Source organism: Pseudonaja textilis, chromosome 3 (assembly GCF_049901715.1).
Source record: "Pseudonaja textilis isolate UNSWEBS1 chromosome 3, rPseTex1.2, whole genome shotgun sequence".
In the NCBI taxonomy this organism is placed as follows: Eukaryota; Metazoa; Chordata; class Lepidosauria; order Squamata; family Elapidae; genus Pseudonaja; species Pseudonaja textilis.
Genome location: NC_141992.1, coordinates 94,438,306 through 94,510,394, shown reverse-complemented (window position 1 = coordinate 94,510,394; position 72,089 = coordinate 94,438,306). Strand labels below are relative to the sequence as shown.

Genomic DNA, 72,089 nt, shown 5'->3' with positions numbered 1-72,089 from the left:
GAAACTCTGCTATAAACATATTATCACTTTACATTCTTCAAGCTGATAGTAAAGCATAGATACAGGAAAATGAAATTTGGTTTAATTAATTTATTAAAAAAGCAAAACTTAGTAAACATCTTGAGGAGAAACTTTTAGTAACTCATTTTAGCTTCTCTTTCATTATTCACACTTATATGTTGTATTATATATTTATTATATATTCACACATTATGCCTAGCCTCTAATAACTACTTAAGAATTTGTAATTTTCTGGAAATATTGGACATTATTGCTTAGAGAGGCAAAGACATTTTAAATGTCTTTTTTTATGGTTGCAGTACTACTTTTTCAAGGCTGAGGTTTTCTTTATAGTTTCTTTTATCTCTTAATTTCTTTTGCATTCCTTTGCCAATGTTACTTTTGCTTACCTTTACATAATAAGAGTTCTTTGTGCTTGCGGGTATCAGAGTAGAACACAGGCACAACAGAGCTGGCTATATATAATAAAGAATATAGTAAAATAAAACAATATTATCATAAAACAGTTGAAGGACCAGTATTTTTAAGCTACAATTATCATTTTGAATTGCCATATTGTTTGGCATACACAAGAATACATGAGGTAGCAAAATATTGTCCAACATCTGAAGTGTACATTATATGCCAATAGCCCCCACAGAAGGAACTTGACTTGAATTATAATATAAACTTTTTTCAATTAAAACACTGAAAAGCTAAAGTAGTGAAGTACTCAATTAGATTTCTTTAGTGTGCAGATGACTTTGATCCCCTCTCTCTTCCTCAGCCTCTCTCTTCCTCAGCCAAAATTTATTTTTTTAACTGAACAGATTTTCAGGCTATCACAGTTAGTTTTATTTGCCCAAATTTTATCTGTTATTTTAATACTTTCTTGTCTTCCTTATCCTTCTAATGTGTTTTGGTTCTGAGCATTATTCTGATAATAACCATCATTTTCTTATTAAAAAAATGAAATAGAGAATTTAGATTGGATTATAACAAAAATGTAACATAATATCTCTGGCCTGCCAGTTGATAGTTCAATGTTGTCTGCTCTGCCACCCAACTCAACTTTACCCTGCCAGTTCTATTTCTTTTGCCTTTCTGTGGTATCTTTTAGATAGTGAGATTGTGGTCTTTTTCTGGTGAAGCAATGGGATAATAATCTTTCAAGTAGATTAATAAAAACTGTGATAGAAGTTCTCATTCTCAGGTGAATGGATGATACAAAGAACTCCAAATGTGTATCTAGGCAATGGATAAATATTGGAACTTTGAGGGGTGCATCAAGATATAAAGATGAATGCCCCGGGCATTGCATTTTCTGAAGCATGTTCTTCAAATTGGTTTTAAATGCACACAGTCCTAAAATCTATGGACATTCCCAGTTATCCAGGTCATAGTTATCCCAAAGGTGCTTTTCCAAGAGGCAACTGCTTTCTTCAAAGTCCACATTTTGGACAGAGGACAGCTTGTTTGAAAGAGGCCATCTATGTCAAAATTGAACAGCCCTCTCTCTACAGAAGGGGAGGGATACAACATCATCTATCTCCAGTCTACAACGCCATCCTTTCAACAGTTCCAAGAAGGCTCTACATCGATTTGCACCACTCAAGTGACTCTGATGACACAGATAAACCTCTCAGTGGCCTCAATGACTATCTAAAAGAATGCAAATGACCAGCTGTCTGCAAGGAATATAAATTATTTCATTCCCCACCATCCAATCAGAGCTGAAGAAGTTTCTTGGATGAGAAGCAAAATGTCTTCAAAGAAAAACAAGAAAGTCTGGTGGCTCTTGAAAAAGTACCCTTGGGACACAATCCTAAATAGACAGTATTAGAATTGCATTCAAAATATTATGTGACATAGGCATTCAGTATGGCCATAAAATCCTGGAGTACATCTGCTGAAAAAATTCTCAGCCCTAAAGCTTTGTGACTGTTTAGTACTGAGGGTAATTTGATATACAACTTTGGACAATTTCAATTTATTATAAAATATTGTGGTACTATCTTTTCCAAGTGTCTGATCTTTTTGACCTAACTGAGACCTTTTCATTTCCCTTGATCCAAAGCTCATCATAAGATTTGCTTTCATATTTAACTTTTGGATCTGGATGTTTTTCCAGTGAGCATATATAAAAGTCCTCTCAACTGTCTTTTATCACCCCAGATTGTGAAAAGAATAGCTATTCGATCAGAGCAAAATGGTGATTAAGTTCTCTGTAGGCTGCTGTAATTTCCTATATTCAATGGGAAGAAGTACTTGATTATCTGCCAATCTTTAAAACTGTAGAGCATAAGGGAGATGACCTTGACAGAAATATACATGAATATTAATGAGAGAAAAAGGGCTGCCTGAAACAACCCTTAAGTCCTGGAGAGCAAAATGATATTCAGAACCAGCTCAGGCAAATACCTCTCTGATTCACTAAGGTATGAGGACAGAAGGTAAAGCATAATCAGACTTGCATGATTCTGTTATATCTCCATTAAGTAAAGTTCTAGTTATCCTATGATTTTATGGTCTAGTCTACCTAGTGTAGAGGTGAGAAAACATGTTCCTGGCTCAGGAATTCTGGGAATTGGAGTCTGGGAATTGAAGTCCACAAATCATAAAAGAGCTACCATTCCCACCCCTGACGTCATGGGTTTGACAAAAATCAACATCTCTGAAAATGTTATGGAGGAAGCGTCCATGTTGCATTCTTTCTCAGAAGATGATTTATTTGGTACAAAAAATTAAAGTTCATATTTTGAATGGATAATACCCCCATTCAGCATTGGAAATATTCCAGAACATGGCACCTGGGACAAATACAGATTTTACAAATCAGTTTGTTTCTGAATGGAAACTGATATCATCAAGTTATCACAATGAAATGTATGCACTCCTTCAGTATAATTTCTTGTAAAAACTAATCATGACAACTCATAAATATGGGATGCATTTCATATCTCTCTAGTGATTCTTTCAGAATTTCCCAAGTGAATGTGTTTCATTGGCTTTATCTTTTCCTATGAAAAGATTAAAGGTTAAGACTGTTTGGCTCATGAAGAAATGTGAAAATGAACCAAAAGGCTATTAAATGTACCACTGATATGCAAAAGGATATGTAACATGTATGCCTACATATTTTGTATATGTATACAAACTTGAGAAAATGTGAGTTTTGCTGGTACTGCAGCTGAACAGCACTGAAAGCAAGATTTATTCTAAGGGTTTTTTTCTTCTAACATACCAAAAGACTCCAAAATGGTGTAGATAAAGGCATGTGTGCTAAAATCATATACAAGCACATAAAACTTTTAGATAGCTTAACTTATGTATCCTTTTTGATACACTATGCTTTTTCAGGCAAGAGTAATTTGTAGCACCATATTTAAATAGTAAGCTCTTTGAAAAAAAGAGTAATCAGTAATAACACCTCCAGGTAACAATTTTTTTTGTTGTCCAAGTTGTCTAACTTTAGATTTCATTCAAAGCAGGATTGAATGGAATGCTCGGATTGTTAAATTTGTCAGGGTGCCATGAGCACTTCTGCACAAGAAATTTGCCGTGGTTGCAAAGAACTGAGAGTGAATTAAAATGTTCCCTTCCTGGACCCATAAATAAACCTTTTCCTCTCTTGAGCAATCTATCTTCAGATGTTGATCAGTTCACAAAATGCTTAACCCAGCCTCATCCATTTCACACTGAAAAAAAAAGAAACCTGTTCCCTATAAGTAAATAAATATCAGAAGAAGAGCACAAATTGCAAGATTTTCCTCTGGACCCCAGGGAGGTGTTTTTTTTGTGTGTGTGTGAGAGAGATTAAATTTTTGAACTGCCATTTTGTCTCGCGTACAGCTGCGAAGAGTGGGATCAAATGTGCACGTCTCCCTTTAATGACAACATAAAGGAATCCCTACCCTTCTGCTTCCAGATGGAACTTCTCTGTTGGCTGAAATTGCAAAACATGTGATGAAGTCCAGATATTAATATTGGCTCATGTACTAATAAGCTTGTGGAGTTAGGTCATGAGCTGGGGATTAGGAAAAGAGCCTTAATGACCTAAAACTTACCTCATGGGTAACTTTTTTTTTTCTTTTTTCTTAATATCATGCTTCTGGTGCCCTTTGTTTAACCTTTGTAAAGCCACTTCATCCAAAATAGGAATGGTAATAGACTGTTGTTGCCGAAGTAGAATAAATAAATCATTAATATGTTTGAGGGGAACATTTTTCAGTGGTACAGTTTGATTCCCCCCCTCTTGTTCTTGTTTTCCTCAGAGAGGGATGTAGTTCATCACACACAGTTGCCAAGCTATAATCCTCTATGTTTGTACTCCAATATAAATATCCAGTGCATATACTGGAACATTAAATGCCTACGGAATAAATGGAAAAAGCTCCAAAACAAAATAAGGAGTAAGTTTCAGAAGCTTTTATTAATTTATAAAAGTCCTAATGAGAATGAAGCATAACATTCTGCTTGTAGCTAGTTCTGCTAAATCAGCTTAAATATTTGAAATTGAATTACTAGGAAAGTCTTATGTTCATTTAGTGACTGTTCAAAGTTACAACAGCACTGAAAAAGTGACTTATGACCGTATTTCACACTTACGACTATTGCAGCATCTCCATGGTCATGTGATCAAAATTCAGCAGTTTGGCAACTGGCTCATATTTATGACAGTTGCAGTGTCCCAGGGTCATGTGATTCCCTTTTGCAATGTTCTGACAAGCAATGTCAATGGGGAAGCCACATTCACTTAACAACCATGTTACTAACATAACAATGGCGGTGTTGATGAGAAAGATAGTAAAACTGGGCAAAACTCACTTAACAAATGTCTCAGCAACAGAAATGTTGGGCTCAACTGTGGTCATAAGTTGAGGACTACTTGTAGTAGGTAAAGCCAATATGTTCTTACAGAGAGGAGAGGGATTTCACCTTGGAGTAGCCTATGAACTAGAGTGAATGGAAAGATGATAGCATAATTAAAGGTTAACCATGTATCCAGAGTAGATGGGCATCAGTTGTTACAGTCCCTATATTGTTCCTTGCTATAGCATTTCATTAAATATCTAGGAATGTACACGGGGCATCCAATTGCAAAGAGATCCAAGGATTTTGACATTATTCTTGCAGTAAGGGTAGGAAACAAGGTTTATTCTTCAACCTCTATGGCCAAGAATCCAGTGTTAGTTTTACTTAAGGAATTCTGAACATTTACACAGCTGTGTTTTAGAGAATAAACTCTATAACAGAAGGTGAAAATGGGAGAGCTGTGATTATAACTGTCCTTATAGTAATGTAACCTAAAAATTACATACCTACATATAACATACACACACAGAGAGAGGGCGGGAGGGTGGGGAGGGAGAGAGGGGTTGTACCAAAACATCAACATTTTGTTTTATTACTGGAGTTGATGTGCAATACATATAAAACAAATGTTGATATTTGGATTAATGAAAAATTCCCCAAACCAAAATTAAAAGGTCCTTGTAGTAATTTGAGTTTCAGATCTCTGGTTTAAATATAGCAACGCCATCATTTCTTCCCACGGACTCTTCCATAACTGGCAATTGCCTGACAACTGCCTGCAGTTTTCTTGACAAGGTTTTTCAGAAGTGGTTTGCCATTGCATCCTTCATGGGATGAGAGGAAGTGACTGGCCCATGGTCACCCAGTTAGCTTTGTGTCTCAGGTGGGACCAGAACTCATGGGTCTATGACAACTCACTATAACCAACTTGCCACAGGATAACTTGCAGCAGGACAAGAGTTACAGTAATATCAAAGAAATGGTGGAATAAAATCAATAAAAAAATGGATGCAAAAGAGGGACAAAATGAAATATGAATGACAAAAATTAAAATACAATTTCTTTATTTTAAATAATTAAATTGAATGGTTAAACTGGCCTGAGGTGAGTTGTCCTGCGGTGAGTTGGCCATGATGAATTGTCCCACAAGTTGGCCATAGAGAGTTGGCCATTACAAGGTTGCCACAGCAAATTGGCTGTGGTGAGTTATCTCATTTCGAGAACTCATGGACTCCCACTTTCTAACCTGGTACCTTAACCAGTAGACCAAATTGGTTCTCTCTGTGTGTGTATGTGTACATATATGTACATTTGCACACAGTATGCACATATACATACGCACATGTGCATGCACACACAGTATGTATACGTATGCAACTATATGTAGGCACAAATAGCCTTAAAATAAAAATTCCCTTGTTTTACTCCATTCCACTTGAATATGTTTTATATTTTTTCCTTGTTTCTCCCCCTCTGCCAAATATGGCTGACTTGACAATCTGGCCATAGGGGTGACAGGACAACAGAGATAAGCCTTATGTAACAAGAATTTAAAGGACTTTCTTAGAAATACTGAAGTTCATTAATTCTCTTCAGAAAACCTGGCTCAATTCAGAATCTTTCTAGATATCTAAAAATGACAAATGGTTGCTTAAAGTAAGAACAACTGGAAAAGATTTATCTGATAACAGTCTTCTAGCATTTAGCCAATACACAATTATAGTGTATTTTATATCTGCAGTGACTATATAACATACATAAATCAGTGGTATTCAAAAAATTTTACTACCAGTTCTGTGGGCATAGCTTGGTGGGCGTGGCATGGCTTGGTGGGCATGGCAGGGAAAGGTTACTGTAAAATCCCCATTCTCTTTCCACCCCACTAACCTGCTTTCCAACTCCGTTCTCCTGTGCAGGGCAACAAAAGAAGACCCAGACGATCAGCTGGGACTCAGGAGGCAGCAAGTAGATGGGGGCAGGCCCAACCAGAAGTGGTATTTACCCATTTTCCAAACTACTCAAAATTTCCGCTACTGATTCTCCAGAACCTGTCAAAACTGGCTGAACACCACCTCTGATATACATACATACATACATACATACCATATATATTATGTATAATATAATAAATAATACATATTATGTGCATACTTCTTAAAAAAGCTCTCTTCTGCCATAGCGGAACCCCTCAGCATTATATATGAGATATCATTCAGAACCAGCTTCTTACCAAATCTATGTCCTTAGCCACGGTCATCCCTATCTTCAAAAAAGGTGACCCCAGCCTGGTTGAAAACTACAGACCAATCTCACTGTGTTGTGTCATGTGCAAAGTCATGGAATCAATCATTAACCAATTCATCATTCTCCACTACCTACTTTCCAAAAAAACAATTTGGTTTCAGGAAAAAATTGTCCTGCAATCTACAACTCCTACACTGCAAAAACATATGGTCAAAAATATACTTGTCCAGGGTAAAGCTATAGACACAATTTACATAGACTTCTGCAAAGCCTTTGATTCAGTGGTACACGACAAACTACTGTTAAAACTAAACTCTTATGGCATTTCTGGATCCCTCCGTAAGTGGATTACTGCATTCCTGTCAAACAGGCAACAAATAGTAAAAATAGGGAGCGCTATATCAAACCCTGCTTAGTTAACAGTGGTCTCCCCCAAGGCAGTGTTCTAGGACCTACACTTTTTATATTCTATATAAATGAGCTTTGCTATCACCTTATAAGCAACTGTGTCCTCTTTGCGGATGATGTAAAACTATTCAACACCACTGACAATGCTACTATCCTTCAAAGTGACCTTGATTATGTTTCTGAATGGTCAAACATCTGGCAACTCCAAATCTCGACCAACAAATGCTTTGTCCTACACATTGGTTAAAAAAAAATCAGTACACCAAATACAAACTAGGCGGATATGACCTTGTTGATGATCCTCACTCTGTCAAGGACCTTGGAGTTCTCATATCAAATGACCTAAGCACCAGAGCACACTGTAACAGCATTGCCAAAAAGGCATTAAGAGTTGTAAATCTGGAAATACCAGATTGCTAACTAGAGCATACAAAACTTTTGCCAGACCAATTCTTGAATACAGCTCATCAGTCTGGAATCCACATTGCATATGAGACATTCATACAATTGAGCGAGTCCAGAAGTATTTCACAAGAAGAGTACTACACTCCTCTGCTCGCAACAGAATACCCTGTATCACCAGGCTTGAGATTTTGGGCTTGGACAACCTTGAACTACACCGCCTATGGTTAGACACAAAATTATCTGCTACAATGTCCTACCAGTCAATGATTACTTCAGCTTCAACCACAACAACACAAAAGCACATAACAGATACAAACTCAATGTAAACTGCTCCAAATTTGATTGCAGAAAGTACAACTTCAGCAACACAGTGGTCAATGCCTGGAATGCACTACCTGACTCTGTTGTTACATCCTCAAACCCCCACTCCTTTAACCTCAAACTAACCACTATTGACCTCACCCCATTCCTAAGAGGTCGGTATGGGGCGTGCATAAGTGCACCATCCTGCCTACCGTCCCTGTCCTATTGTCCGTATTTATTTGTACCTATTTCCTGTATTCTTACTCATGTTTATACTTGTATCTATTACCTTGTAAGTGATTGACAAATCAAATAAATAAATTAAATAAATAAATAAAATATAATTTCAAGCAATGTATAAATTGTTTTCCCCCTGCCCCATTTAAATATTTTATTTATTAATTTATTAATTTCCCCCTGCCCCATTTCATTTCCATGAGGGGGAAAAAAGGATAAAAATGGGGGGGGGATAAAAAAAGGTGAAGGTGCTTGACTTGAATTTGAACCTTAAAGCTTTAAGAATCCTTCAATGAACTGTTAACAATGTCTGCAAAAATATTTTATTTATTTTTATTAATTAATCCAATTATTCAATGTATATGTTGCCCATCTCAGAGTTTAAGGCAAAGAATGTGTCTTTCTTCTCCTCTCCTTATCTGAAATATAAATATAGTCTCCTTATTTGTTAGGAATTTGCTGTATTATTATGGGCTGATTTTAACAAGATGGTAATAATTATAGTAATTAATGGTACATTTCGTTTTTGTAAGATGTAATGAACTGAAATGTCATCAAAAATGAAAGACTCACCAAAGAGCAGCTTTAATTATTTGAGATGTCATTAGGTTCTGTTTCACCCCCCAACCCCCCAGTGTTGCCTTCCAAGATTCCTGTTATTGTATATTATGGAATAGCATTAAGGCTAAACTACTCTTGAAAAGCACTCAGCAAAGAAGCATATAATAATCAGGTCTAAGAACCTATTAATTTCAATGATTAACTTCATCTGCTCATAAATTTGGGTGACAATTGGTTTGGGAAGGTAATAATACATAGGCATAAGAAGTTAATCTGCTCTATTATTTTTCATATTATGAAACATACAGTGTCTTTGTATTAAGTGTTGTGGTACTTTCGGAACATTTCAGATAAAAAGCTTTATCAGATAAGAAGAAGATTTAGGAACTATGCTGCATTCATGAAACAGAGTTAGTTCTTGAGCAGAAATAACCATGAACCAACAATCATCTAATAAACACATAAAGTTGCAATCATTAAGCAATTGCCTTGAGATCAATACCACTGAAATATAGAATACTTTAAGGAAGATTTGGGTTGATGGTGGGGAATATTCAGTTTATCTTTCACAAGATCGACAATGAAAAAGAGAAATCAAGCATTGCTAGCATCAGTGAAACCATAATGTAGGGTTTATTGATTTTGGTGTAATGTGATGTGCAAATCCACTCACAAGCTATTGAAAAAGGAATTGAAAATGATGAAGAAAGAAGTGGAAGTTCTAAACAATTATATAAGCACAAGAAAAATGCTCACAAGCCAACACCTGTGTGAGGAATTTATTCTCTTAAATAGTTTAGGAGACTATTTAATTATGTTGTGAATGTTTTCACAGGTATTTATCACAGCTATTTATAACCACAGTAACCTTTGATAAAGATAAAAGATAACACATTACAGATAACAACAATTATAAAAAAACTATATCAACGCCACCCATGCAATCAAATATTTTTTCCAATTATCAGAGGTATGCTCAGATAAGATCAAAAATATGCCAAGATCACTGATAAGGTGTCATAATCAAAGATCTGCCCTTTTTTTGTATATGTAGGACATGAATTGCAATGCTATACCCGTCATCTTGCAGATTTTGAAATCTTGCTCCCTATCCTGGTTGCTGATGACCCTTTAGTTAAAATAAGTAAAAAGTCCAAAAATCTGGGACAGTCAAAGTTTAAGTTAGCTGGGATTTGTCTAGAGATGATGTTCATCCTTATACAGTATAAACTGCAAATACAAGTAAATGTATGCAAATACAAGTTTATTTAATCGATGGCTTATCTTAAATAAAGTTAAAATTGTGTATGGTTAAAGTTAAAATTTCTTTCTCGCTTATATTCTTATTAGATCCAATTGTTTATCTTTCCTACCTATGGGATAAAACATCTGCAAATATTTAGATAATTTTTTTAAAAAAACAATCAAATCTGTATTTCTTTGTTTTAGTTAAGTAGAGAGAGAAGACTAGAGAGAAATCCGTGATAAAAAAAGGATAATCATTTATTTGAAATGCTATAAGTTTCCTGCTCCAGAAAGGATTGGACTAGAAGACTTCAAAGGTCCCTTCCAACTCTATTATAGTATTCTATGTTCTAAAACACATTTATCAATGAATTCCAAACTGATTTTTCACATTGAGAAGGTTCCTTGGATATCTCAAGTTTGAAGACCATTGGTTCCTATGTTATTCAATATTGCTAGAATTTTTGTGCCCAGTCTAACAATCTGCTGATTTTCTGATTACCTTTTAACATATTTCCCTAGTAGTAATACAGTTCAGAATGCCTTGTCCTTTACTTTATGATCCCAGTGTGTATCATGTTTTCCTAAAAGTTTTGTCTTCATTCTTTATTTTTATTAGCATGACTATTTAAAAATAATTGATTCCCTTTGTTTATTACATTAAACTAATCAAGAAAAGTTCCAATAAATAGCATTAAATACAGCATTAAATGATCAATACAAATTCATACTGATAAGCATACCAAAGGGAAAAAGGGAAAAACAATACAAGTGTGTTGTATTAAGCAATAACACGGAAAGCATAGAAAGGGAGCAACAACCAATGCTGTAAGGAAAAGAAATAAAAGTAGAAGTGTTCCTAAATCTATTTGGCAATAACACATCTTTGCAAACCATTCCTTTCCATCCATACAATACTTTGTACATTGCCTTTTTCCTTCTGAGATTCTTGGCTGCTTCATTCAATCACAACTTTCTTGATCTTTGCTTTCTCTTAGCCCATTAACTTTCATGTTCAATCCTTGTTCCTTTTCTGACTGCCTTTTTCTTACTTTTCTTACTCACATTGTTATTGTTCTAACATTCCACCCTAGGTGTATAAAAGTATTTAATATTTATTCCATCAATGCCGTCAAATCTAGCCCTCCACAGTACTTTAATTTTCAGATGCAGACTTGCTACAGACTCCATTGAATATTAGCTACAAATCATTATTTTTCAACCCTCACGGCATTATTTATATACAAACATATCTTATTTTTGTCTTTCTGTCAGCTCTTTGAAGTAATCCAGACCAGAAGCACAATCTTTATTGTAAAGTTACACGAACAGAATCTTGCAATTTCAAAGTGTATTTTTCCTCTTTGGGAAACTAGGGAGGGTCCCTTCTGAGATGCTTCCCATGCCCTCCATTCTTCTGTGAGTTGAAATACTTTTAATTTAAATAAGGCATGATCACTCTCCCTTCTTTCACCCAAAGTAATTTCCATATACCATTACATTTCCATATTCATGTGATTTCTATTCTTGAGGCTTTGTTGAAGAGCAAAAGTCTGTTTAGCCTATATAGGTAGCCCTTGACTTACAACAGTTCATTTAGTGACTGTTCAAGGTTACTACAACTCTTGGAAAAGAAGTGAGTTATGACCATTTTTCACACTTACGGCCGTTGCAGCATCACATTATCAAAATTCAGGTGCTTGGTAACTGGTTCTTATTTATAATGGTCACAGTGCCCTGGGGTCATGTGTGGCCTTCTGACATGCAAAGTCAATGGGGAAGCCAGATTCATTTAACTTAACAACTGCAATGATTCACTTAACAACTGTGGCAAAAAAGGTCATAAAATGGAGCAAAACTCACTTAATAAATGTCTCACTTAGCAACATAAATTTTGGGCTCAATTGTGGTCCTAAGTTGAGGACTACCTGTATTGTGTTTGTCATAAAGTCACCCAAATTTGTCTTACTTTTATTCCTCTTCATCAGTACTTTGTCAAATTCTTTTCCAGCCACACCTGGGAGATTAATCTGCTTGTAATTTTTACATTTGTTCTTGCCAGTTTCCCTTTTGGGTAGGGGAACAATAGTGTAATTCTTCAAATATGCCGGATAAAATGCAGTCTTGCACACACATTAAACAAGTCACACAACCACTCCTATTTTTAACATTTCTCTAGTTATATAGTTATACCATTTCATCTTTCAGATTCCCACTTGCTAACATTTTCATTGTACTGCATTTATAACATCCATTTTATAACTTATTTACTTATTTAAATTGATTTATTTATCACTCGCTTCAGAAACATGACTTTTTTCTCAGATACTAATGTGTAATATTATTTTCAATTCTACTCTTAGACATTCACATATGAACTGCTAAAATATTCTTTCTACTATGCCTTAATTTCAGTTTCATCTCAAAGCATTTCATTACTTTTCTTTATGCATTCCATTTGTCCATTAGAAGTTCTTTCACTCACTTCCAAAGGTATTTTAATTTCAAACTTGATATTATTTTACATTTTTCTTGAAAAGAATTCTAATATATCACAATAAGTTAACTATTTTGTTTGCTTATCATTTCCAGTATGTAAATGTTTTAATTATTAAGTGGCTATGTAAGGAGTGGATACCCAATTCCGCTCTGACTGCTGAAGCAGAGGTGTTCTTATCAGTCCCCAATAAGTGTCTTAAAAAGCAGGTCTGTGTTTGTTCAAGTGGGGAGGCTTCATTTAAACCCCACAGTTCTGCTCCATATGTCAGCATTGGAACTATTTTTGCCCTAAATACTTTCAACATAGGGGTCAAAGTGCCTGGGTAATTATGGTTAAATAATTTATATAATCTTTTGATGCTTATCTCAACTCTTAATGCACTACTTTTAAAGTGATTAAACCAAGATCCTGTATTAGTAAAGACCACTCCTAAGTAGGTGTAAGAATTTACTTGTTCGATTGACTCCCCATTAATCTGCCAATTATATTTCCTACTTTTTGTGCTTTGGATTTGCTTTTATTAATATTTAAGAAATTCAAAGTACAATAGGTATTCAGCTTATGCAACAGTCTCCTCAGGCCTATTTGTGAATGAGCCATTAATACCATGTCATCAGCATATAGAAGGGTATTAATAAATTTATCAAGAATCTTTGGCATATGCAAATCTACTGCATGCAGGAATCCTGGTAAATCATTGACATAGAGATTGAAAAGCATTGGGGCTAAAATGCAGACCTGTCTTACGCCAATATTGGTAGGTATGCTCTTAGACAGGGCTCCATTTACGCCAGTACGGATTTTCACATGGGTGTTTGAGTAAAGGGCCCTAACCAGAAAAAGGAGTCTGGGCTCCATGTTCAGGTCCACCAGTTTCCTCCACAAGATATTTCTGTTTAACGAATCAAAAGCCGCACTTAGATCAATAAATGCAGTGAATAATTTCTTACCCATTTTTAAATACCTTGTTACCAAATGATATAATGTGAAACAATTATCTATGGTAGATCACTCTGGTCTAAAGCCTGCTTGTTCCTCAGCCAAAATATTATTCTCCATAACCCAGATTTCAATTTTGCTTAACAAATGCTTTGCATACATTTTAGCAACAATTCTGATTAGGCTTATTGGTCTGTAATTATTTGAATTGCCTCTGTCTCCTTTTTATGTAAGGGAACAATAATGGCCACTTCCCAACCCACAGGTATGCGGTCAGTATTGTTCATAAAGGCTAAAGATACAATCAATGGATTCGGATAGATTTCCCAAACTATGCCTAACTGAACAGTTAAATAAGTTCCAATCTAACTCCTGGGCCAGTCAACTCCACAGAGCATGGGTTTTCTACCTAATATTTATTGTCAAGGGTTTCCCAGGCAAGGGAAATTTTTAAACAGAGAGTCTTGGATATTAGTGCCCAGACTGACATGGAATTATTAGCAAAAAACAGATCTATAAGATGGTTGGCTAAAAATAAAAACATCTTCCAACCTGAAAAATACCTTTCAATAGGTAGGCCACAATTGCAGAGAAGAGCCTATACCAGAGCCAGATTTGAGTTACTGGATTCCATGTCCAGACATGGGCGCTTCCACCATGTACCATACCACGAGAGAACCTGCCTATGTGGTTCATCTGCCATTGAAGATATTTCCCACGTCTTGTTTGACTGCCAAATATATGCCCCCATTAGGCTTAAATATTTATCATCTCTACTGGAAAGAACATCCCATTGGGAATCAAACCACAGATTGTTATAGTTCCTCTGGGCCTCTAATGTACACATCATTCGTAGGACTGCTAAGTTTATAATCAAGGCAGCGGTCCTAAGAACCCAATATATCGAACAAATTGGTGTATCCTGCAAGGGTGATCTATTGTCCGATTTCTGACTCCCTGCTTTTCCACATATGTTTTTATTACTGTATTCTTATATATTTAACTTATCTGTATTTTGTCTTCTTATATATTTATGTTATGTTATTGATAAGGTCTTATGACTATTCAATTAAATAAACAATACACATGCTTATCATTTCCAATCTATAAAATGCTTTTTGTGCTGAGAGTCACAGAAGTATTTTTGAATACAATCTATATTTATTCCATTTACTCAAAAAGGCATGTCTAACATAATTTTTAAAAATCTATCTTAATCGTAACTTTATCATATCACAAATACCTATGTCACTCAAATCTCAGATCATGTCCTTCTAATTGCAGTACCCTTCTATTTCCCTGGAACACTCAGTCTTTCACCAAATTAAACAACAAACAGAGAAGTCCAATTTCAACTGTCATAGCATTATTTATATTGAGTGAACTCAATCTTCCTCTTTTTTTTTTTTTTTGCACCTTGTAATATATTATATTTAACTCATAGATAAAGATCTTCAGCAGGTAGATTTGATTTTGTCCATGTCTTCCACTTTTTTCTTATTTATTCAACTAGAATGAATGAATGTTTGAACGAACGTGGCTTGCTTTCCATGCAGCTATGCAAAGCAATTTATGCTAGCTAAGATTCTGATATAAATTATCAACCCTCCTAGTTGCATTATGCAACCTCTAAATAGTTTTAGAGCAAAACTGCAAATGTATCTTATCCAGTCTAATATTTGCTTATGACCTTATTAATTATATGTTGTACATAAATGCCTTATATGCTAGTTAATTAATATGCTCTGGGGAATTCTACCAAGGTATTGGAAGATGCAAAGCATGACTCCTTTTAAGTATTTTGCAATGAAATGTATAATTAGACATAACATTTTTTGGCAGAAACGGTAGACTTTTAATTCTAAAAAAATAATGAGCATGCTTTTAGCTAATTGAGTCATTCAGTTTCAAATTATAAAATTCCACTCACAGTTTTACCTCATCCAATATTTATCTGTTTATAATCTTTTTAGCTAGGTAACAAGCATACACTGCTTGTTGGCAATGTCTCATTTTATAAAAATATCAGTTGGCATCAGATGTTTGAGCATGTTTTGCATAGCAGGGGTGTTGACATGAGTTATAGTGGTACTGTTGGATACACCCATCCTAAAAAGAACATGTAAAAAGAGTTATGAATCAATCTCATGCAATATGCCTGCACTGGTGGGGCAAGCTGCTATATGTAACATATAATTTTATATTATATAAACACATAAACAGATAGTCCTCAACTTACAACCACAGTTGAGCCCAAAAGCTAAGTTGCTAAATGATAAATTTGTTAAGTGAGTTTTGCCCCATTTTATGATTTTTCTTGCCACATTTGTTAAGTGAATCACTGCAGCTCTTAAACTAGCAACACGGTGGTTAAGTTAATCTTGTTCCCATTGATTTGGCTTATCAGAAGACTGAAAAAGCTGATCGCATGACTCCAGGATGTTGCAATCTTCATAAATATGAACCAGTTCTCAAGCATCTGAATGTAAATCAAGTGACCATAGGGATGTTGCAATAGTCATAAGTGTGAAAAATGGTTATAAATAACGTTTTTTCAGTGCCCTTGCAACTTTGAAAGGTCACTAAATAATCTGTTGTAAATTGAGGTCTCCCTGTAATCTTTGTCTTAGTGGCTACTTCCAGCTACTCTCCACATATTCTCACACTGATGTTGTTATTAGTGGAGTAATGAATGGTTTGCAAGCAGGCACTTCAGAGAGCACTACAGGCTCCATCACAATATATTTCTACATTTCTTTGGCTTTTCTATATAACACTGGTTGGAATCTAAATCTAGAATGTTTAAAGGAACGCATTAAAGCATGAATTTCCCACAGAATTGGGAATCTGCTGCACAGATTCAGAAGAATATTATATTGTTGCCAGAGGCATGCTCCATCATTTTCCAAGGCAGCAAAATTTTATTTTATTTTATTTTTTAAAAGAAAGAGCATACCAAACACAGGAGTACAACCACAAGTTCCTATTAAGAATGCCAGAAGAATATTTCTGGCATCACTATCCCTACCATAACATTGGCAATTTAGTAGGTTCAATTTATAAACTGGTAGAAAGTACAGGCAGATGAGGTGATGAGCAAAAGCCTGCTGTTGTTGGGACCATTTCTTGTCTTCTGCTTCATCTCCTGTTGGGCTTCTTCCTGGTGCTTTACCTGTTCTGGTTTCGATTATTGTGGCTTCAGGCACCTGTAGCTATCTGCAGTTTTCCTTTTAGCTGTAGATACTTCTTCCAACTCTACAAAAACTGGAAAAAAAAACCTGTTTCAGATATCTTGATAAAGAAACTTATATGATACCAATATAATATTACCAAACTGGTAATAAATGCCCCTCCTCAACCCTTATTTTCCCCCACCCTCATATTTCTTTGTATCTCTCAGCTGTACTCACCTTCTCTTGGTTATGAACCAAGAGTACTCAGGTCTCTCAGTATAAATAAATGGGGTATTTCCACAAAGAGTCCAATCCTTTCTTTCTTCCAAAAAGTAGTAACATGATTTCTCAGGAAAGGCTGCTCATTTTAGAATGTTCTTCATTGTAGAAACACTGAGGAAAAAAGGTTTACACTAGGATGGACAATGTCTGAAATGCTGCAGGTTTACACTAGGATGGACAATGTCTGAAATGCTGCAGGTCACAACTCAATCTTCTCACGCTCTTGAAAAAAACATGGGAAATGCTATCCTAACAACAAACTTAAGGACTATGCTAGAACCATGCTAATAACAAACTTAAGGACTTTTGGGTCCTTTTTCATTTTGGAGTTAGAATTAAAAAGTAAGGCAGTTATGTTTATTTACACTCTTAATTCTTCCTGTTTGAAACCTGGTGCTAAAGTTTTGGGCTTTCTAGGTTTGTGGTGGTCTTAAGACTAGAAATGATATTAGTTTGGTTCCCAGAGGCCTCAGATCTCTATTCTAGCCCATAATTTTGCAAACCAATCAACTAAAAACAAAATGCTGTCAAAAATAATTTTGCCACCAAATTTTGGATGAGATCTTAGGATGAGAGCTAAATTTAAGCTGAAAGTTGCCCATCCTGTTATAGATCATAGTATAGTTTGCAACATATATGGTAGCATTAATAATGGGTGAGGGGAAGAAAGGTACATCCATCATGGCTTGTCTTCTTAATATAACTTTAAAAAAAATGGTGAAAAAAGCCCCCTTACAATTTTATTATTAAAAAACTAATACCAGAATCTATTGTATATTTATTTAACTACAACATCTAATTTGACAGCTCCTTATATTTTGTTATCCTAATTATGGCACTAATTTAAGCTATAGGAAGGAAGGAAGGAAGGAAGGAAGGAAGGAAGGAAGGAAGGAAGGAAGGAAGGAAGGAAGGAAGGAAGGAAGGAAGGAAGGAAGGAGATAGTTCCATGTAACAGTTGTCCTGAAATCTGTCTATAGCAAAAAATTTACTGAAACTTCATGAATGATTTTAGCTGGAAGCAAATATAACGTGCAGTAGTTTTCTCAAGGAAACACTGCAGCAATCTTTCATTATCCTTTCGTGAATGAGCCCAGTAATTACCTTATAAAGTATTGAATGACATATTGAGTAATATTCTATAAAATTATTGCATACTATTGCTTTGTTGTCATTTTAAGGGCATATTGAAACATACTGTCTCGGGAGAATCAATATGTTTAAAATAACAAAGAGAGCAGAATTTGGGGAAAAACAGTAACAATAAGAACACTCTTATTTTCTCGGCATGTTGCAGTCTAATCACATTTTTTTTTTACAGCTCCTTAATTCAAGAAAAAATTGGAAAGTTTACCAAACAAAAATAGAGAAGGTGTTTTGAGAACAGTTTGGATAATATTCAGAAAGTGAAATAACAACCAGTATCTCCATATGACAAATTTGGCAAAGAGGAAAGCAGATTTTGGGCAGATAATCTCTTACATGTGCCATTCTGTGAACAATGAAATCCGCTTTCAAGATGGGGGGAAATGTTACCGGTGAAGTTAGTAAAACTGCAATAGACAAACTAACCTGACTCAATAAAGTAACACAGGAAACTCGCATGAGTCATGGGATTGATGATGGACTTTCTCCCCCAATTTAGAAATAACATTCAGTCCAAACTAGCAATTTTGTTGCTGGTGGGTATTATATTACATATAACAGTTGCCTCATTTGATCCTAAAAGTATTCTCACAGCCCACTTCCTGTTTTTTTTTAATGACTCTTAAATGGTGACAGTCCCCAGCTGGAGTTAAGTGTATAAAATCAGCTTGGTATGCATTAAACATCTATGGTCACAAAACCTGCCTCCGGCCATGTTTTCCTACGCAATTGCTTATGAAGTGCAATCATAGGAAAAAAATTTCCTTTAAGTGATGATCCCTTCCTGGAGAACTGCCTAGCCAGTCATTGTTCCTTCTAAATTTTCCTAGTGTCAATTAGTTATGGAACATGTTTTTGCAGGGAGCTGTAGTAATTTTAAAAACCTGCAAGAAACATGTTTTTACTGAAAAAATGACACTGATTTAAAGCAGAAAGAATATATGTGAACACCTAAGAATATAAGAGGAGACCTGCTGGATTAGGTCAATTGCTCATCTAATTCAACATATTATTTCAAATTGCCTTTGGAGGTTGTTGCTGCTCCATCACTGGAGGCTTTTAAAAACAGATTGGATAGCCATTTATCAGAAATAGTATAGGTCTCCTGGAAGAGTAGAGGGTTGGACTAGAGGACCTCCAAGGTACCTTCCAACTCCATTACTGTTACTAATTCAACATATTTCTTATAATGGCTGGTCAAATGCATTCCCAAAGTCATAAACATGGATTTAGGATGTTATGCCCTTGGTAGAGTCGGACTCTGAGGGAGAGGAGGAACAGCCAACAGGAGGTGTGGCTCGGTGATTGTGGAGGAGGCTGGGGAAGGGCAGAGGCCAGCTGAACAGTCAGAGGAAGAACCAGGCCCATCCCCTCTTCATCCTAGGACACGCAGGGAGGAACGGAGTAAGAAACAACTTGGCTTACGAGAGAGGAAGCGGCCATGATCCCCCTCATTGGTTGCAGCTGGGGAGACTAGTATATAAGAGAGATGATTACAACACAGTGTTGCCAGAAGCAAAGTGTGTGTTATTTTGGGCTGAAGTTATCTTGGTTGGCATCCTTCCAACAGACTATGCCTTGTTATCTCCTTGAATTTGGTAATTAATTATCCTGGTCCGTTGTGGAAATTTCATCATTGTAGTTTGTTTGGTTTTTATTTTACCTCTATCTGCTCATTAAGTTCAGACTGTATTGCTTTCTTTTGAAGACTATTTTTGAGTACGTTTTATCTCCAACTGAGAATTATTGAACAGTGGGGCCAAGTTGGGAGGCATTAAAGGACGTGTATTTACATTTTTTATTTTTTTTACATTTGTGTTACTCTCTGGGTCATCACATAGGATGGTTAACCATCCACTATAGCTTCCAGGCCTCTCTTTGTTTATTACTTTATTTAATTTTTATACAGCTGCCAATTTCACAGAAGTGATTCTACATAGAGTACACAATGAGTATTTTCTACCATTTTATGTGGTATAGATACCTGAAGCTCCACTCGTGATTTTCTGGTCTACAAGAAAAGTTGCATCTGCGTTTTCCTGAGAAGTTCTGCCAGTTTGTCCTTATTTTAAATTTATTTTGTTTAATTTTGGTGGAAACCATCTAGATCCATGGATATATCTGCTTTTCAATTTTTCATCTAGACCTCATCCACGCCTATTGTGAGCATGGATCAAAATTCATCTGTTTTGTCTCCTAACAATAGTTTAGCACAGGTTTTATGACTTCAGAGATAAAATCAGAAGCAAAAGCAATTAATTTCAATACATTTTTACTATCTTCATTTAATGAATCAATGGTCCAGTGATCCCATGACTTTTATATCTAGATTCTTGATCTCTATTCTAGATCAATAATGATGGTTCATTGCTTGTCATAAAGTAGTTTGCCCTATGCTTCTCAGTCCTTTTATTACTATTAAATTAAAATTTTAATCCCACTTTTATTACTTTATAAGTAACTCAAGGTAGTGAAATACCTAACTCCTCCTTCCTCATCCTATTTTCCCCACAACAAGAACCTTGTGAGGTAGTTTGGGTGAGTGACTGGCCCAAGATCACCAACTGGCTTTTGTGCCTAAGGTGGAGCTAGAACTCACAATCTCCCAATTTTGGGGTCACCACCTTAACTACTATATCAAACTGGCTCTCTCTTAATGAATCTTTTATTGACTGCTTGGCCAATGACGGCTTGCTTTCATTTGGATAGGTTTTCTAGTTTTTGAAGGAAGCCTTTTGGCTTCCAATTGCTTTTTAATAATTTAACACTAAACATTATGGCATCCTATTGGTCTTGATATATTTCCTAGTCAGATATATATATTCTAATTCTCATTTTGAATAATCTAGCATTCTGATACATTTCATTCTCTAGTTCTACATTTTCATTAAAAAAAAACACTTGTTGGTCTGAAGCAAAACTTCCCCGATTAAATTTTCCCTCACTGAAATAGCTATTGTATCATTTTTCCTTGAAGAAATTTCAGCTTTGTTCATGTCCATTAAGCAAAAGTCCCAAAGGTGACCTCTTAAAAATTGTGAATTTACTTGATACACTTGTTTCAGTTGCACTGGGAGGGTTGTACTCACACCATCATCATAAGAAGAGCTGAAGTCAGATTTATATTTCTGGGTTACAGTTAGATTATTTGCATTATCTGGTATGTGTAAAGTTGACACAATTTTCTTTTCTTTTTTTTATGGATATAAATAAAGCTGAGAACTTCTTTAGGAAAGGAAACTTGATAGACTTTCCCAAGAAGAAAAATACTCTATTCTATGAAGATAAGCTGGAGGGAGTGACTTAAATATGGTTTAATTAATTAGGATGGATTTTTCTTTTCAAAGCTTTAAGTTAGTTTTGTATGTATAAGATGAGAATGTATGTATGTATAGAGAGGTATGCTGGGTTTTTTTAAAGTAACCCTGAACAATATTTTAAAGTTGGTAAAATGTTATGAACTAATTTTAAAATATGAGAATGAATTATATATTATCCCCCACAGCAAGGAAAGCTAAAATGGTTAAAATGTTTCTTTTATCCAGATAAGAGATTATATTTAATTTCTGCCTCTAGTTCAAAATTGCTTCTGGATTTTGTGTTTGCAATGAGGAAAAAAAATGAAATTTTGATTCTGTTTTTATAAATCAGACAGGCTTATTGTTATAGAAATGGCTTGTACATATTGCTACGTAAAAGCAAAAAGTTGTAGTTGTAATCTTGTTACCTTTGACTGTAACAAGATTAGAGAGTCAAGATTAAAGAGAGTCAGAAGTTGGTGCCTTTTAAAAAATTTTCTCCCATTACACTATACCCCCTCTTTTTCTCTTCCTCTCTTCTTATTTTTCCATGTTTTTTCTTTGTATTTTATACTTTGATAAAGTAGTAAAAATGTGTTTTTTTTTTAAAAAAAATAATCTAATATGAGCATGTTGCCACTTTTGGGGAGGGATATAGTTCCCTTATTCAATAACCATATGAACATAACATTTGAAATGAATGTTACACAAAAATGTTTCTTTTTCTTTTTGGCAGACATACCAAACCACTATCAGACTGTGTCGTGTAAAACAGTCCTTCTATAATGGTCCTCAGTTGTCTACATAATTTTGTAATGTCCATCTGGTAATACAATGTGATGTATATGACTCCTTCATCTGTCATTTTTAACAATGTGGAAAATGTGAGGTTATGAGTAACTTTTTTTCAACATACCACAGTGGCTAGCACCTAAGGAAATTCAACTACACTTTTACCACCCACAGTTTTTGCTGCAAGATTGAAATTCACAAAATATGGACAAGCTAAAGTCAATTGATGTAATATGGCCTTTGATCCAATAAAGTAAAGGCAAGAAGATCACTGTTTTCAGTTTAAAATTGAAACACTGTTGGCCTGGGAAATATAATTATCTTTTGGAATAAATCTTAAATATATCTTGTCCTTTCTGTAACTTACCAGTGCCAAAATTAACATGACATATACTTCTGTGTATTACTGAATAGAATGTCAATGAATACAAAAATTTAAATTTATGTTTTAAATGTTTTCCTTTTTACCTGATACTAAATTAGGGATACTGAGGAAAGAAAGTTTTCTTAGTCACATTAATTGTTCCTTCAAACATTCTTTGCTTATTTAAGATCTGACTTATTTTGCCTCATATCTTTATTCAATGACTGTTCATTTCCTTGTCTCCTTCCTTAACTTGATATGATATTGGCTATTCTACTGTGGTCTACAATAAAAATAATAAAATTAAAAACAGCAGAAGTAACAATTAAAATGAAAAAGTACAGTAGGCTACTTTTAATTAAATTAAAAGAAATAAAAATTAACAGGTAAAACCAGCAGTTAAAAACTTGCATTAAAAATGTTTTAAGGGCCTTTTAAAAAGCTTGTTCTTGCTTGTTCATTCTGTAAGAAGGGTATTTCAAAAAGTACAATATTCTGGAATGATCTCTTGGGAAGGTTATTTCATTTTCTTTCCCAATTTGGTACCTATTGTAGATGTTTTCACTGAATCAGGGACAAGACATAAGAATGGATGCAGTCATTACTAAGGCAGAGATCACCAGCTTGCCAGAACATTACAGGCTGGGTCAGAAATGTATTCATTCGGAAGTCAGAATTTGTAAGAGATGAAGCAACAATTCATGCTACTATAGTTTTAAAAAGGGGGGGTTGGGAATTCCCTTCTGCAAACATTCCCTCAACTACTTATCTGCCTGTTGGTTGCAGCGGAGGTTGTATTCCGGTATTTTTTATTGCTTCTTTTGTATGATGTGTACATGTGGTTTAGTTCTCTGGATCTATTGATGTTTGATCAGACATTAAGGAAGGATTAACACCAGACAATAACCAATACCACAAAAATCTGATGATTTTAACTTTTTTTTGTTGAGTACAGGTGGCAGTTCTGATAAAGATGATGTTTTATACATGCAGTGGCAACCCCACATTCGAGATGGATAGGTACCGTTTGGTGGGCATAGTAATGGGGACATGAAAAAAGCCCCAAACCATTTATCCATGGGCAACAGTGATGTCATCAACTAATCCTTTCAACTCAGAAGCACCTCAGGGTTTCCAACATGAACATGAGCAAACATTTTATACCAGTGCCGCTACCTTTAAAAATTCTGTAAGTTCAGTTATGATTTCCTAAATATGCTGAGTAAATCAGAGAGAGGCTAAAATATTTGGAGAGACAAAGCTTCTGTAATAATTTGCAAGCACCATTAACTTTTGAATCTTGAATGTTGAGAAAAATGGCAATGTTGGATGTATGTGCTATTAAGCAATAAAATAGTGGAAGACCTCTTTCCTTACATCCTTGTGGTTTTCTTATTGAGCTAAATGAAAATATTCAATTTTGCATTGAAGTAAACAAAATTTCTCAAATATATTACAATGGAGTGATTAATTGTAGCCTCAAACGTGTCCTAATTATTTTGAATGGGCTTAAGTATTCTACAATTGTAATGGTAACAAGTGTGTTCTGTCAAATTCATACAGAACAGAAAGAACAGATATGATAGTTGAAATCAATATATAAACCATGTACATACTGTATATAAAGTATGTACCATGTGTTCTTTCATGTGTTTTAATATGTTATTCCAATGTGAGAAAACTATTATCCAAAATCTTAATATCCTGAAAGATGAAATTGCCTGTGGACCTGTTAGGAATGTTTTATTAAACCCATTGGGCATGCTCGAGTACAAAAGTAACAAATAAGCTTTCCAAAATCAGTCCAAGACTTTTTAATCAATTTTCTTGCATTAAAGTTGATCAAAATGCTAGATATTATTGTTTTTTCTGAAAGTCTTCCTGTTGTGTGCCTTGAGACTAAGGGATAGTTGTTTTTCAAATTGTGCATCCAAACCACAAATGAATAATCACAGTTTCCACTATTTCATTTTGGAATGTATTTATTACTCATCCCATGCCTTCTGTGAAACATTTTCACAAAAAGAAAAGTCCATGTAAATTACTTTCACATGGCTAGAAAAAAATATTGAGTATAAAAACATCTTAGGATAGTCATCAGGATAAGTTACAGTTGGAGTGCAGTATATACAGAATATATGATTAACAAATGATATAATAAGAAGCACTTGCAGAATGAAATTGTTACACAAAGCCTACTGAGAGTTTGTTGTTTATAAATTATACATTTAAATGAGTTGGAAATGTTGTATGTACTTAACTACAACAATGTTATTTTATTTATTTATTTTGTCAAAAGCTTACAATACAATAGAAATAAGAATAAACATAAGTTTAAATATAAGAAATAGGAACTAATAATTGGGGACAATAGGACAGGGATGGTAGGCACGATTGTGCGCATATGCATGTCCCTTACAGACCTTTTAGGAATGGGGTGAGGTCAATAGAGGTTTGTTTGAGGGTAAAGGAGTGGGGGTATGAACAGGTGACAACAGAATCAGGTAGTGAGTTCCAGACATTGACCACTCTGTTGCTGAAATCGTACTTCCTGCAATCAAGTTTGGAGTGGTTTACATTAAGTTTATATCTGTTGTGTGCTCTTGTGTTGTTGTGGTTAAAGCTGAAATATTCATTAACTGGTAAAACTTTGTAACATATGATTTTATGTAGTATGCTTAAGTCCAATTTAGCCCACGTAGTTCAAGGTTGTCTAAGCCTAGAATCTCAAGTCTGGTGGTGTAGGGTATTCTGTTGCGAACAGAGGAATGTAGTACTCTTCTGGTAAAATACTTCTTGACTCGCTCAATTGTATTTATGTCTGATATACAGTGCGGATTCCAGACAGCAGAGCTGAATTCAAATAGTTCAATTAGTCATTCATCATTGTCCAAAATTTCTGAAAAACTCAAGAAAACAACTGAACCAGCTAGTTTATTGCTTGTCTTTCCCAAGACTTTAAAAGCCCTGCAGCATAAGATTCTTTAAGATGTTTTTGGTTGCCACAAAACTTGGAAAATCAAAGGACGCCTTTCTTTATATCAATATTATTGAAGAGTATGGGAAACTACACACTCCTTGGTGGGCTTTTAAATCATATATTAACAATGCAGTATGAATGGAAGGGTGCAGCTTTGCAACTGTATTTCAGCATAGAGCTGGGGTTGCCTGAAAAAAAAAAAAGAAAAATCTAATTACCGATCCCCCAAACAGCCTAATGTAGGTTGTTTTAATCTTGGCCAACTGACCATATTACTATTTCTATAATATGCTATATAATATAAATAGATATAATATTGTACAAAGAGCAAGGCTTAATTATCAGCATAAGTGTGTCTGATATTCATTATTCCAACCTAGTGCTTAGCTTCATACACCACTGTTTCTTAACTTTAAGATGTATGGATCTCAAACCCCAGAATTCCCCAGCCAGCCTTGCTCTTAAGAAGTCCACACATCTTAAAATTATCAAAGTTGAGAAGCTCTGCTCCACACTATATTTTTTTCATGGCTCTTCTTCTAACCCTTAGCCCAAATTGACTCATAAGAAATCCATCCTCTAGATGGAGCTAGATATTTCTGAAAACATCAGCCCCAAAAGAGTTTCTTTTCTCTTCCGCACACAATGAATATTGCAATCTTCCTGTGTTTCTGGACTAATGGAGTGTGGCAAGTCGTAATGTTACAACCCCAGTGTAGGATAATTTATAATAAATGTCCTGGACTGTGTAGGTGGAGGAGAGGGCAATCGCCTCTTTGCTATTTTCAGCAGCAGGTCTGCATTCATCATAATATGGATATGAGCTCTCCATCATCACTTTCCTAAATGAAAACAGTCCTCTGGCTTTCCCACAGCAGCAGGATTGGGCTGTTGAGTTTATTTTGCTCCCGTGTCATTTAATTCCCTGAAGTATGGCAATCAAATACAAACACAGCCCCACAACAGAGCGGTCACCAGTGTTAGTTTCCTTTGCCTGTCTTGAAATTTCCTTAATAATGCAATCCCTTGCACTGCCTGGATAGCTACTGCAGTGACTCATTCATTGTATGTAACATCAGCTATGTGTCAGAAACCCTTCTTCGATTTTTGTTTGCCTTGCCCTAAGTTGGTCTTCCTCAATTTGTTTCATTTAGATTTTTTTTTATGATGATTCTCCCCCATTCCAAACCAGCTTTAGGAGGTTTATAGTTCAATCCATCTAGTTGGCATTAGACTTAGGTGTTTTTTTTTTAAAGTTTAGTTAATCCACAAGCTTGTATTTACATACTTTTACTGGTGTTGTGTATGCATGCACGTAAACCCTTCAACTCAAACTTGGCAAGCACCTGAAGTTTTCAGAATTGGTTTGCCATCAACACTTCCAAGATAGAGAGCTTAAGAGGCTGAGAGGCCTCCCGAGTGAAACAGTGTGAGTCTGAGCAGAAAAACAACAATGAAGAACAATAAATCAAGCCTCCAAGCCTCCAAACTTAACATTAAAATTAAAACGTACCCATTATATAAATTTAAAATACAAAATATAGCAATGACAATCAAGCACCTTAATAGAAGAATCAAAAAAGAACTCTTAATTGACCTTAATGCCTGATGGAAGAGTCAGCAGGCTTTACTGGTTTTATTTTTTTAAGATGAAAACAGTTGGGGACAGTTGTATATTGATGAGTAGGGTGAAGAGAGATTATTATGGAGAATAGGGGCAATCATAAAAAAGGTACACTTCCTCAGTCCGATAAGATTTAAAAGACTCTGGTGCAAGGTCTTCCTGTGGGAACATGTGGGGCAGATATTCTTGGAAGAGGTAACCTTCCCATGTTCCCTTGCCATGTAAGGCTTTAACATCTGAACCAACATCTTGAATAGCACCCAGATGTCCATGCCTTGGCAGACTCTCTATAATCAAATGCACCGATAAATACACATGCTGCTTCTGCACAATGAAACTTCCAGATGGTCTTTAAGGGCAGCCCTGTCATTTCGTATTGCTGAACCACCCATTCTTCTCAGAGAGGGACTCTGGGTGGTATACAATAAAATTTCAGAATGTAACAACTGAAAATTAAAATGTTAGAATTAAAATTTCCAAAAAAATGTTACAGGGAGGTAAGAATAATAAAGCCTTTAAAAAAAATCCATTGAAAAGGTGAAGGGAGAGCTCTAAGGGCACCAACAAGTCCCACCCCTGCATGCTTTTTGGGGGTTCTCCACACAAAGTCTCAGAGCCATGTTTTAAACTCCTTTCTAGAAGGCCAGGAGGGTGGGGGCCTGACTCATCTCTAGGAGAAAAATATTCCACAAAGCAGGGGCAACAGCAGAGAAGGCTCTTTTTCTAGGCCCTGCCAATCAGAAGCTGCAGCAGTCCAACTGAGAACTGACCCGGAGCAGCACTTCCTGGTCCAGGAATGAGGGCAATTGGTGCAGAAGATGCTGTTGTGAAAAAACCTTTCCTATCCCCAGCTGCCACCTGCTCTTTAAGGAAGAAACTTGAGTCTAAGAGAGTCTAGAACTCCCTTGTTCATGCACCAACTCTGAACGGGATAGTGATCCTCTTCCCAGAACCAATGATGGAAACACCCCCAATTCTCAGATGTGTGGGACCAGGGGTGGGATTCAAAATTTTTAACAACCAGTTCTGTGGCTGTGGCTTAATTAGTGGGCATGGTTTGGTGGTCATGTGACTGGATGGACATGGCTTGGTGGTCATGTTATTGGCTGGATGCGGCCAACTCAATATCACTCACATTGAGGCATGCATCTCCTCGCTTGGCCTCTCGTGACTGAGGGGATGCTGCAACAGTCGTAAGTGTGAAAAATGGCCATAAGTCACTTTTTTCAGTGCCATTGTAACTTTGAATGGTCACTCCACACAAGAAAGTACCAGCAAAGGAGGCGGGGGAAAATTCCAGAGACGTTCCTGACAGAGGAAGTCTAGTCCTGCCAAGAATGTAATAAGGGTTAACGGAGAGGCAGTTTCTGTAAGCAACACCAGAATGTTTCCTTCCTGCCTTCCTGACAGTATTAAGCCTGTAATTTTTTCTAACAACCGGTTCTCTGAACTGCTTAGAATGTTAACAACTGGTTCTAGAGAATAGGTGCGAACTGGTAGAATCCCACCCCGTGTGGGACCCAAAACTGATTAAGCACTCAGTCTTGGCAAAGAACAAATAATAGTGTCTATTGCAAGCCACCCCCATTCATGTCCATACATGAAAGAAGGATTGCTGTGTTTTTGGGGTGTGTATGTGTGATAAGGCCATTACTCACTAACTATCTTCCAGTCTCCATTTCTATAACCTTGGGGGCAACTTTTTGAACTTTTTGAATATAATGTCAATCAGGAAATTGTTTGTTGTTATAAGAAGCTTGGCCAAGATAATATATATATAATATATATAAATAAAAAACAATATATATATATATAAAAATAATAATAGTGTATTTTGGCTCTCTCCTTTCGTTGCTTCAATAGAGTGAAGGAACTGTTTCCTTTTGCATGGACACACTGTTCCAAATGATGATATTCTTCACATTGTGTCAGAGTGTGTAATCAGATAAAGAGGAAATGTTACAGAGTATAAAGCGCATTGCTGAGATAAGGTTTTGCAATCACATGAGCTCTTTTAAACTAGCCTCCACCAACTTGATGTCCTGTGAAGAAGCTTTTTGTTTCCTCCAAGAAACCCTCCAGATTTTTCCCCCCTGTGGATGCAATATATCTGGAGGATATTAAGTGAGATAGATTGGACTACAGTGCAGTAACTACAATCTTGTTTGCAGGATCACAATTCCATCCTCACCTTACATTAAAAAAAAAGTGTGTGTGTGTGTGTGTGTGGGGGGAATTCATAGGACATCAGCAAACATGTTTGTGTCTTTGTCCACAGTCTGGCAACCACCAAGAAACCAATGCTGGAACTTTTGTGGGAAGTGTCTGGAAATCAAAGAGGCAATAGTGAAACTGGGAAAACTGTGACTGGAAAATCTAACCATTACCCCAGATATTTGCATTTGTGTACAAATTGTATCAATAATTTACTTTAGGTGACAAATTTCTAGATGAATCAAGAAGGGCTGCCTACCATAGGAGAAAGGTTATTAGAAAAGAATTCTCAAAAAAGGTTGTTGTTGTTGTTGTTGTTATTATTATTATTATACACAAAAAACGACAGTGTACACAGCAAACGAGATAACTATGCTGGATTTTGTATCACAAATCACTAGTCGAACACTTGCAAAGCGTTCAGGATTGCGTGAAGTATTGGCGGATTATGCTAGCAGATCCCAGTTGTTGTTGTTGTTATTATTATTATTGTTATTTTAAAGGAGCTAGGCATGCACATGCATGTAGGATGCTGGGAATAGCTCCAAAAACAACTATGCAAATTACAAAAACATGGAGCTGCTTTAAATAGGTGGCGGGGGGGAGAGGGAAGTGTTAGTATACACAGTGTGTTCCAAATTAATTGAGGCCTTTAAAAATAGCAGTCCACCTTATCAAGCTCGAGGTCTTTAAAAACCTTTGTAGGAAATAAAGATTTCTTTCAGCCATTTATTAATACCAACCGATTTCTCATAAAACTACTACTTTACCAAGGCAGACCTGTAGTAAAACTAGTAGTGGCAGAAGCGGGCTAGGAAATATTTCTATTTGGAGAATAAACAGTAATGGATCTGGGACTTTCTGCTTGTAAAATTTGCTTTGTAAATAACCTGTAGCCTTTTCTTGGGGAAAAAAAACCTCTAAGCAGATGTTGCCATTGAAAATTTCCTGCTCTTTATAAAAGATGGTAAGCAACTAAGGTTTTCTGAAGAAGCATTTCTGAATAATCTCAATTCATAGGAAAGAAACATAAGGAAGTAACTTCCATGACCCAGAATGTGACTTAGTTTGCATGATGGCAAAAGGACAAAAGGACACCACCCCAGCGGGTAGCCAACATAGGTTATCAGTGTTAGACTGGATGTTTAAAAAAAAGGTGAAATGATTTTGGTACACAAGTTAGCTGCAGAGTCCTTTGAGGTACTGTATAGTTTGATCTGGTGGTTAACAAACCAGGCTAGAAACCAGGAGTCTGTGAGTTCTAGTTCTGTTTTAGGCATGAAAACCAGTTGGGGCAGTTACTCTCTCTTGGGCCAACCTACCTCACAGTGTTGCTGTTGTGGGGAAAATAAGAGGAGGAAAACGTGTTGGATATGTTCAGCAAGTTGTTATTAGTAAAAATAAAATATAAAGGAGGAGTACAAAAAAGTAGAGTTAAATAAAATAAAATAAAATATAAAATATTGGCAAATCAGGTGAAAATAAAAGAATGTTGACCCAAAGACATTCAAAAGGCAAGTGAACTTTCTTGGGGTTTTTTTCCTTGAAAACATTTCACTTCTCATCCAAGAAGCTTCTTCAGTAATGGATGAGAAGTGAAATGTTTTGAAGAAAAAAAACCCCAAGGAAGTCCACTTGCCTTTTTAACAATACCACTGGGACAACCATTACCTGGATGACTGAGAATTTCCATAGGCAACAGAATGTTGATTAAAAAGTAATGCAAGACCACTCCTTAAAAAGAGAAATGATCTCATCAAGCACCAGTTTGTCTCTCCCTCTCCCTCTTGTTAGATTAAACACCTTTTCATAATCAATTGTTGACTTATCTCAGTCAAGTTCCTGTTAATTCACCTTCTACTCATTCGTTATGGATCTCTGGCAAACATTTCTTAAGAACATAACTGAAGAGAAAGAGGAGTTATTGCTGGCCATTGTCAGCATCCAGATAGCATTCCATTATGACCGATGTAGAAAAAAAAAAGGTGTGAACACCAGTTTTTATTCAAGTATAACCCACTCTGTTTTAATAGGTCTCAAAGCAGGCCACAATCAATTAAGAGAGAGAGAGAGAGAGAGAGAAAACTATTGAACAACATGTGTTTTGGTGAGCATCCTTTGTCCCTCCTTGGATGTTGGTATCTTCCAGCCCTGAAACAACAGCAAGGTCATGTAAGTACAAGATGATCTAGTCTAGCAATGTTGTTTCAAACCAAAAGTGTTTTTCTCTCATCAGGAAGGAATGGAAATGCCCCACCAAAGCTGATTAGCCTTGCCTATCATTCATTAGTTGTTCTTTTGAAATTGTGATACTTTTTAGTTGTTAGATAAAGAAGGTGATAATAGCTGGTTGCAAGCAGAGGATCTCATAGGATAGAACAGATAAGAGGAGCACCCAGACTATTTGAGGGGAACCACAATGCCAATCTATTAAGTAATTTGCCTTTGGCTTCGGTGCTTTCATCACTCAGGTTTCCCACAAAGCAATAAACAGAGACAAGGGTGTACCATCATCAGCTATGAGAGGTGGTAATCTTATAAGGCTATTACAGACTTTTTATAACCTCAGGAACTGGGATTCCTGACTAATGATCTCAACAGAATCTTGATATCCTCTATTTGAAATTACCCTGGGGAATCTTTGGAGCACTTTCATGATAATTGGGGCACCTTATAAAAGTGGTTATTGTCAAAGCCCTGGGTGTTTGAAAAGGAACATGGGTGAGGCTGGTGACAAAATGTGCATTGCAACACCAAGTCTACCCCTTTTGTACTTGCTTTGCAGTGTCACAAGCATATAAAGGGATGGAAGTTGTGTCATGGCATTATGACACATTTCATTATTTTGACAAAAGCTTAATTTGTTATGGATACCATTAACCTAAGCTTTCGCACGCAACAGTCCATTTGTTCAGATGCAGAGAGTAGGTAAGAATCCACTGATACATTCATTTCTTATAGCACGTACAGGCAATGGTAACTGCATATAGAATGGCATTTTACAGTGGTACTTTGGTATTCAACTGCTTTGAAACGCATTGAATTTGGTACTCAACATATTTTGGCATGCAAATTTTGCCCTGGCACTTATTATTTGTTTGGATTTCAATGCACAAGCTAGAACTTGTCGCTGTTGGTTGCCTTGTGACTCATTAGATTCTTCCTTATGGGAAAAATTTGTTTGGTTCTCATTGTTTTGGGTCCTCATCGCATCTCCCAGAACCAATTAATGATGAATACCAAGATACCCAGTGGTGGGATTCAATTTTTTTTACTACTGGTTCTGTGTGGCTGGGTGGACGTGGCAGGGGAAGGATACTGTAAAATCTCCAGTCAGAGCTGGTATTTGCCGGTTCTCTGAACTACACAAAATTTCCACTACTGGTTCTCCAGAACTGGTCAGAACCTGTTGAATACCCACCTCTGAAGGCACCACTGTATATGAAACCCCATACACTAAATGAAATTGCTTGAAAGCTATCACATACAGTAAGGGTTGGCAAATATTTTGTGACTGAGGGCTACAATCAATATATCTGAAAGCTATAATACATAAGATGTTGCAAAATGCTCCTTCACCTTATGGACATGTCTTTTATTAATATGATTGTTTTAAGATAGAGGCTATAGTTTACATATTTTTAGTTGAAAGGGCTTGGGGGGAAAAGCACATAGATTTATATTTATATTGAGTGGTCTATCTATGGCCAACAAAAGAGGAGTTCACTCAGCACTTGCATGACTTCCTTCTTAGAAAAGGAAGCTTAGTTTCAAAAGATAAAAAGCCAGTTAGGAAATCCCATTTCTTTCCCCAAATGTTGAATGGGTTCACTCATCACACTAAGCTAAGGTTTGCTTTCCATGGCTTATTGAATAAATCATGATAAGCTGACTTTGCACAATTAGCTGCTGGTCTTTTTTGTGAACTTTGTGTTCATTCCAATCACTGTATATCTGTATTTGTATATCTATATCATCTATCTATCTATCTGTCTGTCTGTCTGTCTGTCTGTCTATCATCTATAGATAGGATTAGATAGATAGATATCTATATCTGGGGTGTGATGGCGGAGTCATTAAAGACACTGAGCTTGTTAGCTGGAGAGCTGACAGCCTGGGTTTGAGATCCATGCTCCACACAATGGGGTAAGCACCCATTACTTTCCCCAATTCCTGTCCACGTAACTGTTCAAAAGGATGCAAATGCAAGTAGAATAGGTACCATTTCAGTGGGAAGGCAACAGCATACTAACACAATTATTTGCCAGCTGTGTATTCAATATATTTCTTGAAGTATCTGAAGTTTGAGCCAATTTTTTTTCAGGAGACACATGTGTTGGGCCTTAGCACTCAGTATGAACATTTCAACCATAAACCATGGTTTATAAAAAATCACAATAGCTGACTGTTATTTAGCACAATGTGTGATTCCAAGCATTTACAAATCCACCCCTTTTGTGCTCATCCTGCTGCTTTCCTTAATGAAAGACTTCCAGAAGTTCAGGTAGGAAAAAGTCAATGGATCTAGGTTAGTGTTTTTCTGCTTCAGCAACTTTAACCTGTGTGGATTTCAACAATATGCTGGCTAGGAATTTTGGAAGCTGAAGTCCACACATCTTAATGATGATAAGAAACACTTATCTAGATAGTAAACAGAGATCAGGAAAGTCCAGGAAATTTACCATTCTAAGCCAAACATCAGAAGCTGGAAAATTTCCCACCTCTCAGTGAGCTTTTGAAAAGTGAAGTGCACAGCTCTTTATCTTCTGTCATGAAAGGAGAGAATCCACCCCAGCTGACTTCTGTCAAAAATGGAGCAGTTATCCCAATGCTAAAAAGGAGGACTGATGAATCAGAGGAAAGGCGCCACCTAGGCAGTATGTAGACCTCAGATATGAGCAGAATTCTATTCTTTCTCTTCCCATGCAGTTAAATTTTCTCATTCAATTAACAAAGGAATTCTAATCCCACCTTGCTCATCATACTGGTAGATCCGTTCTACTGAGAGCTCCTTAAACCTCTGATGCTATGGAAAAGAAATGAAGTTCTTACACTTACTTTCAAATGCCAGGAAAACCATTATGAATGGAAGGAGCACCAGACTGATGGGATTTTGCAGCAATGGAACTGGTCAGTTTAGGGCTCTCTGCTTATGGATGTTATAGTAACCAAACCACTATATCCTATGTGTTGGAATGAACAAGTGAATACTCTAGCCAAGTTCCCCCTACACGTTTCTAAAAGCTAAGGAAGCCTTAAGATAGAATGTGTGTGTTTCAAGGGAGGGAGGTATTATCCTGATATTCTTCTAACAGTAGGAATGACGATGTCTTGCAAATCATCCTCTCAAGTCTTATCCTCATGATTCTGTCTTTGTCCTGTTGCCAGCCCAAGTGGGAGACAATTCACTCTTTTACTTATTTGCTTTAAAAAGTTTAAACTTTTTTCCTAGCTTATTCTCAAAATCCATGTTGTAGGAATGATTTGTAAACAGGGCGATGTGTATGCTGGTACTTTCAAAGGATGGGATCTGTATATTTCCTATTGGCACTACAAAGTGGTGAAGCCTTGCCACCTCGAAGTTGGTCACTTGGCACTGAGGAACCCCTGGTCTTTTTGGCTTGGACTAGGCAGAAGGAGAACATGAGAAGGTGCAGCAATAAGTCATAAATGACTCCACATTTAAAACCAGTTGATCAAGAACTGTCTTGTGCATGATCTTTAGCCTTTGGTGAGGAGAATGGATTTGCTCCTGTCTTGTTTTAAACAAAAATAAATGATACTAAGGAAGTGGAGAGGGAAGATAAGTTTATCCATTGGTTGGAGACTGACAAGACTGGAGATAGTCATCTGCAAGTGTTAATAGATTTAAAAGAATCTTCCTTCTTTGCACTCTTGTCTCCTCATCAACTTTCTAAAAGCAATCTCTTTTTCAGATACAGAGTTCCTGATTGCCATCTGAAATTGACCAAGCCAGTACATTTGATATTTCCATCTTAGCTTGCCAGATAAGAAAAAAAATTAAAATTCTTCCAACCAACTTTCCAGGCAGGAGGGGTGCAGTTTCGTGGAATCGGAGTCTTGGTTGGATTAAAAAAAATCCTCTTTCGCTGCTGTCCCTCTTTCTAACATTTGTATGCCACCTTTCCAACTTTGGCAAGAGACTCTCCAAGAGTGGGAGAGCTGACTATTTATGCTCCCCCCACCCCAAACTATAACACTCAAATAAAAAGTCATGATATAGTTGTTTCTAACCATTTTAGAACTATGACATACAGGCAACACTGTTCCGGAAGAATGGATGATCAATGTCTTGGAACCACCTGTGCAAAACACAAACAACCTGATCAAATCTACTAATCAAACAAAATGTTTTCCCCAAACCACCCAAGAGTTTAATTGGTGGTGTTTTTTTCCTGTTTGCCAATATACTTTGGGGGATGAGGAGGAGGAAGAAGAAGAAAAGGAGGCCACTAATCATTTTATCTAATATGTCCTGCATTAAAAAGTAAGGCCAATGAAGAGCGCAAAGCAAAATTTTCTGTTATATTTTTCTGCTACTCAGGGGCACTTTTATTTAGCCTTCAGGAACTGCCCTTTGACTTCTTTTCTTAATAAGAACATACGATCTTTTCTTCAAGATTAATGAGGTAGAAGGAATGGCCATTGGTCTGTTTTTCTTTCCTTAATAAGAACATATGATCGTTACTTCAAGATTAATGAGGTAGAAGAAATGATCATTGACCAGGAATCTTGAAAGTGGTCCCCTATCGTTCATCTCCAGTTTATGGTGCATATTGCAAGGCTTCAGAGGTTGACAGGACCTCGGGTTGGCCATCTCAAGTGAAACAAATTTATTATAGGGGAGGATGCTTCCAATATCTGGTCATCATTCTGGTTAGCTTGTATACAAGTTTCCACAGCTAAGAAATGAGAGGAGAAAAAATCAGCAGGCAAGGGGAAATAAGTTTGGGTTCTTGTTATAAACACTTTGCGAAACAACATTTCTTAAATGTAAGGTGTTTATGTTGGCCAGCATGGGGACAGGAAGTATTTTTTCCTTTTTTTTGCTGTAGCATTTTTTCCCCCTTCTCTATTAAAAATTCCTTTCTTCTCAATAGGAAAATGGTTTATGGCAGCTCCATGCTGGCACTCAACCTCCATCTTTGAGGAAGATAAAAGTACCTTGGAGTCAGAGGACTGCAGCAATAGTACTTCAGCTTCAAAAATAATTTCAATGACAGAAAATTATAATAGAAAAAATAAACACATGTATTCAGCCTTGGCAAGGACATCTGCAGGGGTTAAAGAAAGTCAAGATAGAAACTGTGTGATCCAAGCCCTAATACGTTTAGTTAATTTATTGTATTTATTTTTGTCTTGTGCATTCAAAGGAGATGGGGCTTTAAGTGCATGGCTGTGACTGCCATCTTGAGTCTTTTGAGTTATGAGCAGTATGGTGGCGTAGAGGTGAAGATACTTGCTTCCCACTAGGAAGGTTGAGAGTTCAACACTAGGCAGTGACAGAAGTTTATCAGAATGCAAAGAGAAAATGTCTGCTGCAAACTCCACGTAGGCATCAGGAAGGGCATTCAGCCAGTAAACACTTAGCCCCATTCAGTTGCCCCAACCTAATCTCGAAGCAAGAGATTATAAGGCTGTAAAAAGAAAAAAAATTAACTATGGACATAATGTCTAATTGAAATCAATGGGGAACTTTAAAATGCCTAAACTTTGTTCAAATGTTGATTGATTTTAGTCTAGTAGGAGTTCTAGTTCTGATTGGCTGAAGTCAACTCTGCAGAGTAGTTTTGTAAAATGAGCAGGGGGTACATAAATTTAATAAATAATAATTAAAGTAAATACAAATAAATAAAATTCGACAGCTGGTTGAGGATGTAATTATTTCATTCTGGCTATCAGACAATCATAGTTGGAAGGGACCTTGTAGATCATCTAGTCCAACCCCCTGCCCAAGGGGGAGACCCTACACCATTTCTGACAAATGGCAGTCCAATCTCTTCTTGAAAGTCTCAAGTGATGGTGCTCCCACAACTTCTGAGGGCAAGCTGTTGATTGGTTGATTGTTCTCACTGTCAGAAAGTTTCTCCTTATTTCCAGGTTAAATCTCTCCTTGTTCAGTTTCCATCCATTATTCCTTGTCTGGCCAACAGGTGCTCTGCTGCGAACTCCACGTAGGCATCAGGAAGGGCATTCAGCCAGTAAACACTTAGCCCCATTCAGTTGCCCCAACCTAATCTCGAAGCAAGGGATTATAAGGTGCTTTAGAAAATAGCTTGACCCCTTCCTCCTTGTAGCAGCCCCTCAAATACTGGAAGACCACTATCATGTCTTCCCTGGTCCTTCTCTTTACTAGAGTAGCCAAGCCCAGTTCCTGTAACTGTTCATTGTATGTTTTAGCCTCCAGTCCCCTAATCATCATGGTTGCTCTTCTCTGTACTTTTTCTAGAGTCTCAACATCTTTTTTATAATGTGGTGAACAAAACTGGATGCAGTACTCTAGGTGTGGTCTTACTAAGGCTTTATAGAGTGGTATTAGTACTTCCCTTGATCTTGATTGTATCCCTCTGTTAATACAATTTAGGATTGCATTAGCTCTTTTGGCTGCTGCTGCACACTGCTGGCTCATATTTAGCTGGTCGTCTACTAAGACTCCAAGATCCCTCTCACACTTACTGCTATTGAGCCTAGTTTCACCCAGTCTATATGTATACTTTTGGTTTTTGGCTATCAGGCTACTATGTTCCTGACATTTTGAGAGCTCCTTGGTGCTCTCTGAGCTTGGTTGTTATTTTTGTAGATGTTTCATTACTCAAATGAGGTAACTTCATCAGTGCACTGAAGATGTTGCCTAGTCTGGGTAATGAAATGTCTATCAGAAAAGCAACCAATCTCAGAGAGCACCAAGGAGCTCTCACTTCAACCCTGAGCTACAAATATTCTCCTTTATTGGTCCCTTCATTTTCAAAATATAATCTTTCAATTAACCCAACCATGGCCTATTACCATGATGGCGAACCTATGGCACATGTGTCACAGGTGGCACGCAGAGCCATTTGTGCCAGCATGCGACTGCAGGCAAACTTACCTCATTGCACATGTGCTTGCTTCACAGCTGATTTTGGGCTGGTTTGGGGTCTTTTTCGGCCTCCCAAAGGCTTGAGGAAGGCTTCTGCAGGCTTTGCAGGCCAAAAACTAGTCTCATTTCATCACTTCCTGTTTTTCCGAAAGTACCGGAAGTGATGAAATGGGGCTAGTTTTTGGCCTGCAAAGCCTGAAGACTTGCAGAAGACTTCCTCAAACCTCTGTGAGGCTGAAAAAGGCCTCAAACTGGCTGAAAATCAGCTGAGAGGTACAGTGCAGGTAAGGGGTTGGCAGAGTGGTTGGGTGGGTGGGGATTGTGCGCGCATGCATAGGGGGCATGGGGGCACACATTGCCTTCTTGGTGCTGGCACACAAGCGCGAGCATACAAGTGTGCGTACAATTTTTGGCACAGAATCCCAAAAAGGTTAGCCACCACTGGCCTATTATATCGCTGAACTATCTTCATCTATAGAAAGTCATGCTTCATTCCAGTTTACAACCTTAAATTTGTATGGAAGCATATTTTTGGTTTCTTCTCAGGCTGGATGAAACCCGCTTTTTTTGGTTTTCTCATCCTTGACCTCAATAGTGCAGAGCAGTTCAGTCTCATTTCCCTTAATTTTTTTTTTTAAAAATCACTATTAAATTACAACATTTGTTGTGTTTCTCAAGTTTTTTTAAAAAGGGGAAAAAATTTTTTTTGCTATTTTGCTACTTCTATGAAATTGAACTTTCGGTTCTTCCTTGCCACAAAGTTCCCATAGAGTTGCAGAATGTGGTGGGAAAGAAAAACAGCCTGTTCCCTGTTGCTTTGTTTACTGTTGAAGCAGAGCAATGATCATACTGAAAAAAAAAAAAGAGTTATGGCTGTTTTTCACACTTATGACCGTTGCAGCATACCCATGGTCACGTGATCAAAATTTGGATGCTGACTTATTATTTATGACAGTTGCAATGTCCAGGGGTCATGTGATCACCTTGTGCGAACTTCTGATAAGCAAAGTCAATGGGGAAGCCAGATGGACTTAACAATTGTGTTCTTAACTTTACTATGGCGATTCACTAACAGTTGTCTTAAAAAGATTGCAAAATGCTCACTTAGCAACTTAGCAACTGAAACCTTGGGCTTAGTTGTGTTCTTAAGTCGAGGACTGCTTGTATAAGAAAGAAAAAGAGGAGAAAAAGGGGGTTTGCCTTAATGTTACAGGAAATAATCCTGAGTTGATGGTGTTTTGTCATTCAAGTGTGAAACAAAGGAAAAACATCAAGAACCAGTAAGAAGGGAAGAAAATCCCCCAAATGTTGATATAGACTCTCCTTACAGGAGCCAGTCAGACAACCCTGCATTCCCTGCAGGGATGAGATGGTAATAAGCAAAAAAAAGCATAAATCAAGCATTTCTGAAGCTAGTTTTAGAAACAACTAGAAACAGCATCAGAGGCAAAAAGGTATGGAATGCTACTTAGGTTATGTGCTCTAGTCGGTCTTCTGCAGCTCTGGCATTTCCCAAAACCTGTCAGTTAACCAAGGAGCACCTGGAATTGGCACACACTGTACTAAAAGTACATGATGTTGCCAATGTAGTTTAACATAATGTCTTCTCTCATATTATGAAGATTAGCCACAAACCCTGAACCACTGTGAAAAGCAGACCAAGATTTCAGAGCTATGGACCTGCTGCAGGTTGGGAGTGTTTTTACACAATGAAGATATATAACATGAATAAAACTTAAAGCTATACACACAGATATTTCTCAATATGGGCCGATGAATCATAGATCAACCCCTGTTCTTGCCTTAAGTTGGTTGCATTTTGGAAAGAATCTGTAGAATAGCTATAGCACTTAAACTTATATACTGCTTTGCAGCTCTCTCTAAGCAGTTTACAGAGTCAGCACATTGCCCGCCAACAATCTGGGTTCTCATTTTATCCACCTTGGAAGGATGGAAGGCTGAGTCAATCTTGAGCCTGGTGAGATCTGAACTGCCAAATTGCAGGCAGCTGGCAGTCAGCAGAAGTAGCCTGCAGTATTGCACTCTAACCACTGCACCACTGTGGCTCATGAATGTATCTCCTATACAAACCTGTGGAGAGCAGAGCTTGCTGTACCATTTTCTAGGGACCAGAAGCATCAACCCTAGAAGAATGGGCTTGGTGTGGGAAATCTGTTCAAAGAATAGTTCTTCTGCAATCCATTATGAACAGTTTCGGTAACTTGCTCCCTTTTTCTTTTTCCCATGGCTTTTTCATTAAATGGCCTCGTGGCTTTAAAATAAGGCTGTGATACTCTTACGTGGAAGCAATAGTCTTGATTTATGGCTCTGGCAAGTTAGCCACTTGGGTAGAATAATTGCACAATGTGCTTGCAATCTGATGAATTAATGATTGGCAATCATGACGTCAATTGCTGCTCCTTTGGTGAGAAAGATTCAGCTCTAAAATGTGCCGGTTCATGAAATAAAGATGGCTGACATTGAAAGAAAAGAGAATGGGTCTTAACAAATGGGTATTACAAAGAATGGGTATTACACAGGAGAAAACAAACTGACCAGAAAGTTGCCTACAGTAAATATGAATGACGTATTTTGACAAAATTCTACTGGAATCATCTTCTATGTACCATCAAGCCACATTGACATGGAAAATGTGTGGGTGGTGGTGGTGGTGGTGGTGGTGGTGGTGGTGGTTTCTTGTTATTTGAGTTTTGCCTTTTCAAATTATTCTCAAAAAAGAATCCTTCCCAATGTTTGAGTTGCTGCCACAAGGAAGAGGGGTGTCAACTTATTCTCCAAAGCAACCAAAGGCAGAAGAAGTAACGGATAGAAACTAATCAAGGAGAGAAGCAACGTAGAACTAAGGATGAGATTTCCTGACAATGAGAACAATGAACCAGTGGAATGGCTAGCCTCCCAAAATTGTGGGTGCTCCATCACTGGAGATTTTAAAGAAGAGATTGGACAACTATTTGTCTGAAATGGTATAGGACAGTAGTGGCTAAACATTTTGGGCTCCTGTGCCAAAAATTGTGAGCGCACCAGCGCACGCACACTCACATGCAATGTGTGCCCCCCCTCTCCATGCCCCCTGCGCATGCGCTCGCAATCCCGCACCCCACCCCCTTACCTGCACTGTGCCTCACAGCTGATTTTTTGGCTGGTTTGAGGCCTCCCAGAGGCTCAGAAAAAGCCTCTGCAAGGCTTCTCAGGATGAATTATAGGCCAGTTTCATCACTTCCGGTATTACAGGAAGTGACAAAATGGGCCTATCATCAGGGATGGGATTCAGATTTTTTAACAATCGGTTCTGTGGGTGTGGCTTAGGTGGTGGGCGTGGGTTGGTGGTCATATGACTGGGTGGATATGGCTTGGTGGTCATGTTATTGGCTGGATGTGGCCAACTCAATATCACTCACATCGAAGCATGCATCTCCTCACCTGGCCTCTCAAGACTGTGGGGATGCTGCAACAGTCGTAAGTGTGAGAAAAGGTCATAAGTCACTTTTTTCAGTGCCATTGTAACTTTGAATGGTCACTCCACACAAGAAAGTACCAGCAAAGGAAGGGAAAACAACTCCAGAGATGTTCCTGAGACAGGAAGTCTAGTCCTGCCAAGAATGTTGGAGAGGCAGTTTCTGTAAGCAACACCAGAATGTTCCCTTCCTGCCTTCCTTACAGGATTAGGCCAGTAATTTCTTCTAACAACCGCTTCTCCAAACTGCTTAGAATGTTAACCGGTTCTAGCGAATAGGTGCGAACCAGTAGAATTCCCACCCCTGCCTATAATTCCCTCTGAGAAACTGAGAAAGGCCTCAAACCAACTGGGGAAAAAAAATCAGCTGTGAGGCATGCACATGCACATACGCAGTAAGGTAAGTTTGCCTGCGGCTCACGTGCCAGCACAAATGGCTCTGCATGCCACTCGTGGCACGTGTGCCATAGGTTCGCCATCACAGGCATAGAATGTCCTGCTTGAACAGAGTGTTGGACTAGAAGATCCCCAAGGTCCCTTCCAACTCTGTTATTCTGAAATATCTCTTCTCATCCTTTTACTGAAACAACTTTATCATTTACATTTTGCTATCCAAAACAGAGATGTATTAAAGATCAAATCTAAGTTCACCAAGATTATTGTCATGCCCCTGGTGGAGATTGACTCTGAGGAAGAGGAGGAAGAGCTAACAGGGAGTGGAAGTGTGGCTCCAGAGGTGGTGGAGGAGGCTGGGGAAGGGCAGAGACTGGTTGAGCAGTCAGAGGAGGACCCAGGCCCATCCCCTATCCATCCTAGGGCACACAGGGAGGATAGGATCAGGGTAAAACATGGTCTACTCAGGAGGAGAGGGCCATGATCCCCTTAATGGGTTGCAGGTGGGTGATTTGCATTAGAGTGTTGGCCTGCCTGCTAACAGACACTGGAGACAATTAAGTGTTTTAGTTTTCAGGAAGCTTTATCTTGGTTGGTGTTCTTCCAATGGACTGTTCCTGGTTATCTTTCTGAAGCTGGCAATTATTTATCCTAGTCTATCAAGGGACTTGATTTAATATGGTTTGTTTTTGGTTTCTGCTTCGTTATTGGCTCTTTGACTGTGAACTGTTTCTTGCCTTTAAATTTTATTTTGAACCTCCATTGTGAACAATTTAACAGTGAAGCCAAGCTGAAGGCATTAAAGGATTTTTAGCTACGGTTTGGATTTTGGTATATTTCTGATATACCCTGGGTCATCACAATTATATGGCAGTAATGTCCTTTTGTGTACATTGAAAACCAGCTAACCACATGCATTCTCTGCCAAACTGTTTTTGTAAAAAAAAAAAAAAAAGTTGTTTGAAGGATCGTGCTGCTTTCCACATTGCCCATGCACAAAAGCGATTGCAGAATGATTTGCTATTGCGCCACAACATTTGAACAAAGTGCAATGTTTGTGGTTTTTTTTTTTTTTTAAGACTTCTCCTTCCCCCACATCTCTTTTAAGCAAGAATTATTTCCCTCTAAGTAATTATTTCCCTGGGGCAGATATTTGCAGGAAATTTGGGAAATATTTGAGAATTACTGTATAATTTTCAGTTTTGTGTATGAACAAAGGCTGAACCCCATTAACTCTGCATGCTTTGACTAAGTGACTATTCTATTTGGCCTCAGTTACTGAAATATTACTGGACTTTTGATTAAAAAACACCCACTTTTTCTGCCTGATGTTCTCTTTCTTCATGGCAGCATCAGCAGATTATCTTCTCCATGCTCCACAGGGGTGTAACATTTTTAATACAGCCAGAGAGGTTAGCCCACCAGGGGTTAATGTACTCTGATTTGGTACAAGTTATTTCATATTCTATTCTTTCTTTTTAGGGAAGCTAAGAAATCGTGAGGAAGAGTGATTTCCTCTCTTGTACTAAATGTTGCAATTTCCCTAATTCAGTTCCGAGGTTGGTGTTAGCTCTGATTTTGTTGAACTTTGTACTGTTTAGTGTGAGTAGAAATGTGATAAGAATGGAGTTGATTGCTTCCTTGAAAAATTCTCTATGTTAGCTTTTCATCATTCTTAGACAATAAAATTCTGACAAAGTCTCCATTTCTGTAGTGAAAAATCAAATCATCCACATAGCTGTGGAAAAGTTAAATGTTAAAGATTTGAGTGAGCTACCTAAACCAGGCGCTTTCAACCTTAACGACTTTAAGACTTGTGGATTTCAAAGCTGGCTGAGGAATTCTGTGAGTTGAAGTCCACAAGTCTTAAAGTTGCTAAGGTTGGAGACCCCTGCCCTAAACCATCAGTTGTGTACTGCTGACATACTAATCCTTTTGGCCCAATACTGGAGGATCTTAGCTTACAAGACTGACTTGGAGCTTTTGAAGTTCTTTATTTCCTGCTAGGCCTCCTGCCTTGATTTGTTATGTAATGGCTAACTAATCTATCTTTCCTTCATAAATCTCATTGATTTAGCAATATTGGAGGTTTTCTGCCTAGATACATTATAACAACATTCCTTTTCCTTGCAAATTTTAGAACTGAACAGTCGATAGGCTTTGTCGTGTCTTCTCCGCTTAGACCCTTTAGGCTTTCTACCTAATTTCACCAGCCAGATCAACTTCTCTGCAGTGGCAGAAATATAATGTTTGTTTGTACAGTGGTACTTCCTCCCTATTTAATGTATTTCAGAAGTTTGTCTTATGTATAAATCATATATTTATGCATCATTGTATCAAACATTCAGGATCTGCAGCAGACTATCAATGCTATTTCAAGGGCCAATTATGGAGCTCTGTAAATAATATCATTGTCTCCAAGTTACTCCAAAGCTAATCAGATTTAGTTCTTAAACAGAAACAGAAAATGAACTCTGAAAATGAACAGAACAGAACTCTGTTGTTTACTTGCTTAGTAAATGAAAACGAACTGTTTAGAGCCATGGACTGGATTAATTTTCTGAAAAAGAACTGTTCTTTCAATGTAGGTCTATGGTAAATGGAAAGGCTTAAAAAGGCTGGAATGCAGTGGTGATATTCTACCGGTTCAGCTGAACCATTAACTCTGAGGATCATCTGTAAGCAAACTGGTTCACTCTGATGATCAGCTGCTGGGCTCTCCCACCTGCCCTGGCTCTACACCAGGCTTGTCCAACCCATGGCCCGCGGGCCGCATGCGGCCCAGGTCACCTTGTAATGTGGCCCAGTGCCCACCCCAACCTTCGTGCCAGAGCCAGCGAGGAGGAGGAGGAGAGGCAGGCGCGAGGCGGGGCGAGGTGAGCGCCAGGCCAAGCAGCAACAGAAAAGGCGGGCACTGTCAGAGTGCCACCTCCTGCTGTTGCCGCCGCTGCCCCCGCCGCCGCTTCTGCCCCCGCCACCGCTGCTGCTTCTGCCCCCGCTGCCACTTCTGCCCCCGCCTTCTCTGCCACTTCTTCCCCCGCCACCGCTGCTGCTTCTGCCTCCCAGTCCTGCCTCATCCAGCTGGGCCATTGACAGGGAGGAGAGCTAGGCGCTAGGCGGGCGAGCTTTCTCTCCCCCCACCCCGCAAAATTTGGCCGGAAAATAAACTGTGATAAAAAAACCGTGATAAAAAAACTGTGATAAAAATAAATAATTTTTAATAAATAATTAATAATAAATAATAAAAACATCTCACTAACTTCATTTCCAAATAAATTTAATATGTTAACTACGTTTTCTATGTTTTTTTGGGATGATCAGATATCATTACTGTTATTTTATTGTATGTGCGGCCCAAACCAAATTTTCATCTTCTAATGTGGCCCAGGTAAGGTGAAAGGTTGGACACCCCTGCTCTACACTGACCCTTATTTCTTGCTTTTTAACCTCGGCTGTTTCACGCGGCACAGCTGATTGCCATGCGTAAGTTGTTTTACATACAGGGTTTGCAGCAGAAGATGAGTTGCAAACGCTGCATGTGCACTCATACTGAACCAGTAGAAAAACTGTTTGAAACCCACCACTGCTGGAATGAAATCCTTTTAGTTCTTCTCCACCTGAAGCTGTCTAAATGCAAAGAACATATGAATCGTTCGGAGCATTCAGACTTCACCACAGTAATTGAATATATGGACTTGAATGAAATGTAGGGTTGGTTCCTTAATTTTACTAAGGCAATTTGTACAGGAAGGAGGGAATTACTATGAGGGATCTGTGTGAGACACCAAATCCAGTATCTGACTGATGTATGAATGCCGTTTGTCTTTAATGGGATTTACTTATATAATTAAACATATAATATAACAAGAGCCAAGCTGTTCTGTATGGACATTAGCATTCTTGGAATCCTGCACCCCTGATTGGACAAGCGCAAAGCAACCGGATTGGCCGAGCGCGCGGCACTGATTGGCCATTCCGAAGCGACCGCGATTGGCCGAGCCGATCGCGGGTGATTCGAACGGCTGTCATTGGCTGTGGCGCCCAGCACCAGTTCAATATAAGCCGCCGCATACCCAGCCGGCAGCAGATCTTAAACCTGTAATAAAAAGAGCTAAAACCAGTCACTGCCTCGTGTCTTTTATGATCATATCGGCTGATACGACACTGGCGACGAGGGTGGGATTCTGAAGCAAGGCCCACATCGCATGTGGCATGCGGAACACCAACAGGCAACATGGCCAGCGGCACCGCACCACCCGCACCTTTCAACCAAGCTGCCGAGGACTGGGAATCCTACATCAATAGGTTCCTCATGTTCTTGGAGAGCAGCAATCTCAAAGACGCAAATGGGCAGAAAAAAAGGGCTGTGTTCCTGACCCACTGCGGGCCCGCAGTGTTTAAGATGGCGAAGGCCCTCGCCAAACCCCTCGACGTAAAGGCCATGGATTGGGCCGACCTCGAGCCCCTGCTGCAAAGCCACTACGTGCCCGCTGTGCCCATCCTCATCCGCCGACACAATTTCTACTGGCGGGATCAAAAAGAGGGCGAGAGCATCAGCGACTTCATGGCTGATCTACAGGACCTCGGGGGCCTGTGCGGGTTCACCGATCTCAACGAAGCCCTGTGGGACAGCGTCATCCTTGGCCTCAAAGACCCCGTCCTGCAAAGCCGGCTCATGGCAAGGGGCGACATATCCCTCACCGACACCCTCGCCGAGGCAACCGCAGCAGAAGCAACCAGGAGATCAGCAGCCCGGATGCGGCAAGCGAGCACCACGGATCGCCGAGCCACGGCCGAGATGACCCCGACCCCCGAGAGGCAGACTGAGACCACCCGCCAAACAACCACCTCCACACACCACGGCGACCTCGACTCCCCCACCGACTCCGAGGACGACGAGGAAGACATCCACCGGCTACAGACGGAATGAGACCGGCGCGAGCAACAGAGCCGCAAGTCAAGGTTCCAGTGCGCTGGGTGCGGCGGCGATCACCCACGGTCGGAATGCCGGTTCTTCAACGCGATATGTCGGCACTGCGACAAACGGGGGCACATTGCCAAGGTGTGCCATTTTAAAAGGAACCACAGCCCCCGGCGCCGAGACAGCAGCCCGTGGAGACGAGATGGCACCCCCCCGAGGGCCCGAGACCGAAACACCAAGAGCCGGTGGAGCCGGGAAGGAAGAAACAGGCATTTCAACGAGGCCCAACAACAAGAAGAAACCCACCAGACGGTCATTATCGGCCATTCATCCAACTGGGATGGCTGAAAAGTCCACGTGGAGGTGGCCATTGAAGACCACCCATGCAAAATGGAGGTGGATTCTGGATCTTACCTCTCCATGGTCGCATGGCGGGAAATCAAGTGTTTGGTGCCAACCATACATCGGCTAGAACTGGAAAGCCAGAAACTCATCCTCAAGGACTACCAGGGGAACCGCATCTCCGTGGTAGGAATCGGACACTTCAAAGTCACATTTAAGGGGTGCACCAAGATACTCCCCCTAACCGTCATAGAGAAGGACCGCCCCAGCCTCTTGGGGCTTCAATGGTTCGCGCCGTTGGGAATAGAGGTGACTGGTACCAACCACACCACCGAGACGGACTGGGAGGAGCAGCTCGCGCGGGACTTCCAAGAGGTCTTCGACGGCAGCTTAGGCAAGTACCGAGGGGCCCCGATAACCTTCAGCCTAGACCCCGCCATCGCCCCAATCCGCCTCAAACCCCGGCGAGTACCCTTTGCACTCAGGCCCAAAATTGACGAGCAACTAAATAAGCCCATCGAACAGGGAGTGCTCAAGCCAACAGACCATGCCAGGTGGGAGACCCTTATAGTCACCCCAGTAAAACCAAACGGGTCAATGAGAATTTGCGGTGACTATAAGGCCACCCTCAACCGCACGCTGCAACAGAGCGCTTACCCCATCCCAGTGGTACAGCACCTTCTGCACTCACTGGGGGGGGGGGCAAGATTTTCGCCAAACTCGACCTGGCATAAGCTTATCAGCAACTGCCGGTTGACGAGGAAACCGCAGAAGCGCAAACCATAGTCACCCACCGCAGGGCATTCCGCTGCAAGAGGTTCCAGTTTGGAGTCAGCGTAGCCCCGGGGGTCTTCCAAAGTTTAATGGAGAGGCTGCTCCAGGGCATCAAAGGGGTAGTGCCCTATTTTGACGACGTGCTGGTGCCAGCGGCCGACCAAAAACAACTGGAAAGCCGCCTGAGGGAGGTGCTTCAAAGGTTCAAAGACGCAGGGCTAAAAGTCAAGAAAGAGAAATGCCAGCTGCGCACAGAAAGAGTCGAGTTCCTAGGGTACCTCCTAGACCAGCACGGGATTCACCCAACAGAAAAAAAAAATCAGAGCCATCAAGGAAGCCCCCAGACCAAGAAATAAAACTGAATTGCAGGCGTTTCTGGGGTTGATTAACTTCTATAATGTTTTCCTTCCCCAAAAGGCAATCGTGGCGGAACCGTTGCATAGGCTGCTCGACAAGACAGCCACCTGGAGCTGGGGAAAGCGAGAGGAAGACGCATTCAACCGAGCAAAAGACCTGCTCACATCGGACGCTGTTCTCATCCAATACAGCGAGACAGTACCCCTAACCGTAACGTACGACGCATCCCCTTTCGGCGTCGGGGCCATCCTCAGCCACACCCTCGCTGATGGAAAAGAAGCACCCATCGCCTTCTTTTCAAGGACTCTCTCAAAACCGGAAAGGAATTACAGCCAGCTGGACAAGGAGGCCCTGGCAATCATCGCAGTCGTAAAGAAGTTCCACGAGTACCTTTATGGCAGAACTTTTTCCATCATCACAGACCACAAACTGCTGCTCAGAATCCTGGCGGGGGACAGGGCCACCCCGAACATCCTATCCCCGAGGATGACAAGGTGGTTCAAATTCCTCGCCGCCTACAATTACCGGCTAGACCATCGCCCTGGTAAGTCAATTCGGCATGCAGACGCATTGAGCCGCACATCGCTACCCCACCTGGACACTGATCCAGCACCCACCATGTCCACCCTGAGCATAGAGACTTTACCCAACCTCCCCCTAACCGCATCAGACATTGCCCTGGCAACAAATAAAGACAAACGTCTGGCGCGGGTTCTAAGATGGGTGAAGAAAGGGTGGCCGGAAAAAGACAATGATGAACAATTCAGAACCTTCCGGAGCCGCCAAACAGAACTCTTCACACAAAAGGGCTGTTTACTGTGGGGGGACAGAGTCATAATACCAGAAAAACTACAGAAAAGAGTCTTGGACATGCTGCACGAAGGGCACCCTGGCATTGTTAGAACAAAAGCCCTGGCCAGAAGTCATGCCTGGTGGCCAGGGATGGACAAAGAAATCGAAGCCTGGGTGGCATCGTGCAAGCAAAGCCAAGAATCCAGACCGAGCCCTCCCGCCACCCCAATCCTGGAATGGGAAACCCCCAGAGGGCCATGGTCCAGGATTCACATAGATTTCGCAGGACCCACCAAAGGACACATGTTCCTGGTGATGGTAGACACTTACTCCAACTGGCTGGAGGTAAGCAACATGAGAACAACCACCACAGAAGCCGTCATCAAGGAACTCAGCAAATTATTCGCAACCCACGGCCTCCCAGATGTCATTGTATCTGACAACGGCCCCCAGTTCACCGCGCTACCCTTCGAAAGATTCCTGGCAGAATGGGGGATTCAGCACGCGTTGACAGCACCGGCTCACCCGGCGGCGAACGGAAGGGTGGAAAAAATGGTCCAATTCATGAAAAAGATGATTCAAAAAATCAAAACCGGGGAAATACAGGACAAAATCAACAGGATGTTATTCATACAACACATAACCCCGAACACAACAACGAACAAGAGCCCGGCAGAGCTGCTGATGGGAAGAAAGCTGCGATCACCACTCGACCGCCTGCACCCCACATACAACCCAGAAAAACCCTCCAACTCCTCCAGCAAGCACCGGATGTTCACACCAGGAGATGCGGTCTATGCGAAGAACTTCACAGGGGACCCACTCTGGATACCGGCAACGATAACCCAGGTAACGGGTCCCCGCTCGTACCGGCTACTAACAAACGACGGGCGAGCATGGAAACGACACATCGATCAGCTAAGATCGAGAACCACCACGGGAAATACAACCGACAAGCAAGCACACACAAACAGAGAACCAGGAACAGAGAGGGAATGCCAAAACACCAACCAAGAGGGGAGGGAAAACCCCAAAGAACAAAACAGACAAACCCATCAAAAAAGAAACCAGAAATACTCACCTACCGAAGCACCAGGGAACGACCCACTTGAAGCCTCACCTGAAAGAAGCAGCGAAGCCAGCTCGACCAGCCCGGGAAGCCCGAGCAGGAGCAGCGAAGCCAGCAACTCGACCAGCCGGGTAGCCCAGGAGGGAGCTGTGGCAAGAGGCCTGACTCACCCTTACAGGTGGTTCCATTGACGAGGCAGAGAGCAACATGGACCCCGACCGAACCGGCCGGCAGCCAAGTGACAACTAACCTGCGCAGGTCCAGTAGGCAAGTGGAGCCCCGCCTACTTACGGGACTACGTTACGTAGGACCGAACCAAGAGGAGGGGGTGTTCTGTATGGACATTAGCATTCTTGGAATCCTGCACCCCTGATTGGACAAGCGCACAGCCGGCAGCAGATCTTAAACCTGAAATAAAAAGAGCTAAAACCAGTCACTGCCTCGCGTCTTTTATGATCGTATCGGCCGATATGACACAAGCATTCTTCAATAAGAATGAATAAAGGTAAATTAAAAACTGCTACCAGTTCTTCATTTGTAAGTAATTGTGAGAGATGAGATATCTCTTTCAAAGAATTAGGTAAGAGATTATTTGATGGCACTCTTTGAAAGCTTGAGAACTTAGACATAGATATTTTCTCATGCATTCTTATTGCTCTTTGACTTTTATCAATATTTCTCAGCAGTCTATAATTACAAAAAAGAAAAGTTCACCTTGTGACTCATTCCGCTTATTCATTATGGGGTATCCAGTAAATCCTGAATAATGCTAAATCTTGAAAAAAAAATCAGGATTCTGGTATTTTTTCTTCTGCAGAATTAACCTAATAAATTACGTTATGATTACTATTATAATAATAATGCAAATCTGAAGCATGGTGGCTGGTAACATTTTTAACATTATTTTAAAAAGTAGAAAGACTTGCAGATTTCTCTTGGGGAAGATAATAGGCTTTTTAAAAAGCTGTTTAAATTCCACAGTGTGATATTTCTTGGGTCACTGAGTTACGTATTAATAATAAAGAACTGATTAGCTCCCTGATATATATTATTCTCAGTTATGGAATTGTACACATGAGTGGCTTTAATGAATGAAGCTTGCAGTGGCAGATGCTTGGCTGACGCAAAACACTGATATTTGGCTCAAACCACACATTTAAAGTTGTGTGAAAAAAAATGTCAGAGAAGTTATAGGGAAGTCGAGCATACACTGGTGAGCAGAGGCCCTGTTCTTGTTGGTACATTCTGGATATAAATTGCCTTCCTGTCAAATTTGTATTACAGAGAGAGATTCCAGGAAATACTTGCTGACCCAAAGTCATTGCCTTTAGAAATCCAGAGGATTTTTATTATTCTCAAACTCATATTGAAGGTATCAAGGCTCCTGTTGCTGTTTATTTTTGATCCCCTGAGACTATTTATTTATTTAATGTACCCCATGTAATTTTTTTGGGAAATGTACATATTGCTATCCAAAACCAACTTTTTCCAGGATTGCTCATAATCTGCAATTGCCTTCCTCTTTAATACCAGCACAGTAGTTGTAGAGCACATCTAGAAGGTCACAGTTGCTGGAAGCTGTAGTTCAGCAGCATCTGGGAGCACTGCAGAGTGCCCTTTGTTATGTATCTGCATGAGCCATCGTCTTATCCTCTCTTCCTTTTCTGGTGCTACTTCCCTGGTTTGGAAGCAAACCATTTTGCTGGTTAACAAGCATGTCTGACAAAGAATGATTGACAATGTGTGATTAGTCACAAACCACAATTCAATTCTCATGTATAATTCTGCTTTGTTGGCACCCCATGGTTTTCTCGGTTAAAAAAGACTGGCTAAGACTGTCATCTATTAATTTCTGTAGAAGGAATAGAAGTAGAAGACGTTACGGGAGGAATGTGGAAACTGAAGACTTCTCTCTTAGGCTTAGAGGAAAAACATTAAGATTCATCCCAAAAGGAAACTGTGTGGTTTCTTTCTAGTCTATATACTTAAAATTCATCAACAATTCAAAATGCAGCATCCAATATTTCCTTTAAGGTGAAATTGATTCTGTGTCAAATCCATTCTGATTGTGATTTTAGATTTTAAATGGCCTGTGAAATGAAGTATTATCACTTCACAAATTGATAGTTTACTGGTATTGTTCTTTATACCACTATAGATTGGGGGGGCAGGGTTCAAACTTTTTTCAGTCTTTGAAATCTGTCAGTTTTTTAAATTATTTTTTAAATTCCCTGTATCTCATAACCAAGAAGCAAAGCTCCAGAGATAGAAAATTTGATGCATTCCAGTTCATCTTTTAGTGTCTTTAATTTCTCTTAGAACTCCACTCAGTTCTCATGAAACCCTCAGGTTCTCTGAAACAGAGTTTCAAAATCCCTGCTTCTGTATTTAGTAAGATACCACATCTCTCCTCAGCAAGAAATCTATCATAAAATAAATACAGTACAGGAAGGAAACAGCTTGGCATTCTTGTAAATGGGACTCATTTGAAAGAGATGATAGGAGTGAAAAGGAGAAGTGTCTACACCTCAAACGAGGAACAAAGTAAGACAACACTAAGATCAGCATGTCAAATCCATAGGAAAAAAACAAGGCAAATTATTGGGTCTTATTTGTCCAGGGTGCAACTTTGTTGAGCAACATACATGATGTAACAAGAGCAAAAACAAATGTGGAACCATGAAACCAAATGCAGCTACCAGCCATGCAAATGGCTTGTGATTCATTACAATGCTAGCAATAGTTCTTCACCTGAACATATCAAATTGTAATAACAAATTAGGCCTTTACTCCATCAATTTAACAATAGTTGCTGCTGAAAACTCCAGAGTCTCAGAATTGAGCTGCTGTGGTTCAGGAAGGTCAGATTGTATGAATATTAATGGCTCTATATGAGAGCAATTTTGCTTGCTTCATATCAGACAGATAATAATAAAAGTGCAATATTTGGAAAACTTGGTGACTTCATCATGAGCTAACTGGTGTTTACCCCTCAGCTGCCCAACAATAGAGTACTTACAAAGTAATCTAATCTGTGTTTCTCTTCCTGAAATTCTACAGATCATGGAATAAAAAAATCTCATCACCCCTACATTCAACAAGTCAATCTTATGCTACCCATGTTTTTCAGTACATGTATGTGCATATATTTGTCCAGTGGCTGGTTCTTAAACTGGGAATCTATGTAAAGAAAATACCATTATAACAAACCATTAACAAAGGCACCAAACTACTCCAACAGCTTCCTAGTTATTTGGCCACCATTCCTTTGCATTTAAAAGCTTCCATGCAGCAGTCAAGTGGTGAAGACACTGGGCTTGTTGAACAGAAGTTTGGCAGTTTGAGATCAAGTACTTCATGACAGAGAGAGCTCCTGTACTTGCTCCAGGCTCCTGCCAACCTAGCAGCTCGAAAGCATGTAAATGCAAGTAGATAAATAGGTACCATTTCAGTAGGAAGATAACAGTGATTTATGCACCTTCAGTGTAAAGTCATGCTGGCCACATGGCCATGGAAGTGTCTTCAGACAATGCTGGTCTCCTCAGCTAAGAAATGGAGATGAACACCAGTTCCTAGAGTCAGCCATGACTGGGGGAAACCTTTATCTTTTTTTAAAGAGTTGTGAAGGGTAGCAATTTTGTAATTGGACATTTTTCTTAATTGCTCTGATGATGGTGGCATGTTACTATGGGGAAAGAATAGTTCTAAATAGTCATAAAAAGTTGAATTCCAGAAAGTAATGTTGAACTTTCGGGTATGGGAGATGGGAAAGGCAGGGGAAAGGAGGCAGAGAAAAAGAACTCAAGGAGGTAGGGGAATTGGAAAAAGAAAAATATATCCCCCATAAAGTCTTCAGAGTCACAGCAATTTAAAGAAAGTACACAACTGTTTCCAATAAATTTGAAATATATCAACACTAAAACCAGATGATGTTTTTAAAATCTGTTGGAAGGGCAGTGAAGACATGAAGTAGCTTTCCAGGTCTCAGGAAAATGGCAAGAGATTCAGGGGATGATTCTGGAATATTTTTTTATGCATTTCCCATGCTCCCTCCCAAACCCAATCTTCTGTGACTTATCATTCAATCATGTGTTTTCCCCATGTTTCCTTACAGAGAACAGGGGAAAGAATGAGCAGGAGAGAAAATGGTGGAAGTAAGAGGAGAAGGTGTCAATCTGGAGCCATTGGAGTCTTCATGAATTTTGCCCATATCTTCCAGAAGCACTAGCGAGGATTCAACCATCCTACTCTTGGGTTTGTCCAAATTTCTCTAACAAAATTAGAATTTGAAGCACTTTTGTTTGAATCCATGCAGTATAAATATTCTGTTTGAAATGACATTAAGTTGCCATGTGGGTTCTAATCAGATAGTAAATATCTACAAACATGAGACTACATGGCAAACAATATGTCAGAGTGATTGTTAATAAAGAACTTGGTAAAACTGTTGCCAGGAAGGAAATGAATAATGAATTATGAATTATGAAAAAGGGATACCTTAGGGTAGTAGGAATGGAATCTAGAATGTTTTATCAATCTCTTCTGAAATATTTTGTACTGTTTTATTTTTATTAAAAGATGCAAGTTCCATTGGGTTTAGTGAAATTCTTGGTTCATTTCATTAACTAAAATTTAATAAAATTATGTACATATAAAAAGAGAAGACAAGACCTAATAGAAGAAAGAATTGGGGGAAAAACTTTTTATGAAATCATGGTACCTTGACTCATACAATCTGTTAAGATAAAAGAAAAACACCTTTCATCATGAAGCAAGAAGAAAAGATATGCATCCTATACCAAAGATTTGATCATGAATATTGAAGCAGATATCAACTGTATTTTATGTGCTCCTGCAGCAAACAACTGTTGTTGTGCATACTATGAAGTTCTGTGATATGTTTTACAGAGTCAGCATATTGGCCCCAACAATCTGGGTCCTTATTTTACTGACCTTTGAAAGATGGAAGGCTGAGCTAATCTTGAGCCAGTCAGTATCAAACACCTGCTTCCTCTTCAGCAGAGTGAAAAGGGTGCAGCCTTCAACGCACAATCAAAGGAATGTGTAAATAGAAGAAAAAGAAGAAAATGAATGGGTGTTAAAAATAATTAGCTAACTAGGGCAGGTCCAAACAAAGGAAGAAGGCACACCTATGCTTTCCTCTGTTTTTATCTAAATAGGGGGATCCACCTGGTTACTAGTACAGAAAATATACTTCAGTTATTAATTCAGGAAAATGAAGCATCATTTAGATCAACTGGATCATGATTCCCCCTTGGGAAAAGAACCATGGCTTAGTAACAAAGTAAATGTTTTGCATATGAAGGTTTTCAGCAGTACTTTCCATTTCATAACTGCAAAATCGAAGGATGATATTTTAATCCCTGGGTTATCAGGGAGAGTAGACAATTTTAGGTGAAATGATTGTTTGTTCATTTGTTTTTTAAAAAGAAATTGATTTTGTTTACAGAAATCACAATCAATTTGCTATCTTTCATACACAACAGAAACACGCTGTATTTAAAAAAAAGAAAGATCCTATATTTAAAAATAGAAATGGCAATGGTCAGCAGTAGCCAGTGAGCAGAATTTTAAAACCTTCCTCAAAATCACCAAAGAGGAAATAAATAATGTCCTCCTCTGAATCAATGTACTGTGTCCAACTCTGGTTTCCCAACTCCTATAAAAGTTATTATGGCACAATGGTCAGTATTGCAGGCTAACTCTGCCCACTGCCAAGAGTTCGATCCTGACCAGCTCAAGGTTGACTCAGCCTTCCATCCTTCTGAGGTTGGTAAAATGAGGACCCAAATTGATAAGGCCAACATGTTGACTTTGTAAACTGCTTAGAGAGGACTGAAAACAGGGATGGGATTCTACCAGTTCGCACCTATTCTCTAGAACCAGTTGTTAACATTCTAAGCAGTTCAGAGAACTGGTTGTTAGAAGAAATTACTGGCCTAATCTTGTAAGAAAGGTAGAAAGGAAACATTCTGATGTTGCTTACAGAAACTGCCTCTCCGTTAACCCTTATTACATTCTTGGCAGGACTAGACTTCCTGTCTCAGGAACTTCTCTGGAGTTTTTTTTCTCTCCTTTGCTGGTACTTTGCTTGTGTGGAGTGACCATTTAAAGTTACAATGGCACTGAAAAAAATGACTTATGACCATTTTTCACACTTATGACTGTTGCAGCATCCCCACCATCATGAGAGGCCAGGTGAGGAGATGCATGCCTTGATGTGGGTGATATTGAGTTGGCCACACCCAGGCAATCACATGACCACCAAGCCACATCCAACCAGTTATATGATCCCCCAGCCACGCCCATCACCTAAGCCACACCCACAGAACCGGTTGTTAAAAATCTGAATCCCACCCCTGGCTGAAAAGCACTATGAAGCAGCATATAAGTCTATTGCTATTGCTATCACAGAACTTCATAGTCTGCATAACAGCAGCTGTTTCCTGCAGGAGCACATAAAATACACTTGATTGCTGCTTCCAAAACCATGCCCTAATCCTTATTATACAATGCATATTTGTTCTTCTTGCTTCATGATGAGGCTTGGTTGGTTAATAGATATATTATTAAAACCTCAAGGCTGGTTGTAATGACAGGACAACAGAGAAACCTGGGAGACTTGGTTTTTATTCTTCCATCAAGGAATGACAAAGGTACACTAGAGATGGAGTATTTTTAAATCTTTCTTCCAGCAGCAATGTTGATAAAGCATCACATTTGACAAGACTAAAGGCTGTCTTGAATGCTGAATGTATTGCCAAAACAAGATACCGAAACAGCCATTAGAAGCTGAAGAGAAAATGTCGGGCAAAAAGATAAAAATGAATTGATGTTTCTGAGAAATGCCTCCCCCACCCCCCACCAAAAAAAACAAACAATGGCTTTTGGAAGACATTTTGGATACATGAGGGAAAGGTGAAAAAGCTGTAGATGTTTTGTGGGGGTGGGGGAGAGATAAAGTGATAATAGGTGATGGCAAAAAGGATCATATTTCATTTTTAGGCCCATTTTAGTTAGAAGGAAAGCCCTTAACAACCAATAAAGGAGAATATTTATAGCTCAGAATTGAATTGAGAGGTCCCTGGTGCTCTCTGAACTAGGTTGTTTCCTTGCAGATATTTCATTACCCAAACTAACATCATCAGTCCTAGTCATCAGCATTGTTCGGGTAATGAAACATCTTCAAGGAAACAACCAAGCTCAGAGACCACTAAGGATCCCTCAAAGCCCTAACTGGCCATTGGTGAGCTATTAGGAGAGAGCTGCATTTCAGTTAAAGAAGGAAAGCTGATGCAAATGAATTCAAGTTTCAAGATGAATGAGATTTTATGTATCAAAGAAACAAGAAGTCATATTAACAAATCTGTGTGGATTCCTGGAAAACTCCCAGAAGTTTACAGCAAAAGTTCTTGTGTTTGAAAGAAGAAAGAGGATCCAGGATTTACAGACCTGCTGGCCAAGGTCCTTGAGTAGATTATTAAACAACATCACTTAGATATATACATGTTGTTTATAATACCCAGCTTTTATCAAGCATTGGAAAGCTGTTGTGATTCTTCTTTACTGGGGGAATTGATTTTAATGGATAATACAGGATAATAGAAGTCTGTAGAAACATTTTAAATTCGTATTTCCAAACTGTGGACTACCTATCTCTAGATGCTTAGTTGAGGTGGATCCTTCATGTCCATCTAATACTTAGAATTAATCTTCTCTATCTACAGAGGTGCCATTCGGAGTTTCTGAGTGAATTCATGGAAAAAATTATCATTAAGTTAGAAATCTTTTCCAAACTAGTGGCTCCCAATCCATTCCTAAGTGATTGCAAAATCAATTTTGAAATTCACTTTTGTGATACTTTAAAAAAAGAAAAAGAAACTCAAAATGCATAGTATTAAAATTTATTTTTGACACTTTTAGGCACACTGTGAAAGTAAAAAATATAATTAAAATTATATCAATATGATTTAAATAATTACATCAATAAATTATACATTCATTCTCATTAATACATTTAAAATGGCTACAATTCGAAAAAAAAAAAAAATTCCTGCATAGAACTTATTTAAATTGTTCAGTTGTTAAACTGAATTATTTTGTCTCTTGTTTTTATAAAATGTTCTGGGAACGGAAGAATTAAGTAAAAATATTGAATAAATATACACTTCAAATCCAGCAGATTTAATCGTATACAAAAAAAGTCAACATCTTGGCTTTCAAGCAGCTATAATCTAAACACCCAACCAAGACCAGCTTGCTGAGATAAATTAGTTTTCTTGGGATCTTTTTTTTCCCCTAGAAGAAATGGAAACCTATTATAAAAGCAAACTAATCTGCTTGATAAATACATTGAACAAATGCAGAAAGAGCATGATTCTGTAGCATAGTATTTACAGTGTAGTACCAGTTATATAGCATTTATATAATACAAGTACTGCATAAAAGGTATGAAGAACAAACAAAGCAATGAAAGACAAACGGATAAAAAGAGGCAACACTGATCAAGAAGAAGCACTAAGGGAAAATATTAAACATTCAGTTCAAGAAAGGGCAGGAAACCATGTTGCTGAAGAAAAGACAACTAGAAAAAATCATAGCTACAGGAAACCTAAAGATACATAGGTGACCAATTTAAGTAAGACTGTATTGTCTTAAGAAAAATGCAAATAGTTCAACATAATTTGTTAGAGATTCTACTCTGTAAGTTACAGTGATATAACACTAACAAGACTTTATTAAGAGCACCCTAATGGTACTCTTTGGTGATCCTGAATTTCTTGTTCCAGCCAGCAATATTTTTCCCTTTCATCTTTCAAAAAGAATCTCCACAAATACTATCAAAGTTGGGTACTATTTTCCCTCCAAAAGATAAAATTCTTAGCAAGTAGTGTATTAGATGCTATTAGATTTCAATATTTCTTCAGCTTATTTAACATTTAACAAACATGTTACAAAATAACTGCATTTTTTCAAGTTATAAGTCAACTGCAGAATCTATAATCTACTTGAACACTCAAAATAATATTACACAAAATGTAGTGTTAAGGTGTTAATGTTGAACTGGCTTTCTTTGCATAAAGTGCAATGCTAAGAGAGATTCTAGATTTCAAAATCATGCTGAAATCCAACAAGAGTGGATTATCCAGAACTCACCTTCGCCCCTATGGGAGATAGGCTCTATCCCACCATGATATAGGAAAATAAAAAGAGAGTTACCACATACTCTATGGAAACCTGATGGCAAATTTAAGAGAAAAATGACTTAATGTCTGATCATTGGATAACTATTGAACTGTTTAATGTAAAAGTTGAGTTTTACGGGAACTGGGCAATTTTCTTTCAGTTTCTGAAAATAAAAAAGGATTCGGATGACAGATTTGAAAACACTAAAAAACAAACTGTATTTTGGTGGGGTTACTTGTTCCTATTCATTTGGTAAGGCAATATATAGGAACTGAATAAAAAAGCAATGCCTTTTATTTAAGGGAAGAGGATCATTCTTTTGCTTAATTGAGATAAGACTATGCAGGAAATGAAATTGGGTTGTAAAAAATTCTGTTTTCAAAATCTTACAGTTTGTCATATAAAATTCATTTTCTGCTCCCTGATTTTCTATCAGTTAACAGAGTCCAGTTTAGACATATCATAATTTTTTTGGTCAACAATATTGTAAAAGTGCATAACTCCCTACTTTTCTATTTCCAATTCATTTGGTAAGGCCCTTCTTGAAGAAGTTAACTAGTTAAACCCTTTTTCAGTGTTGAATTAATAACACTTAACCTGCTTTACCATCATAATGTCATGTTGAAAAAAAAAAAAACCACACTCAAATTGTTGTGTTTAAAGCAGCAAAACTGTGATCCTTGATCCATTTTGGAATATCTCACATATCTCATTGAGGTACAGAAGATATAATGAGGAATGAAGAGAACCTGTCCTGCGAACCAAAGCAAGAACCCCTTCAAGTCAGACGCCCTGAATTAAATGCCAATGCACAGGAAAATATACAGAGTTCCATGGCAGCTTTGATTGAAATATAAATAAATATTGTTATATAAATAAATTAATAAATAAATATACACCAATAGTGATTCCCACTCCCCTCTACAATTCAGTTGACCGTTCTTTGAGAAGTACAGCAGGGGTGATTTCATCCATCGACCTGCTGGATGCACTGACATTATTTGTTGCCAATGTTTCAGAGCTGAGGACATGGAAAGCTGTGCCAGGGCAGCCCTTCACATTATTGCAAACAAGGCTTTGGAGTGAGGCTGTATTCACGATGTCAAAGCCCACTGTACCCCCGAAAGTACTTGGCTTCCAGTATTCAGGTGAGCAGATGACATTTCCCAGAAGACCTTTCAAGGAGAACGGAGCGCCAAGTTCTATCATGGTCTCACCAAAGATGGCTCCGGGACGTGGCTTTTCAATAAGAAGAGCAGGGTATAACTCCATAGCATCAATGTCTCCATAAAGTTCTTCAAGTTCTGCAGCCATTTCTTTTTCACCTGTAATAAAGGTATCTGTATTCAGTACAAAAGAAACTCTTTTTTCTTGATCTGTACGTGTTTCTTTTAAAAGTAGAAATCATTAGCTTATTTTTACTCTTTTGTTTTTTACATGATACATTGCGCATTTTTTTATTTATAAATTTGATAAAATAAAATGTATTGTTTCAATATTGCATTTTAATCTTGGTGAGTCAGCACAGAGGATAGTTGAACCCAATGGACCTGCTACTTCCATCCCTTAAAAAAACAGTGGTGCAATTCTTCCTAACCCAGGGTCACAATCTGCTTTAAACCATTGCAGAGATGGGTATTTCATTATTAAAGTTAATGTAGCTAATATTATAAGTCTGTGTATTTGCAACTCTCAGTGAAACTCTCAGTTTAATCAACTTCCCCGTTGATTAAAAGTCATAATTCAATGGCAATCTGTAGTGAAGCTTTCTAGGTTGTGTACCCTTTCCTCAGTTGGCGAGGCAAAGAATTAGACTGGGGACACAAGATCTACCTTTGAGGTACACACATGCTTGCTTGCTTGCATCCATGACTTACCAGTAAGTTCTTCAAATGACGTGAAAGGTTTCAGCATAAAGAACTTTCGGTATTCGTTCAAGGATCGGTACCTCATCTGCCGGCTTTGATCAATGGAAGCTTTAGCTACTTTCTGCACTACAGCAGGAACATTCCTACCTCCAGCTACCTGTTGGCAAAAATAATAATATGAAAAATCATAATAAAAGACATGGTGTGAATTATATTAGGCCAGAGAAAACAGTGTTATTCATGTAAAGGTTGTTATGCTTATTGATCTCTTGCTCTCAAAGAAAAATAAGTATGGAATAGGAAAGATAATATAAGTTAGTATATGTCTGTCTATTTTCTAAATTAAACTGGTTTGGCTACTTTCAGTCACATATTTGCATTACCTCTGAAAATTACCAAAGTCTAGTTTTCAAAGAGAAATGAGTTAGGATTTTACACATACTCAGATCTGGTTTATTAAAAACAACAGATAGTTGAAACTCTTTTAGCGGATATCTAGTTTTATATGTGGAATGAGTAAACAAATGGAACATTTCCTCATGTGTTTTGAAGCAGAAGCTGAGAGCATCCTCCTTTGCATAAAAGGAGGATACTTTTCTATGTTCCTAACATGAAACAATGAAATAGTGTCCTTTGGCATAAGGCTACTGGCTGACCTCTGTTGCATATGCTACATATAAAGGCCATTCTAAATATGTAGCATAAGGTTGAATCATATAGCTATCTCAATTAAAATTTCAGATAGTATCAGACCAAGTATCAAAAGAGCTGTTCTTTTTCTGTTCTTAAAAGGTTTTCAGATATGGCAGTGATTTAACAAAGGACAGCTATGCTATTATAGAAGTTGGGAAGTTTAGATGCATACATAAATAAATGTCTGTTTCCTTGTGTCAGTTGAAATGCAGTTTTGATCAAGGCGGAAGACAGAGGAGAGAAGAGTCTTACCCTTCCAGCCCTTTGTTTGGAGAAAGACTGCACCATGTGAGAAAGGCCATGTTCTAACATAATGGAATTGTTATACATGAACTGCTGGTACGTATATTCTTGGTTTTGGATATGAAAGGTATCAGGCAGAAGAGGATGCCAATGGTAGAGGGTATTGAACTCTGCTGCTATTCTGTTCTGATATTGAAATCTCTGGTTGAAGAGAAGTTCTGGATCAAACTTCAGTTTGAAATGGTATCCACTTAAATGTTGCACGTAGTCTTCAATCACAATCTTGATGGTTTCTCCTTTAAGAAAATACACAATAAAATGAGCATTGCAGTTTAGATTCATTGACAGCGCCAAATACCTAAGCCCACTTTTCCAAAATGGTTTCTTTTGTGCCTGGCAGAATTCTGTACTGTAAATAAGCCAAATAATAAGCAAATAATCCCAGCTAATCTAAGAAATTATCTGTCTTGACTAACATTATATTTCTCATGGCTCTGTGAAGTTCAAATAGGGATTACAGGTGTAATAACTATCTTTTGGAGTTTTCCTTCAGCAAATGGTATTCGGACAGGTAATGCAAATTAATTGTCATATGTTGCATGGATATCGGAAAAATGCATCATAATGAGAAAGATTCCTTCCCATATTCTTTTCTACAACCGTTATCATTCCCCCAAAGTTCCAGAGCTTATTATTTTCTATTGGCTGACATAGTGAGCTATTTGGTCCCTTTCTTTGAAAATTCTATAGCTATTCTAGATACACCTTTTTATTTTGAGAGAGTGAGACATATTTATATGTTTCTCACCCTGCCCAAACCATTTTTGATGGCATACTTGAGATCACTCTCGAAATCTATCCACTTTTACTTTTTTGTTCAAAAGCTCCTTCACAATTCAGCGTTAGACACCAGCTTTATACAATGAACGTCTACTTAACTACTGTAGCATGTAGATGCTGACAGAACCTCCTCTTTACATTTCTGAATAATATTATTTTTTAGATTTCACACAAAGATATATGTGTAATATTTGTTAAATTACCTGTCAAAATTAGTCTGGCAGTCTGAAATAGTCGTTCATCATCCCATTCTGGGTGTTCTCCTTTAAGAATGTCACAGACCCGATTATGTTCCCGGAGCCACAATGTGGCATACATCATGAGCCCTGGAACCAAGCCAAAGACCTCCTGTCCTACAGAAAACTTCAGGTGGTCAGGGATATGAGGTGGATAGATCATTTCTGCCTGAGTTTCTTTCACAGTAGGTGGATACATTTCTCCATCAATCATCTGTAATTTAAAACAAAAAACAAAACTAAATGAAAATTGAATTTTCATAGATGCAATTTATAAAAAAATTGAATTCTGGCCTACTCAATATTACTTCAAATAGTAAACTGATGGAAAAGTTAGTGAGTTGAGCCTTCTGCTTTCATTAGCTGAAATAGTCTTTTCTTTATAGGGCAGCAATACATCAAATAGAACTGAAGGAATTTCTCCAGGAAACACAAACCCACCTGAAATTTTAGCTTTCCATCCTTATAAAGTCTTAGTTTCATTTGCCTGTCCAAAGTCTCTCCATAGATGTGACTAAGATCAACCTGTTCACAGAACAAAAGACAAAAAGTTAGAATCAGTCCTTAAACAAGACAGTGAATGCCAGCCAGGGATAATGCCTACAAAGTTCTAGATCTCTATATGATACCGTACTGGGAGAGGGGACAATAAAAGAGCAAATTCCCTTGAATCAAAGGAATTTCAATATCTCATTATCTCAGGCAACATTTGTGCAAAATCAAGTTAAGCATTCTGAAAACTGTCAATATTAACCTCGGCTGGATTCAACATTTCAGGTGCTTAACTATATTTATAAAAGTTATATTTATAGGATGCAAAGTGAATGGTTTTCACAAAGACATTCCTGGCTCTTAGAAGATGCTGACAAAGCCAGTTTTTTGGATTAAAAAATTGATACAAGAATAATATATGTAGCGCAGCTAATCAGAATGGATGAAATGAAACAACTTAATTCTTTGAGGAACTGATTAGATGACAAAACATGTCAATCTTCCCAAAGAGAACAGATTAGTTGAGGGAGACTTCCTAGGAAATGTACTACTTATTGCTGCATTTCTGCTGCTCCAGTAGAAATGCTTCTCCAGTATTTCCAAGATAATTATCCTCAACGCAGCACTTAACAAAGTTTTTGCTTGTTACAACTTATCTAACTAAACTTACCCCATGTCCAAGACCTTTTGTGAAGCCTGGTCCTTTTTGAGTATCTGTCTTGAAGTACTGGTGAGTGAAATGCTGGGCAAAGAAGGTGAACATGACATTTGTGCCTTGAGGATCAGGAATGAATTTTCTCCTTAGCAAGAAGTTTTCTACAATCATTTTTGAATCTGGAAGCTCCTTCTTGCCTGAAATATAAAACAAACATTTATTTTTTGGCATTTGTAGATGAAGAAAGCCAACTACAGTTTGAAACATCCCTATTTCTTCCTGAAATGGAATTCCAATAAGGGGGAGACACAATACTTTTTTTCAGATTAGAATTGATCTACGTAATTATGCTACAGCTTGTCTTAGTCTCTTGCCTTAGTTTCAAATGGTGACTAATTCTGGGAGCCTACAGGAGCATGCAACCATGGGGCTGGCTGGTGCCCTGATGGTTCTCCCTTTGCTTTACAATTAATTTTAACAGTGACTAATCATACCTGTCTCTTTTTAAATGTTTAACTTTTGTGTTCTGTTCTTATATTTTAGCTTTGTACACCATCTAGAGCAGGGCTGTCAAACTCCTGGCCCATGGGCCGGATATGTCATGCTTTAGCCATGTCCACATCTGGTTTAGCGAAGGGGAAAAAAGTCCTGATATGTCACATGACTCCACCATGATGATGTGAGTTTGTTACCCCTAATCTAGAGTCTCTCTCTGAATGAAATAGGTGGTTCAAAAATGTGAAAAATAAATAAATGCATGAATTTGGTTGCCATGATTAATACTGCAGATATATTCATAGAGTCACCCATGCCCCATTTCTCTGACAAGTTTGACATAATATTTCATTGGAAAAAAATATTCTATATTAATATCTGAGTTTTCCTAATATTTAAAGTTCCATGTGGGTATCGGTTACTTATGTTTCATGACAACTTGTTAGTCCCTTCTAGCCACACAATGAGGAAGCAATATCTGTTAATAAAAGTCTTGTATCTTATAATTTCCCGATCTATGTTATAACTTTACAGTTTTGGTTATTTGATCCCAATTCCACTTCATTTATGAGATGAAGCACTTTTCCTCCAGTCTTCATGCACTAATTTGCCTTCCTTCCTTTCCTTTCTTACCTTTCACACCCATTGGGGTAGGGCAGTCATGATCCACTGGTGGAACAGCTCGAGCATAGTAGGAAAGATTGGAATAGACTTCCCAGCTTTTGAAGCCATGATGGCTATTATAGGTTGGTGGGCTTTCAATTAAATGGGATCTGGCTAAAAGAGGAAATGAGAAAAAATGTCTTAATGTTATATAACCTGCAACAAGCACCCATACATTATCTCATACATAAATTTTTAAAAGTATGTCCCAATAAGATGAAAAAAATATATTTTGGTTTCATCTCTCTTGACTTTACAAGTTTCAATAATGCAGTTGTTCAGCCTAAGCTTTGCTGTCAGTAAATTAGATATAATATCTTACAATTTTATAAAGGGGCTTAAATAGGTTTCAGACAAAGGGAAAGCAACTGGCAACACACTAAACCTTCTTCTACCAGCTGTATATTTCTTGATAATACACAGAGACTGTACATATATTCTCAACCCAACTGCAGATAATTTTGTGTAGGATTACAGAAATATCTTCTAGAAGTTGTTTAAATCACTGAACAGGATATTCTGTACTCACATATTATGCTAATAGATTTTATTTAGATGCACTGATTCAGACTCAGTTCAAGCACTTAGTCTATAAATGTTGCTAGAGTTTAAATACTGTTTATTTTTCAGACTTCCTCCTATAAGAGTTTTAACAGCATTTTTATTTTTCATTTCCAGGAAAGAAAAATGCAAATTGAAGACGGGACTCTGAAAAATGGAGCCCATGACTTCACTAGAATGAAGAGGTGCTAGCAAACTGGATTTTTGTACTACTTGTGGCTCCTTTGGTGAGAAAGGGCAAAGAATAATAAAAAGAAATAAGTTATTTAATATGTTATTTGAATGGACTAAATATCAAGATTGCTAGAAATAAAAGGATGGATTTGTTTATTTGAGGAAGGTTACACACATACACACACACACACAGTGTGTGTGTGTGTGTGTGTGTTATCTCTGTTAATCCTCAATGGAATTTTGCTTACCAGGATTGAAGGATAAGGCTGTAAGAATTGATAAGAAATAAGATATGGGAAGAAGAGACCATTGGTATATTTTAAGAGAAGGTGATAACTTGAGTTGTTTATACTAGATATGATTAAGTCACTACTTTATGTATTTTTTATTATACTTGTATTTTTCTTTTCTATTTTTGTTTCTTTTTAAGATTTATAAATATTTACTTAACATTCTATTTAAAGAGGATCATTTATTATTTATTAAAAATTTTATGCCACCCATACCACTGTTGCAGCAAGTCTGGGTGGCTTACAAAATGATAACAAATTATATCAAACATATTTAAAAAAAACAGAATTTCAATTTCCTGTAACTTTGTCAAATGCCATGACCAGTTTTTAATTAGAATTTTAATCAATGCATAAATGCTCTAAAGGGGAGAAATTGCTACAGATATGATTAGGATTACAACCTTCCTTACTTAAGGAACTCAAGATTTAAGAAACTCACTGAATTGCATTAAGTCTAATTTCCAAGTATACAAAAACAAGATTAGCCAGTACGAGCAATGTAATAGACTTGGAAGACTTACACATTAGAATGTATCTCATTATGGCATTGTGGAGGAATGGAATGTTGTTGATTATATCCCATATACCTTTGAAGTGTGTGAGTATATAGTGTACTGTGTCTGGAGAAGGCTTCAACTTAAGTCTGAGCCAAGTATAAAATTCCGCTGCATAAAAAGTATAAAAACAAAATGTATTAGGAAACAGTCTTTTATTAAGTGATTGCAAGATATACAGTAATTTAGTACTATCTACACTAGCATTTCTCAATATTTCTTTCGCAGATTAGTTGAAAAGAAATGCATCCTTGATTTGTCAACATCATCATGAAATTCATGAAAGTTATAGACTGTACGCTTGAGCCTATGTATTTTGTTTGCTTAATTACAAATGATTAAAACCTTCCCAACATACCTCCCTTAACCTTTAAATATAGTACAACTTTACCACTGAACACTGCCTTAGGCTACATTGATAGGAATCATATTTTCAGACACTTAAAAAGAAGTCTATCCTTAATCTTCCCAGCCATATTCTATAAAGGTTATGTTTAAAAAATAAATAAATTCATTATATCAATTATATTTTCAGAAATACATACGTTTAGTGCAATTTTCTCCATAAAAACCAGTCCGTGTACAGTCACATTCATATTGATCAAAACCTTTTGTCATGCAAAAACCTCGATTTTGGCATGGATTTGAACAGCAAGGATTGGCTAAAATAGAATTAAAACATATGAAGCAGTTTGAGCTAAAATCCTGTAAAGTCCCATTAAATTAGTTCCATCCGTGCAAATACATAAATCCTTCTCATTCAATACCATCATATCACATTTGATTTATGAAGCATTTTGCTACACCATTGAGATTGACAAACCTCATCCAAGGCACAAAAAGCCACAGGATAACTTGTTTCAGCAGCCAATATTTAAAATGTCAAAATACCAAAAGGTCCCAAAAGTGGTTTGTGACTGGAGAAGGGGGAGGAGAAGGCTACCATAGACTGTGAGTTGTAAGCTACATTATTAAATACTTGAACATGCTTTGCTTTTCCAGTGATAGTTGTATTAAGATGATATGTTTTAGATTTACATTCTGCCTTGCCTTTAGGAACATTAGATGGTATACATTTCTTCCTATCTTCCTATCTTTTTCCAATCTTTTTCCCCATCCCCAACACAGTTGCGGTAAGGGAGCATAACTTGCCCAAAATTACCCAGGATTGAGGATGGACTTGAAGTTGGATTTTTCCACACTAGAGATTAAAATGTTAACCATTATATCATACTGGGTCCGCAAAGGGGCTAGTTAGTGCTATTGAGACTTTTCCTCTAAAGCACTTTGCAGCCTTATTTGAGATGCCAACAATTGATCCTGGAAGTTTTGTGATGAAATGCTTATGCTCTACCGTTAAGCTCTATGCACTGTAGTGAAATAGGTAAAACGGCTGAATATTAATTTCAGCACTAGTAGGGAGGACAGTGTCTCCCAACATCAGAGGAAGCCAAGCTAACTTAGGGGTGCAGAAAATGATGCGGGACAATCATAGTTTAGTCTCCCTATAAGAAAGGATCACAGGCTGCTTAAGAAAGTCAAGCACCTATCTGTATTCTGTTGAGATGGCTCTTGGCTGGGTAACATTTCTCATACCAATATGTGCCAAACATATTAAAATAGAGATTCAAAGGGTCAGGAAATATGAGGGAAAAGCTGTGTTTGTTACTCCTTGTTGCATCCTCTTCCAGAAACATTTCCATTTCTACTTTTAACATATTTTGTCAGAAAATTAGCAATTTTGTTATGTCAGAAAGATATTTAAATAACAGAAAATGCATCTTTCTCACAGGGCTGAGCCCTGCATCTATAAAGATCGTGAATTCCCCAAACCCGGTATACCTATTTACACTTGAGCAAATCCCACTAAATATCAAGTTCACTTGTACATTTTAGGATCGACATTCTGTGGCACTCGCCATCAAACAACCCTTTGTACCCCCTTTTTTAAAAAGGTAAGAGATTCCCTCAACCTTTATTTCTGCATAAAGTTAAAAGTCATCAGGAGTAAAATTAAAAATAAAATAAAAACCATGCCCTTGGAAAGCTTTGGTAGACGTCAAAAGAGAAAGCCAACAATAGGGAAAGAAGAAAAAAATCGTCCAAAAAAAATAAAATAAATAGGAATACTAACCTGCTTGACTGAAAGCCAAGAGAGAAAAGAAAAACAGGGCTGGAACAACCATGTCCAATTTGGGGCAGAAAACAGCCAAGTCGGCGTCCACTTAACTTCTCCTTAACTCCTTAACTTCTCCTGAACTTTCCTACTCAGGGGAAGTTTCTCCGTCGCCGCCGCGCGAAAACTATTCAGCTCGACGTGACTCTGGATGCGATCCGGATCTCCTTCTGCCTTTATGCTCCTTCGGTGACTCAAGTCCTTCCCGGAAGGCTTCCGGGGACCGCCCTTCATACGCAAATTGGGTATAGGGTGGAATACTTGTTTTGGGATGGGATTTTCCTCAGGTGATTTCCATCAAAGTAAGCTTCCCCTCCTCCTCTCCGAGCGGCTGCCAAATCCAGGGGTGGGTGGGTGGTGGTGGGGTGGTGAAAAAAAAAAAAAAGTTGCAAGTGGGAAGACTTGGGAAACGGCACGCAACGAACGTGCCACTTCCTTCCCGCGTCCCCCTTCCCCCGGCTCGCCGCGGGGAGAGTCAAGCCCTCCTTCGGGCCGCTAGGGAAAGCCGAAGTTTTGTTTGTCGCCGACTTCGCACGCCCAGTTCGGGGCTGCCGTCTGCTGCGCTCGAAATCCTCGCTCGGAATCGCTCTCTCGTGCCTAGAGAGCGTCCCTTCGTTGATCCGACGGCTTTTTCTACGTTTGCCCCAAGCTTTACCTGCCCTTCAAGGAACCGGGGCAGCCTTTGCTCCGTCGCTGCTCTTCGCCTCATTCGCTTCCCTTCATCATCCTCAGACACCCTTTACATTGCAAAATTATGTGGCCACTAATAAAGCACTACTTGCTTTGCCAAGTGACAAAGCGCAGGGTGGCTTTCCCGCAGCTCGGTTTCTCTTTTCTTTCCCCGTTTTTCCTCGGCTGACGAGAAAGAACCATTTTTTCCCTCTACCGCTTCCGGTGCGAGATTTCAGCCGCTTGCAGCAGCGCGCTGTTTCTTTCTTTTTAATGGTCGACATTCCTTATTTCGAGACACGCTGGTATTGTCAAGGGAACCTTGGAGCAACCAAGGATTATTTACTTGGTTTTAAACCAAAATAAAACCAATTTTCTGTTTCGTTTGTGTTCTTAAAGAACGCCTAGGTGTCACACAACCTTCTTGTGACCATATATAGGTAGTCCTTGACTTCCAACACTTCATTTAGTGACCGTTCAAAGTGCAGACAAAAAAGCGACTTATGGCAGTTTTTCCACACTTAACAATCATTGCAGCACCCCCATGCTTGGCAACTGAATTTTGTATTTATGTGATTTCCCTTTTGTCACCTGAGAAGCAAAGTCAACGGGGAAAGCAGTTTCACTTAACAACTGTGTTACAACTTTACTAACTGCAGTGATTCACTTAACAACTCTGGCAAGAAAAATCATAAAATGGAGCAAAACTCATTTAACAAATGTTTGACTTAACAACAGAAATGTTGGGCTTAAATGTGGTCATACATTTTGTAAACACTTCCTTCCAGAGGTGTTGGAACAGCCATGGAGGGATTCATAGTTTTCTGTTTCCCCTTACTTACAAGAAAATAAGAAAAGTTTAAAATAAGACAATTCTCCCCAATTGGGAAGTCGGTGGACATATCTGGAGATTTAAAAATGGGTTGTTGGTGCAATCACAAAATCATTACTGTGCGAGTTGACTCTCCACTAGTCATTCGGGTTTTCCCCCACTTCTGAGAGAAACTTTGAATCAGCAAAAAAAAAGGATGCCAACATATTAATTTCCTATTGGCGACTTGGACATTTTGGCTCTTTTTCAACTCACTGCAGTTACTCGAGTTTCAGAGGTGGGTATTCAGCAGGTTGTGACCAGTTCTGGAGAACCGGTAGCGGAAATTTTGAATAGTTCGGAGAACCAGCAAATACCACCTCTGACTGGAGATTTTACAGTATCCTTCCCCTGCCACGCCCACAGAACCGGTAGTAAAAAAATTTGAATCCCACCATTGAAAGTTTCTTCCATTTGCAGCTATTCATTTTATGGGAATGCATAAGCTAGATTCTTATAGAGACTCTGTTGAGATAACTTACAGCTCAAAACCTATGCCTTTTCATAAAGTGGCTATTTAGAAAATATGCTACCAGCCTTTGTTATTTTTCCCCATCATAAACTACCATGACTCTCCTCCTACAATGGACTTGTTTCTGAGAATGGTGACAAAGCTTAACCAATGATTACAGCCCTTGGATTATT

The 72,089-nt window shown here is 38.4% G+C and overlaps 1 protein-coding gene and 1 long non-coding RNA gene across 2 annotated transcripts; one reads left to right on the top strand and one right to left on the bottom strand.

Moving 5' to 3' along the window:
- The first annotated feature begins 31,571 nt into the window (after positions 1 to 31,571).
- On the top strand, positions 31,572 to 55,343 carry LOC148126216 (uncharacterized). The gene is made up of 3 exons (XR_015742586.1): positions 31,572 to 31,703; positions 32,317 to 32,459; positions 54,869 to 55,343. It is a non-coding gene; the product is annotated as an uncharacterized LOC148126216 (long non-coding RNA).
- A 3,320-nt stretch (positions 55,344 to 58,663) lies between these two features.
- PTGS2 (prostaglandin-endoperoxide synthase 2) lies at positions 58,664 to 70,057 on the bottom strand. Its single transcript, XM_026703243.2, has 10 exons — positions 69,863 to 70,057; positions 68,274 to 68,390; positions 67,696 to 67,839; positions 66,117 to 66,260; positions 65,004 to 65,185; positions 64,283 to 64,366; positions 63,809 to 64,055; positions 62,775 to 63,061; positions 61,839 to 61,986; positions 58,664 to 61,286 (listed from the first exon to the last, which is right to left on the bottom strand). Exons 1-10 carry the CDS (start codon positions 69,912 to 69,914, stop codon positions 60,883 to 60,885), a joined length of 1,809 nt encoding a protein of 602 aa, XP_026559028.1. The 5' UTR covers positions 69,915 to 70,057; the 3' UTR covers positions 58,664 to 60,882.
- Positions 70,058 to 72,089: the final 2,032 nt, after the last annotated feature.

Coding starts and splice junctions, on each gene's coding strand:
- PTGS2 (XM_026703243.2), bottom strand. CDS start 69,914: ATGGTTGTTCCAGCCCTGTTTTTCTTTTCTCTCTTGGCTTTCAGTCAA. Junction 64,367..65,003: donor CAAAAGGTCTTGGACATGGG/GTAAGTTTAGTT, acceptor TTCTGTGAACAG/GTTGATCTTAGTCACATCTA. Junction 61,987..62,774: donor CCAAACAAAGGGCTGGAAGG/GTAAGACTCTTC, acceptor TTTTGCCAACAG/GTAGCTGGAGGTAGGAATGT.